The following is a 72,089-nucleotide window of genomic DNA, read 5'->3' on the forward strand; positions in this document are numbered from 1 at the left end:
CGATGTGAACTAGATTATTGACTCTAGTGCAAGTGGGAGACTGAAGGAAATATGCCCTAGAGGCAATAATAAAGTTATTATTTATTTCCTTATATCATGATAAATGTTTATTATTCATGCTAGAATTGTATTAACTGGAAACTTGATACATGTGTGAATACATAGACAAACAGAGTGTCACTAGTATGCCTCTACTTGACTAGCTCGTTGATCAAAGATGGTTATGTTTCCTAGCCATAGACATGAGTTGTCACTTGATTAACGGGATCACATCATTAGGAGAATGATGTGATTGACTTGACCCATTCCGTTAGCTTAGCACTTGATCGTTTAGTATGTTGATATTGCTTTCTTCATGACTTATACATGTTCCTATGACTATGAGATTATGCAACTCCCGTTTACCGGAGGAACACTTTGTGTGCTACCAAACGTCACAACGTAACTGGGTGATTATAAAGGTACTCTATAGGTGCTTCCAAAAGTACTTGTTGGGTTGGCGTATTTCGAGATTAGGATTTGTCACTCCGATTGTCGGAGAGGTATCTCTGGGCCCACTCAGTAATACACATCACTTAAAGCCTTGCAAGCATTGCAACTAATGAGTTTGTTGCGGGATGATGTATTACGGAACGAGTAAAGAGACTTGCCGGTAACGAGATTGAACTAGGTATTAATATACCGACGATCGAATCTCGGGCAAGTAACATACCGATGACAAAGGGAACAACGTATGTTGTTATGCGGTTTGACCGATAAAGATCTTCGTAGAATATGTGGGAGCCTATGGGCATCCAGGACCCGCTATTGGTTATTGACCGGAGACGTGTCTCGGTCATGTCTACATAGTTCTCGAACCCGTAGGGTCCGCACGCTTAACGTTACGATGACAGTTTTATTATGAGTTTATGAGTTTTGATGTATCGAAGGAGTTCGGAGTCCCGGATGAGATCGGAGACATGACGAGGAGTCTCGAAATGGTCGAGACGTAAAGATCGATATATTGGACGACTATATTCGGACATCGGAAAGGTTCCGAGTGATTCGGGTATTTTTCGGAGTACCGGAGAGTTACAAGAATTCGTATTGGGCCTTAATGGGCCATACGGGAAAGGAGAGAAAGGCCCCAAAGGGTGGCCACACCCCTCCCCATGGACTAGTCCGAATTGGACTAGGGAGGGGGGGCGCCCCCTTCCTTCCTTCTCCTTCTCCCTTCCCTTCTCCTATTCCAACAAGGAAAGGAGGAGTCCTACTCCCGGTGGGAGTAGGACTCCCCCCTTGGCGCGCCCTCCTCCTAGGCCGGCCGCCTCCCCCCTTGCTCCTTTATATACGGGGGCAGGGGGCACCCCATAGAGACAACAATTGATCTATTGATCTCTTAGCCGTGTGCGGTGCCCCCTCCACCATATTACACCTCGATAATATCGTAGCGGTGCTTAGGCGAAGCCCTGCGTCGGTAGAACATCATCATCGTCACCACGCCGTCGTGCTGACGAAACTCTCCCTCAACACTCGGCTGGATCGGAGTTCGAGGGACGTCATCGAGCTGAACGTGTGCTGAACTCGGAGGTGCCGTGCGTTCGGTACTTGATCGGTCGGATCGTGAAGACGTACGACTACATCAACCGCGTTGTGTTAACGCTTCCGCTTTCGGTCTACGAGGGTACGTGGACAACACTCTTCCCTCTCGTTGCTATGCATCACCATGATCTTGCGTGTGCGTAGGAAATTTTTAAAATTACTACGTTCCCCAACAGAAAGTTGCCCATCTCAATGAAGTTGTTAAATTTCCTTTTGGGCACGTCTCCATCTGATGTTTAAGTTGAGGAAGTTAACACTTACCTCACACTCTCTCAGCCCCCCTCACATAATAGTGTTCCCTCAGCTGAACGAGCAAATGGGCCACACATGCTGGAGCCCATCTTCCATAGCCTACCCGATTTAAATCTACTTCATGGACCTCAATTTCCCCATCAGCCTCATGGCGGATTGTTAGATGGGCTTGGCTTGCCTAACTTATTGAAACATCCTCGTGTGATGTCTCCTACTGTGATACTTCCTGATTACAATCTTGCAGCTATATTATCTCCAAGGTTATCTCATTCTAGTGAGATATATCATGATCCTATGCAGTTGGAGGCTCATGTTCCTTCCCTTGTTGCATTTGTGAACAATGATTCTGAGTGTTCGAAAGAAAAATGGGATAATCTGATTGCATCCGTTGTACTAGTGGCTGCTATGTGTATGGCACCCCGTTTGAGTACAGAGAATTACTACTGTACTCAGATGGACCGCCATGCTAGCCTAGGAAATCAACGTGGCGTATGCTTTACAAACCCTGAGTAACAAGATACAAACCATTCAACAAAAGAGTGCTTTATTGATATACACAACTTTACAACGTCAACTTACAAGGCTCCAAGTCTCAATAGTGTATTGAGGTTGGAGCAACATCATCTAGATCAAATGCTCCATTTCTACCATCCTCATAGGCAAGCACCAATAAGGTTTCACTCTACCAGCAGCTTCATAACCTATTTCTTCAATAATGTTGTTGATTACATCCACAGACCATGTCTTCGTTTCACAGAAATCAAACCAAGTAGTCCTACCATTCAAATACCCCTTGTTCGATCATGTTCCCATGAAAAATCCCCCATGGAAGATCATGCATGTGAACAAATCCTTCTTCTCACCTAATTCAAAAAGAAACTAATTAATCATCAGCACAACAGCAACACAAACCCTAGCTAAATCATACAAAACCATCTGCATCAGTGACATACAACTTAGGCCAGCAATAAATCCGCTCTAAAAAGCACTACTTTGCAGCATGAGAGATAAGGGAGGATCGGGAGCATGTACCGTATTGCAGCGGCGGATTGGGCCCATCCGTGGTGACCTAAGTGTCGGTCCCTGCAGCGATGGAGTTGAGGGCCCTGCTGGCCCCCTCGCTCGTCATTCCCTTCAACGGATCTTCCTCGCCAGTAGTTGCTCGTCGACGTTGCCGCCAGTTCTCCTGCCCCCTTTCGCGTGGTCCAACTGAGAGAGAGAGAGAGAGAGAGAGAGAGAGAGAGCGAGAGAGAGAGAGAAAGAGAGGACTACAAAATGCTAATATAAATCGCGGGAGGGCCTAAATGAAAAATCTCCAACTGCTCGGGTCCCTCCACCTACGTGGGTGCCCTCTCGGCGGTTTTTTGCTCGTCTCGGCTTATTTAGGACCAATCGCCGAGTACACTGTGCAAACTCTGCGTTTTGCGAGTACGAGGATTAAAGTGAGTTTTTGTTTTTTTTAAACCGGGCATAACCCCTTTCCATTAACTGAATAACGAAAATACATAGTCTGAAACAGTTAAGAAGGAGACGGGAAAGGAGAATAAAGTGAGTTTTGGTGTCAAGTACAATGACTAATAATGTATTTATCTCAGCTATAGGTGTAGCTAGCTCTCAGTGGACGAAGACTTAACCTGACTCATGGCATAGCACATAAAGAAGAAGAAAGAAAAAGTTAAAAGCAAAATTGGATGGATCTCCACATAAAAAGATCTTACAAATATAGCATCGGTTGGTTGACCACCTTGCACATATGTTTTTACACATATTGAAAATACCGTACAACAATTCTTCCAAGGTCCAGGGTTCATAGAAAAATACAAACATTCAAACTGCGACATTTGTATGAAAACTGGCCACTTAATTAACGCTCACGAACTCTTAACTGAAACGTAGTACGACGGATCGTGCATGGCGTAGAAGTACGGCAAAGCGAGAAGGACATACGACACGGAAGCTCTGTGCTCTAGTTGTCGGCGACGACAGTGCGGATGACCATGTCGGTGTCCTCCGCCGCCGAGGCGCCGCGCTGGAGCATGGACGACTGGCAGAGGACGATCTTGAGCTCCCCGGGCGCGCGGCAGCTCTGCGGCACGGGCTCCACGTCGGTCGACGTCGTCCTCGTGAGCGGGCAACGGTTCTTGAAGTACCCGGCGGGCCCGCGGCACGCGGTGCCTTCGGCGGCCCGGTTGTCCGGAGGGCAGTCGCAGTTGAGGTCCACGGCGCAGCCGAGCGCCGGACACTGCCCACCGCCGGCCTGCGGACTCAACACCATCGGCACGTTGAACCCGTTTACGAGGCTGACGCTGTACGCGGCGAGGTCCAGGTTCCCGCTGTCGTGGACCGTGATCTGCGCGACGGTGGACGGCGGCGCGTCGCCCGTGAAGCACCCGCGCAGTGGTGACGTGCCGTCGTCGCAGCCGGTGCGGGCCGCGACGCGACCTGCCCAGAAGGTGGACGGGAAGGTGAGGGAGAGAATCGCGTTGGTGTCGAGGCGCGCGGCGTTGTCGGAGATGGAGGGGAGGCCGGCGTTGGGGGTGACGAGCGGCCAGACCGGGTGCGGGCAGAGGTTGTGGATTGTCAGCTTGGTCGCCGACGAGAAGGCGGCTAGCGCGGCAAGGACGAGGAGGACGAAGGCGAGATCCTTGGCCATGGCAGCTACAGCTACTAGCTATAGCTTGTGTCTTAGAGGGAGGGAAGAGAGAGGAGCGGCTGGTTTCTATACTTTTGTAGGCGAGGCTCGTCGCTCGGGCTGAGTCGCCGTGGAGAAGTTGAGTAGCAGCAGCCAGCTAACTTTTTCTTTTGCTTTTTCTTTTGCTTTTGCTTTTGCATTTTTCGAGAGAAAGCAGCAGCGGGGCTGGTGTCGTGGGAAGGGGAATGTATCAGGTGCGTCTATCTTTGTGGTGTTATCGGTGACCACATGTCGGTGCACCAGATGTTCGTAGTACATTTTAAATGTTTGAAAAACAGGAAACAAAATTCTATATCACATTGACACATCATCAACGTATATTTTTACAAAATTTCATATCAAAATTCAAAACATTGACCTTTTTTTTAGGGAAATTCAAAACATTGACCGAGATACAAATTGACAAATTTGGCATCAATGTGATAATGGACCAAATCTAAAGCCCAACTTATGTTGTATACTATTCAGTGTTGAATTTGCCATTTTTTTCAGCTATGTTTCAAATTTTGATTTGAACATTTGTGACATGATAGATTGATGTTATGTAAATGTGCTATTTTTCACAATTTTTTAAACATTTTAAAACGTACTATGATAGTTTGGTGCACCACAAGCACCGGTGCACTAGATATTCTCCCTCGTGGGAAGGTGTGAAAGTATCGAGGGATACCAACTCTCACATGCTTGCATTTAAAAATAATAATTAAATGTTTCAAAAAATTCCAAAAAAAATTGAATGTTCCCAGGACTAGACCTACGTCTACAACTCCTAGAAAATTGGGACCATATTTGAAATAAAAAAGTGAAAAATAAAAAAGGTAAATCCAGATGTGAATTGTGTCTTTTTTGCTTTTGTCTTTTGTGACATTATTCATGTTAGATTTCTCTATTTTGTTTCTCAATGCGTATTTCGAATTTATATGTGAAATTTTTTATAGGTTGTAAACTCATGTCTATTGGCCCCTCGCAAAAAATTCAGAATGTTTCTAAACGTCTAAATTTCTTCTTCTTTTTTAAGTTGGGATCATGGGAGCATTTGAAGGTTGGTATCATCTATCTCGTGGGAGGTAGCTACCCAAAGCTAAGGTAAATAGTATCAGGTTTGCAAAATCTCAGTCAATTGTTAGCCGTTGAATCTTGGGTCTTTGTGTAGAGATTCGTGCTGAGCAGAGCCCAACGGCCCTCGCAGCACTTCCTTCCACCGCTTGCAGCACTTCGTTCTATCGGTCGCGGCATTCGTCGGTGTTGGTTACAGCATGTTGTCTCATCAGTCACAACATTCACCCTCATCGCTCACGGCACGTCGTCCCATCATTCACAGCTTCCGTCATTGTCGTATGCAGCATTAGGTCCCACGGTTACAACGTTCGTCATCATTGCTCGCAACGTCTGTCGTTGTCATTTGTAGCATGTCGCACCACTGGTTGCAACATTCAGTCATGTCATTCATAAAGCCACAACTATGTTGACATCACTCGTCAGAGTTCTAGGCAAACCCAAATAGTATAGTCAACAACGGACGCGGATTTGGTGAACATAATACCATGCACATCTTTTATAAAAAATAAGTTAAAAATATTAGAATAAATAAATAAATGATTTTTTTGCAACATAATTCGACTGGTACTCACGTATGAAGTTTCAAGAAGAAATAACATCCATGGTATTCTATGCAAAAATGAAAAACAAAGAAACTAACAAAAAATATCATTTGATGAATACTAAGGTCTCAATTGCATTTTCTTCATAAGAATAACACGGGTTTCAATAATTCATGAAACTTCGCGCGCGAGTAGAATGGTTGATCAAGCATGTTACTTCAAAATTCAAAAAATGATTCTAGCATTATTATTTTAAAATTTTACTATTCACATGGGTGGGCGTGAGACCATGTTCACCTTTGTATTGCCACGTCACCTAATAGCCTATCCATACAGCAATTAGCTGTAGTTGCATTTTTTGTCATTAATGTACGGCCCACATTTTTTTCTCATGAAGGGTGTTGGAACTTGTGCTACACCTGGATCTAAATATACAGCACGCTTCTCTTTTTCAAATTCGAAATTCATAACTTTTTTCAAACTTTGTGAACTTTTTCTAAATTTGTGTTTCAATTTTGCAAAATTTTCTAAATTTATGAACCTTTTCAAATTAGCTAACCTTGTTCACTTTATGAACTTTTTATCAAATTTTGTGTTTTCTAAAATTCATGAACTTTTTTCAAATATACGAGCCTTTTTCAAATTTGCAAACCTTTTTAGAATCCATGAACTTTTTTCATATTTTGTGAACTTCTTAAACTCGTGAACTTTTCAAAATAACATTTTTTTTCAAATACATGATTTTGTAAGAGTCAATGGGTCAAATGTCAAAGGTCAATTGGTCAATCAGTCAAAGACTGGATTCGGTTTTTCTACACCTGTAGGGACTGGCGAGTGAGCGAACACATGGTCGAGCGAGCTACCCTAATGAGAACAGTTGCGCGAGCACTCGATTTGGCGCGTGGAACGTCAAATATGGAGTCTTCTTAATAAGACTAGTCATAATGGGGAGTAACTTAGACTAGTAACATGCCTATGTTATTAGTTTATGTTACTACTTCTATAGTGGAAAGTAAATATATGTGTAGTAACATGCAACACTTCATTTATTAGGCTATAGACTCATCCTACCTTGATATGTGTGATGTTACTCATACTAGTAGTGTAACTAGCCATGTTACCACATGTCTCTCTTTCTTCATTTATTGCTTGCCACATCATCTATTTTATCTATATATGTGTGATGTTACTACCTATGTTACTTCCATTGTCGGTAGTCTAAGAGCAAGTCATAGACGCACCCCTTGGTCAAGCCCCTATCGTTGGAGTGTTGTTGGACGAGGCACCTAGTTGGTCCCCCACAGATTAGGTTGTTGTCAGCTTGAGCTGGCCTATAGAGTTGCCCGCGATGCCGTGGTGTTGGGGATGAACTAGTTGAAGGGTACGCTTGGTAGTTTTTGCACGGGCAGTTCCAAGGTCCCCCGGCGCTGCCACGTCGTGCGTCCCAATGTTGCACATGCTGTGTGTTGGGCGCTCCTCCATTGGGCAGTTATTTTTGTTTTTCTGGATTTTTGTGTTTTGGTTTTTCCTGGGTTTTTCATTATTTTTTTTGTTTTACGTCTGGCGGGAGTGTGTGCTTCCACGTGAAGCACAATTCTGCATGAAGCATAGATGTGCTTTTGTGCTTCCCCAAAAGTGAAGCACATATGTGTTTCCACCTGAAGCACAATTATGATTTTATGCTTCCCAAAAAAAGTAAATCACATGTATGCTTCCACATGAAGACACAATTGTGCTTCCTCAAAAGTGAAGCATAACTAGTACAGTTTTTGAAGTATGGGTTAGTACATTTTTTAAGCACAAATTTCGTCCAAAGAATATTCGTCGAAACCTATCAACATGGGTTGTAGTTTCAAAGATCTCGACGCGAGAAACACAATGGTGAAACAGTTCGTGATTTGGATGCACGACTAACAAGATAAAAGGTTTTAGAAAAAATGAATCTAAAAAAGCACAAAGAAACCCACTTGTTTATGTGGGAAGAAATCTCATTGAAACTCTCAGGTTGCGACAAGTTCACACATGCAATGCATCACTTGTCAACATTAGAAATGATGGGAATGAACATTGCAAGGGCAACCCTTAATTAGTGATTCAATGTCTTCTTTGTCGATTCATCTTCTTCATCTGCGTTGCCTAAAAAATCTTATTTATCTGCACCGTGCAACAATTGTACTCTTCGGTCCCTTCGTCAGTGACCTCATTTGGTTCAGCCGGCCTCGCAACATCTGTAGTGGAGAGACGACGGTGGTGTCCTCGTGACTGTGGTGGTGCAGGTTGGTGGGCGGTTGGCATGGTGGAGCCCCGGTTGGTCCTGGGTTGTGGATATGAGGGGTAGGGAGAAATCCCTCTCGGGTCTGCCCGGCACCGACGCGGTGGCGCCTATGGGCGCCATCAACCTTCTTGAAGGTCGTCGGGAGTACCTCTCCTCTGCTTCCCTCCATGTACCCGGAGAAATCCTAGGATTCGTCCGAGCAGCAGCATCGTCGTCGCGGTCCTTCTTGAAGGTGTTGCTTGGTACGCGCCAACTCGGTGGCATTGGAGTGTGGTGGATATTTCCGATGGGCGCAGCGGTTGCAGGATGCTTCAGCTTTGTTGATCCGGTGTTGCTGGCATTTATTTCTCTTGTTTTTCTTTTGGGCGTGATTGTGATGTTTGCCCCAGCATCGAACTTCTGGCTGTATCGGGTGGTTGCTATATTAATATAGCGGGGCGCAAGCCTATTTCGTCAAACAATTGTACTCTTTTTCATCTCTATGTAACTATCGATTTGATTCCTCACCAGCCCTAGGACCGAGAGCAGTAAAAATTTGAACCTTAGGTGTCCATTGCCCATCGCTCAAGCACTCGTGTCTGTGAGCTCCACGGCTACCCCATCGCCCACCCCCCAATGGCCCTTTGGAGTTGTTTGTGAGATTATCTCAGGATATTTTTGTTACGGTGAACTCGGAGTTGTGGCGGTGGGCCCTGGTGGCAATGATGATAGGCGGTGGGGCCCTGGTGGTGACGTCGATAGGAAGCAGGTAGTCTGTTCAGTGGTCTTTTGTGGCGTTAGCCTTGCATAGTTCTCCTTCGGAGCTCTTCAGCATAGTTGGCATTGCGTGATACGTCTCCAACGTATCTATAATTTTTGATTGCTTCATGCTATATTATATTCTGTTTTGGATGTTTAATGGGCTTTATTATACACTTTTATATTATTTTGGGACTAACCTATTAACCGGAGGCCCAGCCCAGAATTGCTGTTTTTGCCTATTTCAGTGTTTCGCAGAAAAAGAATATCAAACGAAGTCCAAACGGAATGAAACCTTCGGGAACGTGATTTTTGGAACAAACGTAATCCAGAGGACTTGGACCCTACGTCAGGAAAGCAACCAGGAGGGCACGAGGTAGGGGGCGCGCCTACCCCCTGGGCCTGCCCTCCACCCTCGTGGGGCCCACGTTGCTCCACCGACGTACTTCTTCCTCCTATATATACCTACGTACCCCCAAACCAACAGAAGCATCCACAAAAACCTAATTCCACCGCCGCAACCTTCTGTACCCGTGAGATCCCATCTTGGGGCCTTTTCCGGCGTCCTGCCGGAGGGGGCATTGATCACGGAGGGCTTCTACATCAACACCATGGCCTCTCCGATGATGTGTGAGTAGTTTACAACAGACCTTCGGGTCCATAGTTATTAGCTAGACGGCTTCTTCTCTCTCTTTGGATCTCAATACAAAGTTCTCCATGATTCTCGTGAAGATCTATTCGATGTAATCTTCTTTTGCGGTGTGTTTGTTGAGACCGATGAATTGTGGGTTTATGATCAAGTTTATCTATGAACAATATTTGAATTTTCTCTGAATTCTTTTATGTATGATTGGTTATCTTTGCAAGTCTCTTCGAATTATCAGTTTGGTTTGGCCTACTAGATTAATCTTTCTTGCAATGGGAGATGTGCTTAGCTTTGGGTTCAATCTTGCGGTGTCCTTTTCCAGTGACAGCAGGGGCAGCAAGGCACGTATTGTATTGTTGCCATCGAGGATAACAAGATGGGGTTTATATCATATTGCAGGAGTTTATCCCTCTACATCATGTCATCTTACTTAAAGCGTTACTCTATTCTTATGAACTTAATACTCTAGATGCATGCTGGATAGCGGTCGATGTGTGGAGTAATAGTAGTAGATGCAGGCAGGAGTCGGTCTACTTGTCACGGACGTGATGCCTATATACATGATCATACCTAGATATTCTCATAACTATGCTCAATTCTATCAATTGCTCAACAGTAATTTGTTCACCCACCGTAATACTTATGCTCTCGAGAAAAGCCACTAGTGAAACCTATGGCCCCCGGGTCTATTTTCCATCATATTAATCTTCCAACACTTAGTTCTTTTTATTGCCTTTTACTTTACTTTGCATCTTTATTATAAAAATACCAAAAATATTATCTTATCATATCTATCAGATCTAACTTTCGTAAGTGACAGTGAAGGGATTGACAACCCCTTTATTGCGTTGGTTGCGAGGTTTTTATTTGTTTGTGTAGGTGCGAGGGACTTGTGTGTGGCCTCCTACTGGATTGATACCTTGGTTCTCAAAAACTGAGGGAAATACTTACGCTGCTTTACTGCATCACCCTTTCCTCTTCAAGGGAAAACCAACGCAGTGCTTAAGAGGTAGCAAGAAGGATTTCTGGCGCCGTTGCCGGGGAGATTCGTGCCAAGTCAAGTCAAGATTTGATTTCCCGTCAACGAGCCATTTCTGGCGCCGTTGCCGGGGAGTCTACGCAAAAGTCAACATACCAAGTACCCATCACAAACTCTTATTTCCCGCATTACATTATTTGCCATTTGCCTCTCGTTTTCCTCTCCCCGACTTCACCCTTGCCGTTTTATTCGCCCTCTCTTTTTCGTTCGCCTCTTTTTCGCTTGCTTCTTGTTTGCTCGTGTGTTGGATTGCTTGCTTGTCACTATGGCTCAAGATAATACCAAATTGTGTGACTTTACCAATACCAACAACAATGATTTTCTTAGCACTCCGATTGCTCCTCTTACCAATACTGAGTCTTGTGAAATTAATGCTGCTTTGTTGAATCTTGTCATGAAAGATCAATTCGCCGGCCTTCCTAGTGAAGATGCCGCTACCCATCTAAATAGCTTCGTTGATTTGTGTGATATGCAAAAGAAGAAAGATGTGGACAATGATATTGTTAAATTGAAACTATTTCCTTTTTTGCTTAGAGATCGTGCTAAAGCTTGGTTTTCGTCTTTGCCTAAAAATAATATTGATTCATGGAATAAGTGCAAAGATGCTTTTATCTCTAAGTATTTTCCTCCCGCTAAGATAATCTCTCTTAGAAACGATATTATAAATTTTAAGCAACTTGATCATGAACATGTTGCACAAGCTTGGGAGAGGATGAAATTAATGATACGTAATTGCCCTACACATTGTTTGAATCTTTGGATGATTATACAAAAAATTTATGCCGGATTGAGTTTTGCTTCTAGAAATCTTTTAGATTCGGCCGCGGGAGGCACTTTTATGGAAATCACTTTAGGAGAAGCTACTAAACTCCTAGATAATATTATGGTTAATTATTCTCAGTGGCACACCGAAAGATCTACTAATAAAAAAGTGCATGCGATAGAAGAAATTAATGTTTTGAGTGGAAAGATGGATGAACTTATGAAATTATTTGCTAATAAAAGTGTTTCTTCTGATCCTAATGATATGCCTTTGTCCACTTTGATTGAGAATAATAATGAATCTATGGATGTGAATTTTGTTGGTAGGAATAATTTTGGTAACAACGCGTATAGAGGAAACTTTAATCCTAGGTCGTATCCTAGTAATTCCTCTAATAATTATGGTAATTCCTACAACAAATCTTATGGAAATTTTAATAAGATGCCCTCTGAATTTGAAACTAGTGTTAAAGAATTTATAAATTCGCAAAAGAATTTTAATGCTTTGCTTGAAGAAAAGTTGCCTAAGATTGATGAATTGGCTAGGAACGTTGATAGAATTTCTCTTGATGTTGATTCTTTGAAACTTAGATCTATTCCTCCTAAGCATGATATCAATGAGTCTCTCAAAGCCATGAGAATTTCCATTGATGAGTGCAAAGAAAGAACCGCTAGGATGCGTGCTAAGAAAGATTGCTTTGTGAAAGCGTGTTCTTCTAGTTTCTATGAAAATAAAGATGAAGATCTAAAAGTTATTGATGTGTCTCCTATTAAATCTTTGTTTTACAATATGAATCTTGATAATGATGGGACTGAATATGATCCACCTTTACCTAGAAGGCGTTCCAAAAATTCGGAGTTTTTAGATCTTGATGCTAAAATTGATAAGAGTGGGATTGAAGAAGTTAAAACTTTAGCTATCAATAAACCCACTATTTTGGATTTCAAGGAATTTAATTATGATAATTGCTCTTTGATATACTGTATTTCCTTGTTGCAATCCGTGCTAAATTCTCATCATGCTTATAGTCAACATAAAGCTTTTACTAAACATATCGTTGATGCTTTGATGCAATCTTATCAGGAAAAACTTGAGTTGGAAGTTTCTATCCCTAGAAAACTTTATGATGAGTGGGAACCTACTATTAAAATTAAAATTAAAGATCATGAATGCTATGCTTTGTGTGATTTGGGTGCTAGTGTTTCCACGATTCCAAAAACTTTGTGTGATTTGCTAGGATTCCGTGAATTTAATGATTGCTCTTTAAACTTAGACCTTGCGGATTCCACTATTAAAAAACCTATGGGAAGAATTAATGATGTTCTTATTGTTGCAAATAGGAATTATGTGCCCGTAAACTTTATTATTCTTGACATAGATTGCAATCCTTCATGTCCTATTATTCTTGGTAGACCTTTCCTTAGAATGATTGGTGCAATCATTGATATGAAGGAAGGGAATATTAGATTCCAATTTCCATTAAGGAAAGGCATGGAACACTTCCCTAGAAAGAAAATAAAATTACCTTATGAATCTATTATGAGAGCTACTTATGGATTGCCTTCCAAAGATGGCAACACCTAGATCTATCCTTGCTTTTATGCCTAGCTAGGGGCGTTAAACGATAGCGCTTGTTGGGAGGCAACCCAATTTTATTTTTAGTTTTTGCTTTTTGCTTCTCTTTAGAAATAATTCTTTGATATAGATTCTGGTTAGGTTTGTTTTTATGTTTTAATTAGTGTTTGTGCCAAGTTAAACCTATAGGATCTTCTTGGATGATAGTTATTTGATCTTGCTGAAAATTCCAGAAACTTTCTGTTCACGAAAACAATTGTTAAAAATCACCAGAACGTGATAAAATATTGATTCCATTTGCTGCTGATCAATAAACAAATTTTCTAGGTCGTCCTATTTTTCCTGAATTGTTGGTGTTACATAAGTTTGCGTTAGTTTGCGTTAGTTACAGATTACTACAGACTGTTCTGTTTTTGACAGATTCTGTTTTTCGTCTGTTGTTTGCTTATTTTGATGAATCTATGGCTAGTAAAATAGTTTATAAACCATAGAAAAGTTGGAATACAGTAGGTTTAACACCCATATAAATAAAGAATGAGTTCATTACATTACCTTGAAGTGGTGTTTTGTTTTCTTTCGCTAACGGAGCTCACGAGATTTTCTGTTAAGTTTTGTGTTGTGAAGTTTTCAAGTTTTGGGTAAAAGATTTGATGGATTATGGAACAAGGAGTGGCAAGAGCCTAAGCTTGGGGATGCCCGTGGCACCCCAAGATGATCTAAGGACACCAAAAAGCCAAAGCTTGGGGATGCCCCGGAAGGCATCCCCTCTTTCATCTACTTCCATCGGTAACTTTACTTGGAGCTATATTTTTATTCACCACATGATATGTGTTTTGCTTGGAGCATCTTGTATGATTTGAGTCTTTATTTGTTAGTTTGCCACAATCATCTTTGCTGTACACACCTTTTGAGAGAGACACACTTGATTCGGAATTTATTAGAATACTCTATGCGCTTCGCTTCTATCTTTTGAGCTTTATAGTTTTTGCTCTAGTGCTTCACTAATATCTTTTAGAGCACGGCGGTGATTTTGTTTTATAGAAACTATTATTCTCTTATGCTTCACTTATATTATTTTGACAGTCTTAAACAGCATGGTAATTTGCTTAAATTGGGAAATTAATCCTAATATGTTAGGTATGTAAAACTAGTAAAAAACTTTCTTATGAGTGTGTTGAATACTAAGAGAAGTTTGATGCTTGATAATTGTTTTGAGATATAAAGATGGTGATATTAGAGTCATGCTAGTTGAGTAGTTGTGGATTTAAGGAATACTTGTGTTAAAGTTTGTGATTCCTGTAGCATGCACGTATGGTGAACCGTTATGTGATGAAGTCGGAGCATGATTTATTTATTGATTGTCTTCCTTATGAGTGGCGGTCGGGGATGAGCGATGGTCTTTTCCTACCAATCTATCCCCCTGGGAGCATGCGCGTAATACTTTGCTTTGATAACTTGTAGATTTTTGCAATTAATATATGAGTTCTTTATGACTAATGTTGAGTCCATGGATTATACGCACTTCCTTCCTTCCACCATTGCTAGCATCTCTAATACCGCGCACTTTTCGCCGGTATCATATACCCACCATATACCTTCCTCAAAACAGACACCATACCTACCTATCATGGCATTTCCATAGCCATTCTGAGATATATTGCCATGCAACTTACCACCGTTCCTTTTATTATGACACGCTCCATCATTGTCATATTGCTTCGCATGATCATGTAGTTGACATCGTATTTGTGGCAAAGCCACCGTTCATAATTCTTTCATACATGTCACTCTTGATTCATTGCATATCCCGGTACACCGTCGGAGGCATTCACATAGAGTCATATTTTGTTCTAAGTATTGAGTTGTAATTGTTGAGTTGTAAGTAAATAAAAGTGTGATGATCATCATTTCTAGAGCATTGTCCCAAGTGAGGAAAGGATGATGGAGACTATGATTCCCCCACAAGTCGGGATGAGACTCCGGACGAAAAAAGAAAAGAAAAAAAGAGGCCATAAAAAAAGAGAAAATGCCCAAATAAAAAAATGAGAGAAAAAGAGAGAAGGGGCAATGTTACTATCCTTTTACCACACTTGTGCTTCAAAGTAGCACCATGATCTTCATGATAGAGAGTCTCTTATGATATCACTTTCATATACTAGTGGGAATTTTTCATTATAGAACTTGGCTTGTATATTCCAATGATGGGCTTCCTCAAAATGCTCTAGGTCTTCATGAGCAAGCGAGTTGGATGCACACCCACTTAGTTTATTTTGTTGAGCTTTCATATACTTATAGCTCTAGTGCATCCGTTGCATGGCAATCCCTACTCACTCACATTGGTATCTATTAATGGGCATCTCCATAGCCCGTTGATATGCCTAGTTGATGTGACACTATCTTCTCCTTTTTTGTCTTCTCCACAACCACCATTCTATTCCACATATAGTGCTATATCCATGGCTCACACTCATGTATTGCGTGAAGATTGAAAAAGTTTGAGAACACCAAAAAGTATGAAACAATTGCTTGGCTTTTCATCGGGGTTGTGCATGATTTAAATACTTTGTGTGGTGAAGATAGAGCATAGCCAGACCATATGATTTTGTAGGGATAACTTTCTTTGGCCATGTTATTTTGAGAAGACATAATTGCTTAGTTAGTATACTTGAAGTATTATTATTTTTATGTCAATATTAAACTTTTATCTTGAATCTTTCGGATCTGAATATTCATACCACAATTAAGAGGGCTACATTAAAAAATTATGCCAAGTAGCATTCCGCATCAAAAATTCTGTTTTTATCATTTACCTACTCGAGGACGAGCAGGAATTAAGCTTGGGGATGCTTGATACGTCTCCAACGTATCTATAATTTTTTATTGCTTCATGCTATATTACATTCTGTTTTGGATGTTTAGTGGGCTTTATTATAGACTTTTATATTATTTTTGGGACTAACCTATTAACCGGAGGCCCAGCCCAGAATTGCTATTTTTTGCCTATTTCAGTGTTTCGCAGAAAAAGAATATCAAACGGGGTCCAAACGGAATGAAACCTTCGGGAACGTGATTTTTGGACCAAACATGATCCAGAGGACTTGGACCCTACGTCAAGAAAGCAACCAGAAGGGCACGAGGTAGGGGGCGCGCCAACCCCCCTGGGCGCGCCCTCCACCCTCGCGGGGCCCACGTTGCTCCACCGACGTACTTCTTCCTCCTATATATATACCTATGTACCCCCAAACCAACAGAAGCATCCACGAAAACCTAATTCCACCGCCGCAACCTTCTGTACCCGTGAGATCCCATCTTGGGGCCTTTTCCGGCGTCCTGCCGGAGGGGGCATTGATCACGGAGGGCTTCTACATCAACACCATAGCCTCTCCGATGATGTGTGAGTAGTTTACCTCAGACCTTCGGGTCCATAGTTATTAGCTAGATGGCTTCTTCTCTCTCTTTGGATCTCAATACAAAGTTATCCATGATTCTCGTGGAGATCTATTCGGTGTAATCTTCTTTTGCGGTGTGTTTGTTGAGACCGATGAATTGTGGGTTTATGATCAAGTTTATCTATGAAAAATATTTGAATCTTCTCTGAATTCTTTTATGTATGATTGGTTATCTTTGCAAGTCTCTTCGAATTATCAGTTTGGTTTGGCCTACTAGATTGATCTTTCTTGCAATGGGAGAAGTGCTTAGCTTTGGGTTCAATCTTGCGGTGTCCTTTCCGAGTGACAGTAGGGGCAGCAAGGCACGTATTGTATTGTTGCCATCGAGGATAACAAGATGGGGTTTATATCATATTGCATGAGTTTATCCCTCTACATCATGTCATCTTACTTAAAGCGTTACTCTGTTCTTATGAACTTAATACTCTAGATGCATGCTGGATAGCGGTCGATGTGTGGAGTAATAATAGTAGATGCAGGCAGGAGTCGGTCTACTTGTCACGGACGTGATGCCTATATACATGATCATACCTAGATATTCTCATAACTATGCTCAATTCTATCAATTGCTCAACAGTAATTTGTTCACCCACCGTAATACTTACGCTCTCGAGAGAAGCCACTAGTGAAACCTATGGCCCCCGGGTCTATTTTCCATCATATTAATCTTCCAACACTTAGTTATTTTTATTGACTTTTACTTTACTTTGCATCTTTATTATAAAAATACCAAAAATATTATCTTATCATATCTATCAGATCTCACTTTCGTAAGTGACCGTGAAGGGATTGACAACCCCTTTATTGCGTTGGTTGCGAGGTTTTTATTTGCTTGTGTAGGTGCGAGGGACTTGTGCGTGGCCTCCTACTGGATTGATACCTTGGTTCTCAAAAACTGAGGGAAATACTTATGCTGCTTTACTGCATCACCCTTTCCTCTTCAAGGGAAAACCAACGCAGTGCTCAAGAGGTAGCATTGCGCTGCCCTCGGTATGGGTGGTTGAGTTCTGTCACGGGTCTTGGCGGTTTTCGTCCGGTTTTTCATTAATTAACTGGAAACTCTCTTATGCCTAACTAATGGATGAGGAAAAAATTGCCTCTATTTTAAAATAAAGTAAAGAAAGAAATTACAACACAGGGAATGGAAGAAGCTAAAACTAGAGTGCACAATCAATTCTATTAAATCCATACATTGTTAAGTATGGTGATGTTTCCTGTTACGACAACCAAAACACACGCAATGCGCCAAAAAAGAAAAAAGGAATGTTAATATCAATATAAGAGAATGTAAGTTTTTCTATTATTAAGCAAATTGTATTCCTTTCAAAGCATATTATAAATATTAACATGAGATTCTAATTTATTTAGAACAATAGGAAAGAGCTTGTATGTATTGTTCACCGGTTGCATGGGCCACCATTGTGTTTATTTGAATGACACACTTGATACTCAGAAACAAGGACAGGGGGACATCACCCTTCCTCTCTTCAACATCATCATGATCCTCGAGTATATTCTCTACGAGCATGATGACGACGGCCTCCTTCTTGCAAGTTACTGAGGGCATTTGCGCATAGAACCTAAAATGGACAACCCTACTTGTCTGCCCCCTCCTTTTGCTCTAAGTCGAATTTCATCAATTTAGAACAATCAAAAACAATTTTACAATACATATAAGCAATTGGTAAATAAATTATGCATGGCAAACATCATCAACATATTTTCTGCGGTCGAGCTTGTGGGGAGGGAGAGGCATTCCGCCAAACATGTTGTAGGTGATCATTGTTGGATGAGTTGTGGCGACTCAATGAAGTTGTATTTGAAGATGAGGTCAACAGTGAATGAAGGAGGACCAGATTGCGAGGTCGGGCGTATTGGGAGGCCTGGGTGTCATGGGAGGGCGCCGTCGATGAAATGATGGGGCAGGTAGTAGGAGCTTTTGCTCATGCTGCCACACCCGCATCACGGGCCTTCTTGTTGTTGCGGCCGATTTGGTGTTGTATGCTCTCCGTCTTCGGCCTAACAGTAATGACGGTACTTCAAGTATGTTGGACATGGAGGACTGGTCCATGGGGCCAGAGAGACATCATGGCGATTGATACGTCCATTTTGCATCATGATTTCCTACTGTTATTTATAATGTTTTGGGTCGATATTTCACTTTATGATGCAATTCTAATGCATTTTCTCTCTTATTATGCAAGATTTATATGAAGAGGGAAATGGCCGGCAGCTGGAATTCTGGACCTGAAAAGACCTACATCAGATATAGCTATTCTTCAGAGCTCCAAATAACCTGAAAATTTACGGAGATTTATTTTGGAATTAATAGAAAATACAGGAAGAAAAATACCAAGAGGGGCCCCACCAGTGAGCCACAAGATCAGGTGGCACCCTTCCCTGGGGCGCGCCATGGGAGCTTGTGGGCCCACCAGCAGGCCTACATGGTCCTCCTTCTCCTATATGGAGCCATTTGCCATAGAAAAATCAAAAGAACTTTTTCGGATGAAGTGTCGTCGTTTCAAGCCAGATCCTGGGCAGGAGCACTTTTGCTCTCCGGTGGAGCGATTCCGCCGGGGGTACTTCGCTCCGGGAGGGGTAAATTGAAGCCATCGTCGTCACCAACGTTCTTCTCATTGTGGGAGGACTCATCTCCATCCACATCTTTACCAGCACCATCTCATCTCAAACCCTAGTTCATCTCTTGTATTCAATCTTTGTCACAAAACCTCAGATTGGTACCTGTGGGTTGCTAGAAATGTTGATTAAATCATGTAGTTGATGCTAGTTGGTTTATTTAGTGGAAGATCATATGTTCAAATCCTTATTCATATATTATACTCCTTTGATATTGAACATGAATATGATTTGTGAGTAGCTCCGTTTGTTCTTGAGGACATGGGAGAAGTCTTGTTATAAGTAATCATGTGAAGTTGGTATTCATTCAATATTTTGATGATATGTATGTTGTTCTTCCTCTAGTGGTGTTGTGTGAACATCGACTACATGACACTTCACCATGTTTGGGCCTAGGGGGAGGCATTGGGGAGTAATAAGTAGATGATGGGTTACGAGAGTGACATAACCTTAAACGCTAGTTTATGCATTATTCTGTAAGCGGCTGCTTTGGATCCATATGTTTCATGCTATGGTTAGATTTATCTTAATTCTTCTTTCGTAGTTGCGGATGCTTGCGAGAGGGGATAATCATAAGTGGTTTGCTTTCAAGTAAGAACAACACCCAAGCATCGGTCCACCCACATATCAGATTATCAAGGTAATGAATGTGAATCAACTGAAACATGATGGAAGTTAACTAGACCATATTCCCATGTGTCCTCGAGACCATTTAGCTCACTGTAAGAAGTACTTCTGGTTTATCCTTTGCCATAAAAAGAATCGAGCCACCTTGTTGCACCTTTGTTACTTTTGTCACTTGCTACTTGTTACGAATTATCTTCCTATCAAACTATTTGTTATTACTATTTACAACACTTGCAGAAAACCGCGTGCCAATTCCTTCTGCTCCTCGTTGGGTTCGACACTCTTACTTATCGAAAGGACTACGATTGATCCCCTATACTTGTGGGTCATCAGGGATGGCATATGGTCAATTGATACGTCTCTGTTGTATCTACTTTTCCAAACACTTTTGCTCTTGTTTCGGAATCTAATTTGCATGATTTGAATGAAACTAACCCAGACTGACGCTGTTTTTAGCAGAATTGCCATGGTGTTGTTTTTGTGCAGAAATCAAAGTTCTCGGATTGACCTGAAAATTTACGTAGAATTTTTTTGGAATATATAAAAAATATTGGTGGAAAAAGATACCAAAGGGGGGCCACCCAAGAGCCACAAGCTCAGGGGGGCGCCTACCCCCCATGGCGCCATGTAGGCTTGTGGGCCCCCTGGACCTCCGGCAACCCTAACTCCAACTCCATATATACCTATTCGCCAAGAAGATAAGGACATCACGTTTTACGATACGGAGCCGCCGCCACCTCCTGTTCTCCATCGGGAGGGCTGATCTGGAGTCCGTTCGGGGCTCCGGAGGGTGGAATTCGACGCCGTCATCATCATCAACCTTCCTCCATCACCAGTTTCATGATGCTCACCGCCGGGAGTGAGTAATTCCCTTGTAGGCTTGCCGGACAGTGATGGGTTGGATGAGATCTATCATGTAATCGAGTTAGTTTTGTTAGAGCTTGATGCCTAGTATCGACTATGTTCTGAGATTGATGTTGCTATGACTTTGCTATGCTTAATGCTTGTCACTAGGGCCCGAGTGCCATGATCTCAGATCTCAACCTATTATGTTTTCATGAATATATGTGTGTTGTTGATCCTATCTTGCAAGTTATATGCACATATTGCGAGTTATGATCCGCATACCCCAAGGTGATAATAATTGGGATTCTTTCCGGTGATTACCGTAGTTTGAGGAGTTCATGTATTCACCAAGTGCTAATGCTTTGTTCTGGTTCTCTATTAAAAGGAGGCCTTAATATCCCTTAGTTTCCGTATGGACCCCGCTGCCACGGGAGGGTAGGACAAAAGATGGCATGCAAGTTCTTTTCAATAAGCACGTATGACTATATACGGAATACATGCCTACATTACATTGATGAATGGAGCTAGTTCTGTGTCGCTCTAGGTTATAACGGTTACATGATGAATGCCATCCAACACAATTATCCATCACTGATCCGATGCCTACGAGTTTTTCATATATTGATCTTTGCTAAGTTACTTTCGGCGTTGCTGTTGTTACAATTACTACAAAACTGCTACTATTATTGTTACTATCAAACTATCATACTACTTTGCTACTGATCATCTTGCTGCAGATATTAAGTCTTCCAGGTGTAGTTGAATTGACAACTCAATTGTTAATACTTGTGAATATTCTTTGGCTCCTCTTCTATCAAATCAATAAATTTGGGTTGAATACTCTACCCTCGAAAACTGTTGTGACCCCCTATATTTGTGGGTTATCATAAATATGTCAACGTGCTGTTGTGGTTGTGGTAGCCGAGGTGGGCGGGCGGTGGCAGCTGGGAACGGGGGGGTCGAGTGTGAGGTCGGGGTCTAGTGGGATATTTGCATGGGGCCGAATTCTCAGGCCAACATGACGAGTAGTCCAGGCTCTCCTACTCCTCCCATCCATTTGAGACTGGATTGGGGATATCAAACTGCCTGGACTGTTCGCGCCAAAATGGAGGACCATTGGATAGACTCCCCTAATCCTCCCCTCCATCTAAGACCGGATCGGGGATATCAAACTGTTCGGACTATTCGTGCAAAATGGAGGCTCGTTGGATGGCATTTTTAGTCCCAACATATCCATACCATGTAGAGTGGTTCAATCATCATAATATTTTAGGGGCGGTAATGTGAAGATGAATCGCTAAGGATACTGAATGTGGCAACAATACAATGTGGATCAGAGCTCACCCTATTTTGGAAAAGCTAGACAGTATCCTCATGAGGAATTATTGGGAAGACATGTTTCCTCAAGTAAATGTGTCAGGGTAATTGACCATGGATACCCCGAAGACGGTGAGACAATATTTCAAGACATCGGGGCTAGCAACACCCCCAGTCCGACTGCTCCGGCCGCTCCAGACGGCCCCCTATCCGACTGCCCCGGCCGGCTCCCCGTCCGGCTGCGCCAACCAGCCGGCTGCCCGGAGTCAACTGCGACATCACATCCGACGCGACACCGACGAGACGGCTGTACCCGACACTATTAGCGAATAGTGGAGCACTGTACACGTGTCACCTCATGTCATCATGTATAGTATCACTTGTCCCTGGGCACTATTTATGAAGTGACCCAAGAGACAAGCATGACACCTCCACCATGCCCACCACCTAGCTTACATGCTAAGCTAGCCATAATATATAAGCTAGCTCACATCCATCCATTCTCTCATGCTCACACTCACGCATGGACACACATCACGGGCATGCATGCCACGAGACTAGCCGGCCACAAGGCACTCAGGCCACGCATATTTACGAGGTCAGATGCCCTTGGTACTGATCTCATATACAGCTTCAGGAACACTTTGTACTGCCAGATGTACACTCCACATATATATCCAGACATGTAGGAGTAGGGGTATTATCTCTCCGGAGAGCCCCGAACCTGGGTAAACCACCGCGTGATACTCGCATACCCGTCCCCAGATATTCCACGGCAGTCTTGCCCTCACCTCAAGCCACCCCGTGGCATCTGTCGACTCGCGGTATCCCATGCCGACTCACGCGAGAATACTCCGAAAAAATGTGAGGAAGCTGGTTAGATATGCATCTGACCATAATGCTCTATTACTTTCCTCTGACAATTTGATTGTCAGGAGTCCCCAAGTAAGAGAATTTAGGTTTGAAATGGGTTGGCTAAAATATGAGGAATTTATTCCTCTGGTGGAAGAGATTTGAAAGAAACATGTGAGATCTAATGATTCAATTGACATTCTCGATATTAAACTGAATAGAATCAAAAAAATTATAGGTTGGGGATCCAATAAGTTTGGACATGATAGAAAAAAGAAAAATGAGATCAAGGAAGAGTTGTTGATCATTGAAAATCTTGAGGAGCAAGGTGCTCTAGACCCTGGCATGTTCTATAAGAAAATGGAATTACTTGTTGGGTTAAATGAGATTATGGTGAATGAAGAGCTATATCTCTTGTAACAATCCCATGAAAAGTGTGGCTCCTGCAAGGGGACCAAAATAATGCTTATTTATAGAAAATTGCCAATGGAAATAAAAGGAAAAATACTATCCATTGTTCGTGTGTTGGAGACACAACTATTGAAGGAACTTAAAACCTTCTTAAACATGCTACTGACTTTTACAAAGTGCTTTTTGGGCCTGCCCTTGGCAACTTATTTCATTTAGACCCTTATGTGTGGGGGGGGGGGGACTGAGAAATTAAATGAGTCTACTAGTGATTTGTTAAATAAACCCTTCTTTGTGGAGGAGGTGAAAAGGCATTGTTTGCCATCAAAAGTAACAAGGCCCCTTGTCCTGACAACATTCCTACTGAGTTTTACGAGTGTTGTTGGGAAATTGTGCAACATGATATTATCAACATGTTTTCTACTTTTCATGCTAGCACACTTGATGTCCATAGATTGAACTGTGGGATTATAACTCTGATGCCTAAAATTAATGCATCCAAGAAAAATCAACAGTTCAGGCCTATTTGTTTGCTCAGATGCCCTTACAAATTGATTACTAAAGTTCTAGATAATATAGTGGCACTATTTGTTGATAAGATGTTTAGTGTGCACCAGAATGCTTTTATTAAGCACAAAAATATTATGGATGGTATACTCTCCCTGCATGGAATCTTGCATCATACTCATATTAAGAAGAAAAAAATTGGAATTGTCATTAAGCTTGATTTCGGGAAAACTTATGACAAAGTCAATTGGGATTTTCTCATTGACTGCCTTAAGATGAGGGGCTTTGGTCCTACGTGATGCAATTAGATAAAGTGCATCCTATATAATGGAACTGTTAGTGTGGAGTTAAATAACACTACTGGGCATTATTTCCAAAGTCATAAAGGGGTCAGGCAGGGGAGACCCCCTGTCTCTTTTTTTATTTAATTTGCATGTTGAGTGCTTATGCTAGATGGTGTTAAATGCATAGAAAAATAAACTTTAGTAGGGATTGCTTCTGACCTAATTGATAATGGAATAGCTATTTTACAATATGCTGATGATACAGTATTGTGTATTGACCTTGATCCTGAGAAAGCTCTAAATCTTAAAGTGTTGCTCTATATCTTTGAGTTGATGTCTGGCTGAAGATTAATTTCCAAAAAGAAAAGTGAAATGTTATGTGTGGGGGTGATGATGAGATACTTAAGACCTATGTTGATATATTTAACTGCCAGATTGGGCATTTTCCTATGAAGTATCTAGGGGCACCTGTTAGTTTCTCCTGTTTGAGGGGAGTGGGTTGGGATTTCATGGTATCCAAGTACATAAAAAGATGTGACACCTGGATTGGAAATTCTACATCTTCTGGGGGAGGCTTACTTTGTTGAATGTCTATCTCTCTAGTATTGCATAATATTATATGTCCATGTTCTTGCTGACTAAAACCTTCATTAAGAGACTAGATAAGCACAGGAGGAGGTTTTTCTGGGAAGTTAGTAAAGAGAAAAAGATATCACCTGTTTAAATGGTCCAAAATTTGCAAACCTAAGAAAAAAAGGAGGGCCTTGGATTTAAAGACTTACATAAACAAAACATCAGCTTGCCCACCAAGTGGTGGTGGAAACTGAAAAAAAAACTGGTTTGTGGCAGGATATTATTAAGGCTAAGTATTTCAAAAGATCTAATGTAGCTGATGTTAAACAAGAATTCGATGATTCACCCTGCCGGAAAGCTATCCTTAAGGTGAAAGAATTCTATATGGCTGGTAGGCAAATTGATGTTCACTCTCGGGATATAGCCAGATTGTGGAAGGGCCCCCCTGAAAGACAGTATTCCTCTTGCTGAGAAGTTCACCCAACTTTCAGTATTTGTAATTACCAGGACTGTACTCTTAACAAATGTCTAGAGGCTGATGCTATTTCCTTCTTTTAGAAGGAGATTAAATTCAATGCTCAGTGAAGAACGATGGAGTTATATTGTGGAGTTGGCCAGAAGCCTTTGTATCTCCACTGATGGAGATGTTGTTAAGAGGTCTCTTGGATCCAAATCCTGCTTTACCACTAAGTCTGTCTATAGCCTATTGGAGCAAAACTTGTCCGGTTGTGACTATAGATGGATGTGGCAAATGAAGCTTCCTTGAAAATTCAGATTTTTCCTGTGACAGCTTTTCTAGGATGCGATTTTGACGAGGGATATTATGAAAGGGAGGAACTAGAAGGGTAACCCTAAGTGTTCCTTTTGTGGCGAACGAGAGACCTCGCAACATATTTTCTTCTTGTGTCCGGTTACCAGAGTTACCTGGCGTATTGTGTTCAATGTATTTGGCACCGATCTTTGCCCAAACAACATATGGCAAGCTTACTCCTTGTGCTTTGTTGTTTTCCTTGGGGAGGTGGGGGGACTTTCTATACTATTGGTTTAGCTGCTATTTGTTGGGCTATTTGGAATTGTCGCGACAGGGCGATGTTTGAATTTAAAGTTCTTAAAACCCCTTTTGTAGTTGTTTTCTCTACCCGTGCTTTTTTAACATATTGGGTAGGGCTTCTAGGACGTGAGGATGTTGAGGATGTGAGGAAGGGAGCCAAGATGTTGAAGGACAATGCATCTAACATAATGTGGATATGCGCTGCGGTTCAGGATGGGGGCGATGCTTGATGCTCTCCGATACGGCTGGGCTTTGCTTCAAGAGTGATGCTGTGGATGGAGCACTCCGCGAGTTCTCACCATGCTTCAGTTTATGTGTTTCGGTTGTGTCTGTCTTGAGCGACGTTTGTGCCACTTTGGTTTGTCCCCTTGTGTGGGCGTGTGTCTCCTTTGCTCCTGTGCGAGCGTTGAACTATGTTTTGGCAATTATCTGCTGTGGGTTTTCCAGCGATGCGTGAATTCTCTCTTTTCCTGGCTCGTTCTGAACTGATGTATTTCAGTTATTATTATTCAGTCAACGGAGTGGGGTTTATGCCTGGTTAAAAAAACAATGTGAACGGAGCAGGATGACAAGCACATGTCTGTGTCACGCTTGATATTGTTTACACGCATCTGCGTGTAGAGCAACGACATTCTGCTCAAAGCCTTCTACTGCCAACTGCGTAAAAGAGTTGTAGCCAAATGCCCAATAATTTATCAATCACTCAAGCACATGTGCCAGAGCTGAGGATAGAGAAAAAGGCAAAATCCATATCATTGAACACATGCATCATCATATTTTCGTATACACAGCCAACGATATGACGTGTCTGGTAGGAGGTGGCGGCGTTCCACATAATAATACAATTCCTGTAATAAATAAATACAACTCGACAACTGCCCCCCAAAACAAAACCACTCCAAGACCTATAATTGTTCGTTTCCACCAGCCAGCACAAGCTTCAAAGAAGCTGAAATGGAACAGCAGCATAGATGACCCAAAAAAAAGAGCGCAATCACGCACTGCTCCGACAACACCTTGAAATAAACCGACACAACCGTCTGGGATCTCAGTTTTTGACCAAAAGAACCCTTACAAAACCGTCTGGGATGAATGCAAGACAATGCAAATGCGAAAGAAAAAAAATGCCAGCTTAGGAGGAACATGCCCCCACATAGTGAAGTTGTACACCCTGAGCAGTACAAAAATCCTGTGACAATGCACGCGAGCCCCTTATGCATAATGGATGAATAAGCAACCGGGCCTTTTAGTGAGTGACCATATGACCAAAGTTCGATGCATGCAATGGATGCAAGGGAAAGCAAGAGCGCCCCGACCATAAGCGCGGATGCCACACCGAGGGACCATCGGTGTCGCAGGCGACAATAGAAGCTCCTGGATTCCTTTTTTTTAGAAAAGTTAGCAGGTGGCCAACTTAACCCTCTTTTCCGCATATGTGAAAAAGGCTGGGTTGACACATGTACTGATGCATGAGTTAGTGAGGACCCTCCGACTCTGCTTTGAGGACGTTGGACTTCTCCAAAGAGCAGGTCTAGACATGATGCAACCGAAGACCTGGACTGACTCGTGGATGGATGCATGTGCAGACTCAAGACAAATGTGACGTCAACCCGAAACCGCACGGCTGATTGCAATCCTTGCCCAGTCAGCTGATTCTTTGACCAAAGGATCATCAGATGATAAGCACTCGTCCAAAAATTGCTTGCTTGAGGTGGATTGATTGATCAAAGGACCAGCATTGACACCCAATGTGTCTGCCAGATCTCCCAAGACACCTATTGCAGTCTTCATCACAGAATCATCCCTGAAATGGTAAGACATAATTTTAAAAATTAGTGTGCTGGAATATTGGTTAATTATTGTGATAATGCTTCACTGTCGGTGCTTAGTCACAAAAATGAGACTGGTCATTATATGGGTGTCAGGGTGTGGTATTGGTTGGCTGAGAGGCTTTGGGAGAGAGATTCTATTCTGCCAATAGTGCAAGGTGTATGTAAGTGTGACGACACACTATCCAAACTGGATTTGGCCCTTTCCCTCTTAGTGGCGGTTTGAACGCAAACAAAATACATCCATAAAACAATATAAAAGATGGCGAAGCTTAGTCCATGCACAGCAAGAAATCCAAAATTAGTTCTAACGCCCGTTAGTAAATGAAAACCCAACACTACAATCTAATGTAGCAGTTCATAATCAAAAATTCACCAACAAAGAAACTCTGCCAGGCTGCTTGACCAAATATGATACCTAAATCACATTAAATTTAAGTAGGCCTGTAACGGACTATATATGGATTTAACACCTGTCAACTATACAAACATTTTGGAGAACATTGCTTATATATCATTGAGAATAGTCTAGTTTCATCATAGCCAATGGAAAACACTATTTATTCTATACGACCCACTTCCAAAATATTCATACTTTCCTTCAGTGTTAGCTAGGAGTTAATGCACTGTCGTCTAGTGGGTAAACTGACCATTTTAACCTGGTTTAGCACTGCACGCAACCGTGCGCAAACACTGAACCAGACAAGGCCTATTCTTGTTGGCCAATTCAGCAATTCAGTGAAAAACTAACACGTATTTTGTGAAGCATATCAACAGCCCAATAATGGCGATTGCATCTAATGAAGTTTCGAAAGTAGCTATGAAAAAGTGGATCCACCAGTTGCAGCTTTAGACTCGTTCATATAATTCAGAAGAGCAAGGCCGGTTGAGTGCTTTCCGCGAGGGTACTGAGTGAATTGTGAATCTTTCAGTGGCATATGATACAACTAGTACAGTGGTACTTATTCAGTATCACATAAGCAATTATCCATTCACAGAAAATTAGCTTAAGGATACATCAACTTAGTTTAATTTTCCAGTACTTTGGACCTTGTATATTTTTTAAAGCTACAGGTGGGCATTTGCCTAGCATACAAGGAAAATTGTCTAATTATTATTATCTATCTGCGTGTTTGCATTAGTTTCCTTGAGCATCCAGAAAGCAGGACATATAGATAATGTAAAATAAGGGAGCAATGAAGGAATTCTGGACGACTTACATATCCTTTCCATTATGAAGGGCATCAAGGAACTGAAGAATATGTGGAGCATACGGCATCAGTAACTGTGTCTTAGGGGAACTCTTGAATCCTTGAAGAATACCAGAGTAGGCCTCCAAGATGCCATTTCTTAGTTGATTGGTGTAGTCAAGCATTTCATCATCAGTTGCAGTTGTGTGCGCCGACAAATCTGCTGCACTTTGTAGCATGGGCATGGCATAGATCAAATACTTCTCAAAGTTTTCTCCAATTGCCAGTGCAATATCACCAAAGCATGAGAATATAGGTGGTTTTACAGATCTGTGCAACTGATTGCTGGATAGATCCTTCAGGAGCTGGGTCATGATGCCATCACAGTAGGGCAAAATTTTGTCCTCCAGTGCCCTGCACAAGTCACCCACAACACCCACCGTAATGGCACACACCTGATACTCTTCAAAGTTCTGAAGTCCCATTTCCAAATACTGATAGAACTGTGCCATGTACTTCGCGAAGCTCGAACCAGCTGCATATGCAAGTGCACCGATAGCAAGCATAGCCTCCTCATGCACCGTGGCATTTCGACAAGCAAAAACTCTCAAAAACAGATCCATCATCTGATCTGCATACTGTAAGAAGGCAAACTTTGTTGACTCCATCCCTCCCAACTTCTGGATAATAACCTGTAGGCAACCACAAAGAAGGCCCTGCAGATCGCTCCGCTTCTCCCTCTCATCAGTTGACAACTTCCCCGCTTCAAGTGTATTATGGAGTTCCATCATAATCACAGGTACTAGCTGCATAACGATAGGAGCTGTCTCCTCAGTGGAGCACCTGACAACTTCATTTAGAGTCTCATAAGCTGCAGTACGCAGCCTGGATTCACCAGCATCCTCTCTGTGACTGGTCACAAGAAGGCTCTGAACAATATCTTGAAAGAAAGGGGATAATGGTGACGCCGATCCAGCATCAACATAGCCTTGAGCAAGGAAATAGAGTGCCCCACATGCCTTTTCTGCCACATTTGGGACATCCTTCATGCTTTGAAGCAGCACAGTCAGTATTTGCTGGCAGTTCTCAGCTGTAATGACAGGAGCAGTTTCAAGTGCAGAACCATGAAGAAACTCGAATATTCTTCCAAGGGTCCAAGCAGTTGTGTCCTTCACATGGTTATTTGGGTCCTTCACTAAGGCAGACAGCATAAAATTCAAGGCGACATTAACTAGAGGGGTCAGTTTATCAGCTGATGGACCCTCCAAAATGGAACCAAAAGCATATGTTGCAGCCTCTCTGTGTCTCCATTCAGGTTTTGTTATGTTCTCCTCAACGAAAGGCATCACAAGAGGAACAATATCATCCCCAACAGTCCTCGCCACCAGGCCCAAACAAGTACCCCCAGCCATTGCAAGATTCCAAGCACCTTCATCCAAGTCTTGGTCATCCTCCTGTTTGAGGAGAGTCTCCAGCAGCATTGGCACCAGGGCAGGAAGAGCTTGCTTGATAAAATAGTAGCAAGGAACATCAGAATCAGCTGTAAATTCACTACTGTACTCGTCCAAAATGTCGATTTCCTCATCACATATGGAACTCCAGAATTCCATGGCCTGAAGTGCAACCGACTCCTCATCTCCCCTCACAGCCTTTGCAGTGATGTTAAATATATCCTGCATGTATGTGGCCAGCTTGTCGTAATAAGTTGATGAAATAGCCACCAAACACTCAAAGGCAGCCTGTCTTATCTTCACATCTGGTGACTGTGTTGCTTCACAGACGACTCTCATGATATAATCACGCTCCATGTCATTGGAGAAATTAACCTGAGCAAAGCCCAATGCATTATACAATGCTCGTGTGGCTGCAAGCCTCACTTCAGAGTTCCCTTCAGAAGCATTCATACCCTGAACAACAGCTGTGAGTATCTTGTTGACTTGGTCTTGGTCGACAGCTTCAGGAGAAACTTCCTCGCATAAATAGCCAAGTGTCTCAAGCGTTGCCTGCTTGACGTTTGGCTGTACCTGATGTATGTTTGATAGCAATGATCCTATAAGCTCGGGCCATTGCTTTTGAGGGATCTCAATGCCAGCAATCTTTGCGATGACTTGAGAAGATGTAGATCTGGCACTTGCAACAGGAGATGAGAGAGTTTGCAGCAACAATGCTTTAACTTGTGCCTTGACACCAGCATCCAGTGCGAGCCATCTCTGGAAAAGTTCGTTCTTCCTGTGCTGCTCCTTTGCGTCGAGTGCATTCTTGAGGATCAGACCAGCCAATCTACGGCTCTCCTCAGGTTTCTCATTGGTGGCCAACTCAGTTGAGAGGGAGAGCAAGAAACCTGGGAGGTTTTGCTCCTGAAACTGCTTGAGGCTTTCTTCAGCATGCTTTCTAATCGAGCCATCAGCAGATTGCGCACTGAGGAGTATTTGAGTAACATCCAACGACATGCTGACTCTGTAGGCCCAAAATAGGAGAGTCAGATAGCTCATGACATAAAAAATCCATACATCATTAAAAAAAATAGAACTCCCTTGACAAAGTAAAGTCCTCTTTTGGGTAGAGCCAAACCATGCTACAAAATATTCTACAACTTAAAGTTAATGAGACACGCAATCAGGATTGAAGGAAAAAACATCTTTCTACAACGAGGTAACCGTTGCTTAAGGCAACCTCATCAGCAAGAAAGCAAACAGTGAACATGAATGGCAAAATTCTAAAGAGATCTATAAAATCTGACAAGAGCAGGACAACATACTACTTTTCCTTAGCACTGGGAGTGTACAAAAATCTGACAGTGGCTTCTTTTAAACGAGACCTCGTAACACCTAAAGCATCTGCTAACAAGAACTGTATTAAACACTATTTCATTGATAAAACTGCTTCCCTCTACCAATGAACTAGCGATTTCTTCCTTAATCTAGATCACTCAGGCATATGTGGATACTGCACAAAAAAAGCAGAGACCGGCTTCCAGTGATTACCCAGTGAATACTAACACCAAAATAGAGCAATAGGAGCTCTCAGCCAATTCTACGGTTTACAGTTTCAAAGTGGGCATCAGATCTAAGTATGCATCAGATCCGCCTTAACATACAGAAAACCACAACAGATCTGCCTGGAAGTTCTACCTTATACGTGCTACCTACTTCCTCGCAACAAGAGGAGAACGGAACAAGGATAGATGGGGAGAGACGGAGGGCGGAGGTGCGCTTCTGCGTCCTACCTTCCTGCTGGCTGCTGAGACGGGGAGGTAGTTGGCGACGGCGGGCGGGATGTAGCTGGCCGGCGCGGCGGAGCTTCAGACGTCGAAGGTCGCGCGACGGAGCCGAGGCGGCAGCTCTGCGATGCGATTGGGCGACGGGGCGAGCCCTGCGATTGGGCGGCGCGGGAGCTCCGCGATTCGGCGACGGCGGTGAGGGAGGCTGCGAGAGGAGCGGAGGGGAGAGGGGAGGAAATCTGGGGAAAAGAAAAGGAAAAAAAAGGGTTTTCTTTGGTGTGCTGGGAGCAAGTTGCGCCCGGGGGGAAGGGGTCCTGGCCGTCTGATCCGCGGCGGACGGCAGTGATGTGGGAAGCGGGTTTGATTGGGTGGGATTAGTTTTTGCTTCCTTGGTTGGGCTGGTTTATTTGGGTTTGGACGCTACCTGGCAGTTGCTTTCCTTCCACGATTTTAAAAAGAGAAGAGAGAGAGTCGTGGCTTTCCACGAGCCAATTTGGCAGGTTAATCTCATAATCTCTTCTTTTTTTAGGGGGTTAATCTCATAGTCGGATTTCATCGATATTGCATTGTTTGGTCTGTTTTGTCGAAAAAAGCCCATTAACTGAATCGTGGGGCTAATGTGATCATGCTGCTACCCTTATGTGAGGGGCGAGCCCACTTTGATTCATGCATATTCAGTTGAATACTTATTATTTTTCGAAAAAAAACTAGGACGTATATGTGTGAAAAAAAACTAACAGAGAATCTCATGGGTGCACGCATTTCGGCCCAATACTATAACAACCTACCTGTGTGGTTTTCTCCCTCCGCACCCCACATGGCCCAAGCCCAATACGCGAATAGCTAATTAGGGCGTGTTTGGTTCCAGTTTGCAACAGTAACTGCATTGCATACACTTCTCCACTCAACCTGGCTTTGAAAAAACAGCCTCATATGCGACAACAGCAAGTTGTTTGGTTGCCTTTGGTTGCCTGCATCTAGGGTCCCTGCATTAGGTAATACGCAAGTGCACTTTGTTTGGTTGCCTGCATTGGCCCAAGCGGCACATGAACACGGTGTTTGGTTGCACGCATGAGGTATGATTAAGAGCTAGCACTTGCACTTAGCACACAGGGTTAAGAGCTAGCAGAGGAAGGGGGGAAGAAATGCAGTGTGCGCCGGACCATGGCGACTGCGGTGGACAGTGGTCGTGGCGCCGTGTCCGACATGACAAGCACGAAGTCATGGGCAAGCGACCCCGTCGGCGAACTAGTTGGAGTGCTCGCGCAAAGACAATGAACAGAGGAGGAGAAATGCAGTGCTCACGTCATGGCATCGTCAGTGTAGTAGGACGAGAGAGAGAGGAGTTGAGATGATCGACGCCGAAAATGACTCCTGTGTAGTAGGACGAGAAAGAGGAGGCCGGGAGGAGGCCAAGATGATCGACTCCGTAGGTGGCAGAGAAGAGAGGAAAAGAACCCCGTCAGTGTGCGCGCCATGGCGGCTTAACTACAGTAGGGTCATGGAGAGAAGGCCGAGATGAACAATGGCGACGATGATGCTGCCACAGCAAGACGCGAGAGAGGAGATTGAGAGAAACCACACCGACTAGAGGAATAATCAAGCAGTGTCTTAAATCACAGCACACATATCCATATGTACAACCATGAGAAATATGCAGATCTTCTCGTCTACGATCGTCGAAACAGAAAACTTGCAACACAAATGTTGTGCAGAACTGCGAGATTAGGCTGGTTGTTAAAGGACATTTCAAACAATCGATCGTGCGCGACGAATCTGACAAAATTCGTCCAAAACAGCTTCAAACGGGAACAAGAAATTGAGCATGTACGGTCGACGAAACTACAAACCGATCGTCTGAATGGAACCGTGGCATCGATGTGCATCTTTTTCGTGTAGAGCTTACCTCGAATCGAAGCACCGTTGTGTAGATTAGAGGGAGATGCAAAAGAGGAGCTTAATGAAGATTGAAGAAGACAACAGGTAAACACCTCGCATCCCTCCCGTTTCTCCTCGTGCAGGCCCGCTCGCTGCGCTTCCACTCGGCCTGGCTCGGGAGAAACTGCCGATCTGAGCGTTCCCATTGAGCCAGCCCTAGAGGTGCTTTAAGAAGCATGTGATGCAGGCCCAACAGTATATGCGGGCTACCAAACAGGCTGAATCCTTCCCGCGCCGGCCTGGTTGAGGTGTATGCAGGCAACCAAACACGTCCTTAGCTACTCCCTCTGTATTTTGAGAAACATGGAGTACAAACCAGCCATGATGGCCTGATCACTCGCACACGAAGACAAGCAGATGCGATCCATCACGCATTCACGCACACGCAGACATCCGACGCATCGCTTCGCTCGGCTCCCCAAATCCCAATCTCGCACACGGTCGCCGACTCTGTCGGATGTGGGGTTTCGGCAAACCCTTAAGGTTCGAACTCTGGGGTGCGCGCGAAGCCCTTCCTTCCTACCGATCCATGCCCTAGCTCACTAAGATCTCGCGGACGAACTCGACGAACTCACAACACAAAAAGACACGAGATTTATACTGGTTCGGGCCACCGTTGTGGTGTAATACCCTACTCCAGTGTGGTGGTGGTGGATTGCCTCTCGGGCTGATGATGAACAGTACAAGGGAAAGAATAGCCTCCTGAGGTTGAGGTGTTCTTGTGCTTGTCAGGCTTGTGTGTGTGAGAACTCGATCAGCTCAGGCTTGCTTGCCTTCTACTGTGGTGGCTAGTCCTATTTATAGAGGTCCTGGTCCTCTCCCCAAATATTGAGCGGGAAGGGAGCCAACAACGGCGGGTAAATTTGAAGGGGGACAGCTAGTACAAGCTATCCTGACAAAAGCGGTCTTCGCCTGCAAAAGGCTCTGGTGGTGACGTCGTCTTGGGCTCCACGATGACCTCCGTCTTGCCGTCCTTCTGGTCTTGGTCTTGTTGCACCGATATGGCAACCTTTGCCTGATGCCTCGGTACTCCTCGCCTGCGCTTGCCTCCTTAGCACCAAGGAGGAAACAAGGACGCTGCGCGTGCTGGCGCCCGCCTAGCGCCCGCCTGATCTCGATCGTCATGGCTCACGTCACTTGAGCCTCGTGAGGTTTGCCCCGCCTTGATATCTCCGCTCCTCGCGAGCCTGCCTGGCTATGCCACTCCTGAGGAGGTCTTGCGTCGCCCGCCTCGTGAGGCTTGGCCCCTCGCGAGGGTTTTGGATGCCTTGTTGATGAAGATGGGCCGGACGGCCCGCTAACTTAGCCACGCTGTGGGCCGCAGGCAGGCAAGTCTGGGGACCCCCGTTCCCAGAACGCCGACAGACTCGAGGTAGGGTTGATCACGTGGCAGGGGTGCACAGCGGCTGCGGCAGGCAGGGGCAGATGGCCAACGGCGGCGCAGCCGCACAGTGCAAGCGCCCGAAGCGCTGGGTACGGTTGTTTGAGAGGACGCCCTGCGTTGTCGCTCTTCAGACTTCAGTACTTCTTCCATTGTCGAGGCACAAAATTTTCAGTTTTTGCTAATAAACAATACAATTGTACAAGGGTGAGTTAATATGGCTAATTGGCTTCTTATTTCGATATATGATTACATTGCATACATGTATTGAATATGGTGTTATAATCGGTTATAATCGTCATGGTATAGGCTTCCGAAAAATGTTTTAAAAATTGAATACACATTCTTCAAACCCTGGACCCACCCCTCAACAACTATGTAGTTGAGCCAACGTTGTGAGATGGTAGAAAAGTGTGTTGTGGTTTTATTTACCCAGTTCACGTTGGATCAAGTGCTAAAGATCTTTGACCTATAATTTCAAAATAAAAAAGATCTTTGACCTACAAGTAAATATTTGCGTTTGCTACTAGTCAGTCAACTAAAACTACTTTTGGTTCAACCAATTATGTACTCGTCTTCTATCATGTTCACCTAGGCCTATAGCAACGCGAGAGATTGGTGGGCTGCTACTAGTGCCATGCATGCAGGGCAGCAACAGGGTGGATGCGTAACTAGACCTGCGCGTACAATTTCACCTGTTTGATCGTGTGTCTTGCACCAAAATCTTGGCCGCATAAACCTTAAAGCAAGGGACACTTGCATCGGCCGTTTTCAGCCAACTAGACCAAGAGATGCAATCTAGCGAACACATGTGGCTCCGGTGATGGGTGTAAAGTGGGTTTGCACATGTTGTGCCGTAATTCTCCTTCACTTGTCCCGTTCTAATCTATACAACGGTGCTTCAAATCGAGATAAATTGTACACTAAAAAGATGCACATCTACGTTATCATTCCGTTCAGGTGATCGGTTTGTATTTTCATTGAGTGTAAATGTATAATATTGTATTCATGTTTGGAGCTTTTTATGATGAATTTTGGCAAATTCACTGCACATGGCTGATCATTTGAAATTTGCTTTAACCCCTAGGTCCATCTCACTGTTTCACATGATTTTCGTGTTATATGTTTTCTGTTTCAACGATTGTAGTCGAGTAGATTTGTATCTTCCTATCAGGCTGCACAAATGTACGCACACTCTTAATCTCCTTTACCTATTCCTTCTAATCTACACAATGGTTCTTTGATTCGAGATAAGTTGTACATAAAGAAGATGCATCGACGTTCTGATTCCATTCAGGCGATATGTTCATTCGATGAAGACAATCCGGGATGATCTGTTGATACCTGGCATGCCAAAGTCCCAACACAGCATCCCTGGCGGCTAGTGTTGGCGACCTCCAGATGTTAGATAGAAAATCAACATTGAAGCTCGTTGCGGAGGAGGAGGTAGTGCAACTCGGTCTCCCATCTATCCTTCATGGAAGATTGGAGTAAACCCTTCAATGGGGTCATTGATCTAGCTATTGCCAAAGCCATGACACTCTTGAGAAGGCGCCATTTTTGCACAACTATGAGGCTTCTCGCACATGGTGATGAAAATGGGTTCCTTAGAGGTTGTTAACATCTAGTCTTCGTGTTATAATTCTCAACCAACTGTGGCGTCTATCTTAGATGAAATAGAGGAAAAATCGGCAAGTTTTAGCTTTTTCTGTTAGGCATGTCCCAAGGATGGTAACAGTGTGGCGGAACTTTGTGCTAAGTAGGCATGTTCCTCGTTGGTTTTAGACTGCTGGCCACATGAACGTTCATCCTTTCTTATTACAGCTTCAGGGCTAATTGCAATCGAATGTTATTATTGCAATGAAGCTCCCCAAATTCTCGGCAAAAAACCCCAGATATAGCAAAACCAAAATGAAAAAACAAACTCGTCATGCACCGCCTATGTTTCAGTCGTAGTATATCCCGCAGAATCTTGCGTACACATCACACACATCCATCTAATATTGTCGAGCTAATAGCGTAGTGCATACTGTAATAATCACCCCACCGATCGATCAAAACCACCGAAAAATCGAAGTGCTCTGGCTAGCCGCACTCCGATCAGTTCATCGCACCAGTAGCTACTACGTACGGACGTATGCTCCATGGCCCCACGCACGCCGGTCAATACGGGGAGGAGGCCCCCGCCGGGAGCCGGGAACCGGTGGCGAGGAAGCGGACGAGCCGGAACCCCGTCGCGAGCGCCGCCAGCGCCAGGAACGCGAACGCCGCGAACCCGAGCCCCACGGCGATGTCGCTCTGCAGGCACGCCGTGCTGCTGATATTCCGCTCCTGGCCTCCGCCGCACAACGCCGCTTCCCGCGCCGCCGCCGCCGCGGCGGCTAGCGCCATGTACCCGAAACCCTGGAGCGCACGCACACACGATCAAATTAACAACTCAGGAATTAGTTAACTAACTCCATGTGTGTGGTCGATGGACCAGATGCAGCTTGCGTGTAATTACAGCAAGTAGGCGCTGGTTAATTGGTTACCTGGTCGTGGCCGAAGTCGAACCAGAGCTGCAAGGCCTCCGGGAGCAGCGTGGCGCCCTTGGCCACCTCCCACGCCGCCGCGGCGACCTCGAACACCGAGTACACCGCCAGGATCGCGTTCGCCGCCAGCAGGAACCTGAACGGCGCCAGCCGCAGCACGGCGCCGTCCGTCGCCGCGAACACCGCCGCCGCAAGGCTAAAGCACAGCGCCGCCACCCGCAGCACCAGTAGGAGCGTCCCCAGCCGCCTCGACTCCTTCCTCCGTCCCCCCGCCGCCGCCTGATCCCCGTTACGCCGCGGCGACGCCATCCGAACACCCTCAGCTCAGCTCATCCGACGGTGACTGGGCGTCCTGAACTGGGCACGTAGCCTCCTCCCGGCTTTATAGACGGCCTGGGATCACGGGAGAGGCGAGCCTTAGGCGCCGACGTGGCGGGCATGGGACCCACACGGCAGGCTCGGATAAGCCAAAGGTTGTCTAAAGCCGAGCTGCCATGGCCAGGTGTGGCGAGGTGTTAGGTGTGGACATGTGAGTGAATTAATGGCGCCATCAATGTGGACTGTTCGGAGCTTGTGATGCTATCTAATTTTCCACTTGAGCACCGCCACACGTACGAACGATCCAACAAATTCCCTCTGGTCCCATTTTCGGACACGGATTCTTCTTCACTTTCCATAGCAAAACGAGCTGGTTTGCCTGACGTTCATGCCGAAATCCCGTGAAATTTCTGGGCTGTAAAATTATGGAGATTGTTGATAAGCACTCTTAGAAGCATGCTGTATCCTAAAGCAAACAAATAAAGACATGCATGAAATTGAGATACTTTCATGGATGTAAACCGGGTCCTGTTTAAATCCCGTTTAAGCTCACTTATTGTCTAACAGTTCAATAAAGTTTTTTTTCCGTGAAAAATGAACTATCAAGCTAGGAAAAACTAACTAAACGGGACTTATTATTATTTCCTAGATTCTTCTATGGAAGCCAAAAAAAGTCCTTTGGATCCTCTCCACGAACTTGAAGAGAGAAGAAGAGAGAATGTGCATGTAATACATGAAAAATATCTAGTGCGCTGTTTTAGAATTCATGATTCTATAAACATGAAAACAGAAAATAAGATTAGGATGTTATGGCGTCTAGAAAATCAAAGCACATGAATTTGCAACCATGACACATTAGATGATCTTCCAAAAAATATATTTAAAGTGATAGAAGGTGCATGCAAAGACAGGAAAAAATATGGCCCTAAGAGCATCTCCCTAAAAATCCCTAAAACGGGATACCCTAAGACAATTGTAGGGTCTATGTCTAACAACTTTTAGGGAGTATAGTGTGCTTCGCTCTACCAGGATCCTGAAATCACAGTCTTTCCTTTTCTTTTTCTTCAATTCCGGGGGCAACTTACATAGCATCAACAACACCTTAGGAGTGATCGTGCGATCGGGTCTGGGCCATTTGATGGAAATCTGACGGTACAAATCACGTGAGGTGAAGAGGTGGTAGACATTTTAACAAGCCACCTCAACATAAATGAATATTGCACGCTTAGCCCCCCTCGCCATGGCCCCCTGTTTCCAGTCCAAACCTCTTATCTCTCTTTCACGTGCACCAACATGGGCTGCCGGAAAGCACCCCCTATTCTTCCAATGTGCTCCACTGGCCTCGCCGAATAAGCTGCACCGAGCCTCACCGGGCTAGAGTCGGCCTTCCAAAGTCACACTTCTTGTAGATCTGTCGGCTCTAAGTTGCGTTGCTTCCGTCTCCAGCCAATTCAGATCTCACAGTCGCCTTATCATGCTCCCCCACTGTAACAGTGTCGGGTCTTCCTCCAAGCTACCATGAAGTCCCGGGCACATGCCTCCATTGGATATGGCGGCCCGGGCACCTTGGCACCAGATTCGTCTATTACTCCACTTGGTGCTCCTCACTCGTCAGCCAGTTCATTTTGTTCCACATCATGTTCCCTTTGTTCATTAATTTTAGCGCGAGAACCTTCCCTTTTTTACACGTTATCAATTGATACTTTCTTATCTATACATGTCCTAACGAATTTGTAGGCAACAAATCTTCCTTTGGTGCATTGGTCTCGTAAAATCTTCTTCTCTTTTGTACATATCTTGTGGATCTGTGTAGGAAGAGCATTTGATTTTGTTGTCCAGTACAACCTTATGTACAAATTATAGTTTGCAAACAAGAATTAACTAATGTACCAAAAGTGGAGATGAATGAAATGTCTCTTTTTTGTTGTTGTTCGTTTTGCTTCAATGAATTATACCAAGGAAAAAAGTAATGATGTACCATAAGGATTTGTGTATGTGTACCAAATCTAGTTGTTCCATTACACAATTTGAAATTTAAATTTGTTCCCAAATCTACATATTGTGAACATAAAAAGAAATCTACATAGTACATTCATATTTTAAACAATTTTGTAAATTATTTTCTAATTTTTTTTTGCAAGGTATACACAACATTACTCATAAAACATAATCTAATTTGTAGAAGCTTTAAACAAGGCCAAATGGAGAGTGATGATGAGAGTACTAAATTTTCAAATGACAAGAGTTCTAATGCGAGATATACTATCAGTCCCACCAAGGGAGGCGGAACTATGTGTAGTTTGGGGGGGGGGAGGGGGCACTTGAAGAATTTTGCAGTGCTTGGATTGAAGAAATTGGAGTCATTTGCCCTCCTCCACTAGCCACCAATGCTTGATTTGCACCATCTATATTCTCTCTGTTCATATAAATCCACGCAAACCATTTCCACGTTACCACTATGACCTTCTCCAGAACACTAAACCCAAGCAAACCGGTTCTATTTCATTTTGTTGTTGAAGTAGTTGTGTTCTCTTCCATTGCATTGACAATGCACATACATAAATGCCTTCTCATACGGAAGTGTCTCCTAACTTGATAAACGGCATGCTTTTGCTTGCTGCTCTCATCCATCTCTGCAAGCAAAAGTGTCACCATGTCCAAATCTTCATCACCATCATGAAAGTCATCGACATCCTCCTCTAACAGTGAATGTTCAAAATACTCCTCATTTAAGCAAATGGCATTGAACATCATCAAATTTTGCAATCTAATTCATGTTGTTTGAATTACGAGAGAGAGAGAGTCGAGCGTGAGATTTTTACAACAACCTTTTCAATGGTGGTGGCATTGTCTAGCACAAACATTGTGGGGAGGACAGAGGCACGACTACCGAGCTTTGGCGGTGAGAAGCAGGGCCACGCTTGGGAGAATGCAAGGAAGCGCTCGAGTGCATGAAGGATGGCAGCAGTTAGGTGTGTGGCTCTGCCCGAGCAACATGGCGATGGGCTCGCGACTCAGACGGAGCTCCGCTAGGAGGAGCTCATGTTGCTGCGGTGGAGCTAACTATGCCGACACACTTGAGCTCGAGGTGGCGATAAAGAGTAGGGGGAGGCGCATGATAACGGTGCTGGCCACAGGGGAGGGGATGAAGGAAATATGCCCTAGAGGCAATAATAAAGTTGTTATTTTATTTCCTTATATCATGATAAATATTTATTATTCATGCTAGAATTGTATTAAACCGGAAACTTGATTCATGTGTGAATACATAGACAAAACAGAGTGTCCCTAGTATGCCTCTACTTGACTAGCTCGTTAATCAAAGATGGTTAAGTTTCCTAGCCATAGACATGTGTTGTTATTTGATGAACGGGATCACATCATTAGAGAATGATGTGATGGACAAGACCCATCCGTTAGCTTAGCATAATGATCGTTTAGTTTTATTGCTATTGCTTTCTTCATGACTTATACATGCTCCTCTGACTATGAGATTATGCAACTCCCAAATACCGGAGGAACACCTTGTGTGCTATCAAACGTCACAACGTAACTGGGTGATTATAAAGATGCTCTACAGGCGTCTCCGATGGTGTTTGTTGATTTGGCATAGATCGAGATTAGGATTTGTCACTCCGAGTATCGGAGAGGTATCTCTGGGCCCTCTCGGTAATGCACATCACTATAAGCCTTGCAAGCATTGTGACTAATGAGTTAGTTGTGGGATGATGCATTACGAAACGAGTAAAGAGACTTGCCGGTAACGAGATTGAACTAGGTATGATGATACCGACGATCGAATCTCGGGCAAGTAACATACCGATGACAAAGGGAACAACGTATGTTGTTATGCGGTTTGACCGATAAAGATCTTCGTAGAATATGTAGGAGCCAATATGAGCATCCAGGTTCCGCTATTGGTTATTGACCGGAGATGTGTCTCGGTCATGTCTACATAGTTCTCGAACCTGTAGGGTCCGCATGCTTAACGTTCGATGACGACTTGTATTATGAGTTATGTGATTTGATGTACCAAAGGTTGTTCGGAGTCCCGGATGAGATCAAGAACATTACGATGAGTCTCGAAATGATCGAGACATAATGATTGATATATTGGAAGGTTATATTCGGACACCGGAATGGTTCCGAAGTGTATCGGGTATTTTCCGGAGTACCGGGGGGTTAATGGGCCTTCATGGGCCTTAGTGGAAGAGAGGAAGCAGCAGCCAGGAGGAGGCACCCCCCCAAGCCCAAACCGAATTGGATCAGGGGTTGGGGGCGGGCCCCCTTTCCTTTCTCTCCTCCTCCTCTTTCCCCCTTCTCCTTGTAGGAATAGGAAAGGGGGGGGGCGAATCCTACTTGGAGTAGGACTCCCCCCCTTGGGCGCGCCATCCTTGGCCGGCCTCCTCCTCCCTCCCTCCTTTATATACGTGGGGAGGGGGCACCCTAGAACACACAAGTTGATCTTTAGCCGTGTGCGGTACCCCCCTTCACAGTTTTACACCTCGGTCATATCGTCGTAGTGCTTAGGCGAAGCCCTGCGCCGGTAACTTCATCATCACCGTCACCACGCCGCTGTGCTGACGAAACTCTCTCTCGGCCTCAACTGGATCAAGAGTTCGAGTGTGACGCCCCCGATTTGACCGTACACTAATCATGCACGCAAATGTGTACGACCAAGATCAGGGACTCACGGGAAGATATCACAACACAACTCTAAAACATAAATAAGTCATACAAGCATCATAATACAAGCCAGGGGCCTCGAGGGCTCGAATACAAGTGCTCGATCACAGACGAGTCAGCGGAAGCAACAATATCTGAGTACAGACATAAGTTAAACAAGTTTGCCTTAAGAAGGCTAGCACAAACTGGGATACAGATCGAACGAGGCGCAGGCCTCCGCCTGGGATCCTCCTAACTACTCCTGGTCGTCGTCAGCGGCCTGCACGTAGTAGTAGGCACCTCCAGCGTCATAGGTGTCGTCGTCGACGGTGGCGTCTGGCTCCTGGGCTCCAGCATCTGGTTGTGACAACCAGATAGAAAAGAAAAGGGGAAAAGAGGGAGAGAAGCAACCGTGAGTACTCATCCAAAGTACTCGCAAGCAAGGAGCTACACTACATATGCATGGGTATATGTGTAAAGGGGCATATTAGTGGACTGAACTGCAGAATGCCAGAATAAAAGGGAGATAGCTAGTCCTGTCGAAGACTACGCTTCTGGCCATCTCCATCTTGCAGCATGTAGAAGAGAGTAGATTGAAGTCCTCCAAGTAGCATCGCATAGCATAATCCTACCCGGCGATCCCCTCCTCGTCGCCCTGTTAGAGAGCGATCACCGGGTTGTATCTGGCACTTGGAAGGGTGTATTTTATTCAGTATCCAGTTCTAGTTGTCATAAGGTCAAGGTACAACTCCGGGTTGTCCTTTTACCGAGGGACACGGCTATTCGAATAGATAAACTTCCCTGCAGGGGTGCACCGCATAACCCAACACGCTCGATCCCAGTTGGCCGGACACACTTTTCTGGGTCATGCCCGGCCTCGTAAGATCAACACGTCGCAGCCCCACCTAGGCTCAACAGAGAGGTCAGCACGCCGGTCTAAACCTATGCGCGCAGGGGTCTGGGCCCATCGCCCTATGCACACCTGCACGTTGCGTACGCGGCCGGAAGCAGACCTAGCCCCCTTAATACAAGCGCGAGCTTACGGTCCAATGCGGCGCGCGCCACTCAGTTGCTGACGTCAAAAGAGCTTCGGCTGATACCACGACGTCGGGATACCCATAACTACTCCCACGTAGATGGTTAGTGCGTATAGACCAAATGGCCAGACTCAGATCAAATACCAAGATCTCGTTAAGCGTGTTAAGTAACCGCGAACGCCGACCAGGGCCAGGCCCACCTCTCACCTAGGCGGTCTCAACCTGCCCTGTCGCTCCGCCACAAAGATCCACTCGCGGGTACTCCTACGAGCCGACCCGACTTAGTCATCACATGTGTCATGTATATAGTATATAAGTATATACCCGTGATCACCGCCCAGGTGATCACGGCCCGATAGTATAGCACAGCAGACGGACAAGAATGTAGGGCCACTGATGGAAAACTAGCATCCTATACTAAGCATGTAGGATTGCAGGTACAGGTATCAACAGTAGTAGCAAGGATAGGCTATGCATCAGGATAGGATATCGAAAAGCAGTAACATGCTACACTACTCTAATGCAAGAAGTATAGAGAAGCATAGGCGATATCTGGTGATCAAGGGGGGGGGGCTTGCCTGGTTGCTCTGGCAAGTAGGAAGGGTCGTCAACTCCGTAGTCGAACTGGGCAGCAGCAGTGTCGGTCTCGTAGTCTACCGGAGAGAAGAGGGGGAAGAAACAGTAAATACAATGCAAACATAAGCATGACGATGCGTGACATGACAATGAGCGGTGCTAGGTGTGCCCTAACGCGACAGTAGGTGGTACCGGCGAAGGGGGGGAACATCCGGGAAGTATTCCCGATGTTTCGCGTTTTCGGACAGACGGACCGGAGGGGGAAATTTGCTAGTTCGATAGGTTAGGGAGGTGTGGTGGACGAACGGACTGCGTATTCGGATTCGTCTCGTCGTTCTGAGCAACTTTCATATAGAAAACATTTTCATCCGAGTTACGGTTTAAAAGATATGAATTTTCAAAGTTTATTTGAATTTCTGGAATTATTTGAATTAAGCAAAAATGAATTATGACGTTAGCATGAGGCAATGCTGACGTCAGCAGGTCAACAGAGCGGCTGACCAGTCAAACCAGACAGGTGGGTCCAGTGGGACCCACATGTCAGCTTCTGTTAGTCTAACAGTAATTTAAACTAAACTAACAGTCTAATTAGAGGGGTGGGCCCCATATGTCAGTGAGTGATTAGTTAATATAATTATTTTTATTTATAAAATAATTGCTAGACTAATTAACAGAAGGGGGGGCCCACATGTCAGTGGCTGGGCCTGCCCAGTCAGCACGTTGACTGGGTTGACCCAGTCAACGGGGCCCACTGGCAGTGGCACTGGGGTGGCCCCAGGCCAGCCACGTCGGCGGCCGGCGCCGGAGCGACTCCGACGAGCCAAACGCGGCGGCGCGGCTCGGGAGGGGCGCGGGTTTCGCGCACAAGGGGTCTGCGGGGTTGTGGCTGGGCGCGTTCGACGCGGCTCGGCGCCGCGCGTCCAACGGTGGTGGCCGGAGTGGCTGGAACGGGCGGGGGCGAGCGCTTTGAGCTCGCCGGCGGCGAGGTGCTTCGGGCTGGGACGGGTGCGGCGTTAGAGCGCGCGAGCGGCCGAACTAACTAGCTAGGCGGGTGCGGCACGATGCGGTCGAGCTAACGGGCCTACGCCCATGACCAATTGGTCACCGGAGCCTTGCCGGCGGCGAGCTCCGCGGCGCGGCGTTCGGGCGCGCGTGGGGAAGCAGCTAGGGGGCGCGCGAGAGAGAAAGGACAGGGGAGGAGGGGGGAGAGGCTCACCGCGCGGCACACGGAGGCCGGTGAGAGGCTTAGGAGCAGCAGGTCGGCGCCGGGGAAGAAGGGGGTCGCCGGCGTCCGAAGTTGAAGACGAGCTCGGTGTGCTCGTTGTAGGGGCTCCGGTCCCCAACGGGCTGCACCAGACGAAGCAGCGGGCGACGGCGGTCCTTGGAGACAACGTGGGGCGGCGAGGTGGGCACGGTGGCCGTGTGAACGACGGGAACGGCGGCGACCGCGTCGGGCGTGGGGAAGGAAAGAGCGGCACGGATCTGGGGGGAGGGGGAAAGAGAGAGGCGCAGGGGCCGAGAGGTGAGCGGGGGTGAGTGGGAGAGGGGCCCGAGGAGGCGGGGGGAGCTGGCGTCCTTATCCTCCCCGTCGCCGGCGAGGGGGTGCGGCGGGGACTGCCCCTGTTCCGACCCCGGTCGGGGGAACAGGGAAGGGGGGCGAGTGGGAGAGGTGGGCTGGGCCGGGGGTCGGCCCAGTTGGGCCAGGGGTGCTGTGGGGGGGGGCCTTCTCCTTTTTCTTTTTCTTTGTCTGTGTTCTTTTGCATTTTCTTTTTATTTGTTTATTTTCTTTTCTGTTTTATTTCATTTAAAAGTATTTAGGTATTTTATAAAAATGTGTTTTCTCCACCATAATTACCAGTGTATTATTTGGCACCCACCGAACATTTTTGTTTAAATTTTTGAAAACTTTTATTTTCCACTTTAATTTTAGTTGAAGTTTGAATTAGGAGTTTGAAAAGAAATGTGATTCCAAATGTGATCATGCCCTGTTTAGCAGCATGATTAGCTTAACCACAGAGAGTTACTGTAGCATGATCCGCATGATGTTACATCGAGGGACGTCACCGAGCTGTACGTGTGCAGATCGCGGAGGTGCCGTGCGTTTGGTACTTGATCGGTTGGATCGGGAAGACGTTCGACTACATCAACCGCGTTAATAAACGCTTCCGCTTTCGGTCTACGAGGGTACGTGGACACACTTTCCCCGCTCGTTGCTATGCTTCTCCTAGATAGATCTTGCGTGATCGTAGGCAATTTTTTTGAATTACTACGTTCTCCAACAGGGTGTGGGGATGATTCTGCGGTAGCAGGGAGAGGGTCGATGGTAGGTGTAGCAGGGCTTGAGGGTGGCCGATGACGGTCGGAGGGCACAGAGGCACGATTGCTCGCCACATGTAGTCAGAGGATTTTCTTTTCCTCCCACAAAGGCTGGGAAATATACACAAATCACATTGGGGTGTCTTTTACCCTACAGTTTGGATCAAAAGACGGTGGTGTTCTTATCAAACCTAAACATTATATGATATGATCTTAGATAGAGAATCTGCTAGGATGCGTTTAAAAAAAATTGGCAGTGATATAATGATGGTAATGGATAATGATTCTACTAGACATGCTCTAACCTTTTACTACTAGGTATCTTAGGAAGTATAAACGTAGAAAGTGAATCATTGTAAATTTTGGCGAGCTCGTTCCTTTAAGAGCATGACTAATATATAGCAACAGTTGGCTATAGTATGTTGACATGTTATTTATTGGATGTGTCTAGGGCACATCTAGATGTGCTCTAGTTATTGCACATCTAAGTGAGTGAATCAAGCATAAAGAGATAAAGAAATTCACACGAATCTCAATGTAAGATCAATGACATATGACTTAGATGTACAATACTTATGGCACATCTAGATGTGCTTTAGCAAAACTGTTATTTATAACCAATATAATAACCAACATGTATAGCTAATGTAGTAGCCAATGTAGTAGTGGTTAGCTACGAGAAAGTACTACTTTATTATCAAATGACTCATCACACAAAGTTTCTTGGACCCCGTGATACAGCCAGTTGTAACCCGTGTTTCTTCTCTCTCCTCTTCTCTATTCTCCAACTCGATAAAATATAATTTAAAATCTTATAGCCCGTCAACGTCACCTTACTATCCTTGCTCTAATTTGCAGCCATTTCGCCATGCTTTTTTTTTTTAAATACATGATTCTAAAACATGTCATGAGTTACAGCTTCTAGGAAATCAAAGCACAAGAATTTGCAGCCAGAACTCATCGGATACTCTGCAGAAATTCTATAAAAAATTTCAGTAAAAGAATTCTAGAGCTTTTTTTTTTCAGAAGGTCCTGTAATACAGTACAGTGTCTCGCGCGCATGCATGCCTGTCGTCGACGGTTTGAGGCGGAGCTACCACCTGCCGATCACGGCCAACAATGGCCCCTTCATCTATCCTTAGCTTCGACACGTCTCAGTTTTTCCTACTGCAATCATCATCACCCCATAATACTCATCGCCCGTCGACGAAACGTCAGCGCGACTGCCATCTCATCGTGTACGGCGCACACGTCGCCAGCTACGTACCTAACAATCGAATGTTGAATGAAGGAAATAAAACCAGCGTACGGGACTAAGCACAAATGCGTGAGAAGGACGTTGCACGGCTTCACACACCAAGATCATGGGCCAAGACGACGTGACAGGGGCTATTAGTTAAAGCCTAATCTACCGCAATTGCTGCATGCCGCCCATGTCCGGCCCGTTCCCCGTATGATTGGAGTTGGTACGTGTGATCGGAATGGCGCGCCAGAGCCGCGGCGTGATCCCCGCGAACTCGCGTGTGAGCTAATCAGCTAAAGCAGCAGCCGATCGAGTGCCGTGGGCCGTGGCATAATTGGAAGAGAAACTCACAGCAATGTCAAGTCATCCGGTGGGGCGTTACAAAGACGCAAAAGGTTACGTGTGTGAAAGGTGCTAGCAAGTCGTGTTGCTAGCCTTTTCCTTCATGTCGTTAAGGTAGTCCGGTGCCAAAGCCGCTGGTGCGCCCACATGGTTGGAGTGTGAACTCAGATGCGTTGCGGACTAGCCTCGATGCACATCAACAAAGAAGCTCGATTGGATTGGCTGGCCCACTGCTCTGACGGCCCGCTTGACCTGGAGGCCACGTCCAGGGGCCAGCTATAAACGCGTGGGGACTTCACCCCTAAGAAAACAAGCTATAAACGCGTGGCGAACACGGGAGTACGGCCGCGAGACCGAGAGAACTACAAAGAGGAAATGGAACGACAGTGGGTTCGGACCAGTTGTAGTACTAGCGTTTGGAGTGAGCGACAGCCACAACTTGCCGCGCGCCTCAAACCGACCCAAACGCCCCTGCTGAAGGGACCGGTCACTGACGGATTTAAAAAGGTGACCCATCCGATCACTCAAACAGTCTTAAACATTTAGACTGACCGACACCCATTTTATCCGGTTTAAATACGTGGTGGATTTGAGGTGACCCGAACACTGGGCGTGTTCATCACGTCGGACCCATATTGCGCTCCTATATGAAAACACTCGGAAAACCAACGGTCCAACGGGTGTCTCCTCCGGAAGGATGTGAACGTCGTGTGGCGCCACTCCGCCTTGTCGTCCGAGGGTCAAAGTTCGTCTGTTAAAGCCGGACGGCAACCCCCAGCCCGAGCCACATCCACTTCCCTCGCTCTCCGTGCCGCCAGCTCGAGCCGTATCCACTTCCCTCCCTCTCCGCTCATCCTCTGCCGACATCCATGGCCCGACAGAATGACCATCTACGCTATGATCACACTGGAGCGGCGCCTCCAGCTGCTCGAGGAGATCCGGGCTAGGCTGCGGGGTTCGCCATGACGGAGTTCGAGGTGGCCCAAGCAGAGGAGGCGGCAGAGCAGGCGGTCGTTCTGGAGTCCATCCAGATGGAGGCCGTGGTAGAGGCCAACCAGCGCTTCCTCCGCCAGCAAAGGCCGAAGATCGACGAAATCCTCACCTCTAGTGATGACGACGACGATGAGTTGGGCTTGCCGTGGGCGGCCATCTACCCGGAGCCGACGACGAGTAGTGTAGGATAGATAGGATCTACGTAGTACATAGATTTTTTTTTTGCATAGTTTATATGAATTTGAGGTATTAACTTTAAGGTACTTGAATGCAGTGGACAAAATATGAGAGTTGACCGGTCACTACCTGCGGACGCACCCATGCGCTTCCACGGACGTTTGAGGGTCTGGATTTGGTATCCATGCCCGTGGATGCTCCGAGACCGGTCATTTATATTTAATTTGAGCTTGTCGTCGGTGTGCAAAGTTGTTTATACAAACTGGACTATGGGACTTATATTAATTTGTTGCGTGGAAAAGAGAGATTTTACTTGGGCCCCACTTGGCAACCCTGAGTTTTTCTACAATTGTATAATTTTCGGTGGTAAAATATTTGTCCCGATCGAAACCCACATGTGTGATTAGGCCTTGTATTTGTGGTGTTCGGAAGAACAGGAAGCCCCTTAGGCTAGTCATAGTGGAAGTAACTTAGCTAGTAACATAGCGCAGTTCAAAACAATTTTGCTTATGTGGCATGTATTTAATGAGAAAATATGTGTTTAGAATAACATAATACTCCCTCTGTCTGCATATAATTTTTGTCTTAAGTCAAAGTACCTCTAGTTTGATCAAACTTGTAGGAAAAAGTATCAACATTTAGAATGCCAAAGGAATATCTTTAGATTCATTATGGAATGTAGTTTTATATTATGTATATTTGATATTGTAGATGTTGATATTTTTATACAATTTTGGTCAAATTTTGTAAAATTTGACTCGACACAAATCTTATATGCGGAGTAAAAAGGAACGAAGAGAATATGTTATTGTAACATAGCGTTTCCAGAAAAAAGACGTGTCTATAAGTTAATAAATGAAGCCATCTATAATACTACTACTATGTTACTTTAAACTACTAGTAATAATGCACGTGCAATGCACGTTTATATTAGGTAAGATATTAGTTACATGTTATATTAGGTAAGATATATCTGTTGCACGTTGGTATTTGGTAAGATATCAATTACTTTTTCACGGGATTGGTAGGATATTAATTACATGACATATTTCAAGGGATAGCGTTGAGTCAAAACGTGTTTATAACCAATGACAGTGGTGGGTAATTAAAGCGTTAAACGTGTTTGGTGCTCAACATTGGAGCGATTTGAACCGCTAGATAACACTAGTCAATGTGTACGTGCAATGCACATTAATTTAGAAGTATATTAAGTGCATGCGGATATTAAGTAGGATATTATTTGCGTGTTATTATGTGATTAGCACTATATTTGGCATGAAATTAAATGCACGCTAAACGTGTTGAGTGATGAAGCTACGTACCTAGGGTAGGGTCATAGGCCTGACCTAGACACCCTCCCCTAAAACATCACCCTAAAGTCAGAAGTATTCAAAGGATAACAGCGTCCACTCGACGAGAAGCATTCCACTCGGATGATTCGATGTCACTCGACCGTAACAGAAACCACTCGACGGACAGAAGATCCAAGGTCACTCTGCACAGCAACGGTCGGGCGTTACTCATAGACTTAATGATCATTTATATCGCTTTATTATGGAAGTTACCTGTAACGTTTCCTCTTTATGTACATTGAACTCCTTGTAACGTGGGCTGGCTGGGGTCCTGTCGCACTCTATATAAGCCACCCCCCTCCACTGGCACAAGGGTTCGCACCCCCTGTAACACACACACACACACACACACACACACACACGCATAATTCAGTCAACTGCCTCCGGGCTCCGAGACGTAGGGGTATTACTTCCTCTGCGAAGGGCCTGAACTCGTAAAACTCGTGTGTACAACTTCGCCATAGCTAGGATCTTGCCTCCTCATACCTACCCCCCATTCTACTGTCGGTCTTAGATCCACGACAGTTGGCGCCCACCGTGGGGCAGGTGTCTTAGCGACTTTTTGGTGAAGTTGCGATTTTTTCGATTCCCATCATCATGGTTTCCGGCGGTGGATTAGCTGAGGGCCGCGAGATCCATCTCGGCGCGCTCATCTTCGTCGTCGACGACTCCGCCTGGCTTCAAGAGGCTCCACTCGACGTCAAGGCGCTCCCCGTCCGCGGGGCGACGCACTTTTGTGCGTGCGTCCGCGGCGTCCTTCTCCGGCAGCCGTCGACCCAGCATCGGTCGGCTCCTGTAGTGTCCTCGCTCCCCGCTGTTCGCCGGCGCAAGCGTTCCGGTCGGTCGCGGCTCCAGCGGTGGGTGAGACACGCGGTGGCCCGTCAGTCGGCCACCCTGCAAGTCGCGGCAATCGAGCCCAACGAAACTCTCTACGGCCTGTTCGACTGGCTCCATCGAGACCGCATCCGAGTGCGACAGCAGCGATCCCGCGGCGGAAGTCTTGATGGTCAACGGACCACGCAGTCCTCCTGGCTTCCCCCGCGACGACGGTGGTGATGGCGGCGGCGATCCGTCGCGCGTTCACGAGGAGTACCGCCCCGAGCCCCTTTCTTCGCAACAGAGGGAAGAGCTTCGCAGCCGCAATATGGATGCACTTCACACTCCTATCGTTGGAGAAACCCCCGAGGCCCGGGCCTTGGAGGAGGCGCGCCTGGCCAACTTGGTTGAGCGCGCTCGACTGGAGAACCTCCAGCACGCACTCGACGAGTGTGCTCGGCAGTGGATCCCTGAATCCAGTCGACGACAGCTTTTTCCGCCTCAAACTCAGGTATACCGAACTCCGATTCAAAATCTCACAGCTACAGCCCGAATAGCAGAGATGATTCAGCCTTCCCAGTCAGAAGCTGGCAGAGGTTTGATGCAGATCCGGGCTTTACTCCGGGCAACAGGAGAGCAGAACACAACAGTATCTCAGTCGCGGAATAGGATTCATAGCAGATCTGTGATGGCAGACACAGTTCAGTCGGCTCACAGCCCAAGATCGCCCCCGCGGCGTGAGGGACGGGGATACCGGCAAGATCAGTACAGAAACCGCGAGCAGTATGATCACCGACTCGACCACGATGACCGTCGTCGAGTGCCCACGCCTCCCCTGAGGAGTGGGTCATACGTGCCTCAGCGGCATGATGACAGGCGCCCCCACATCGACGAGCGAAGAGTACCAGTCGACCCAAGGGAGCCGGGCTTTGATGCGAGATCTATTCTCGTTCAAGGTCTGGTTGACAGGAATAGAGCACACAGAGAGGGTCATGACAGAGATCACCCGACTGGCAGCAGAGTGCATGTTTCAGGTCCAGAGTGCTTCAGCAGAGCCATCAGGGCTGTAGTGATTCCTCCCAACTTCAGGTTGGCGACTAGAGTCAGCAAGTTCACTGGTGAGTCCAAGCCTGACACTTGGCTTGAGGATTACCGAGTGGCTGTACAGATCAGTGGCGGCAATGATGAAGTGGCCATGAAGCACCTTCCTCTGATGTTGGAAGGCTCGGCCAGAGCATGGTTGACTCAGTTGGCACCTAGCAGCATATACAGTTGGGAGGAACTCGCCCGAGTGTTTGTTAGAACTTTTGAGGGTACTTGCAAACGGCCCGCAGGGTTAACAGAATTGCAGCACTGCGTGCAGAAGCCGAATGAAACCCTGAGAGACTATATACAGAGATGGATCACGTTGCACCATACAGTGGAGAATGTGTCAGATCACCAAGCGGTTTGTGCCTTCAAAGAAGGTGTTAAGTATCGAGAGTTGAATCTGAAATTCGGTCGGACAGGGGATATGTCCCTGACTCGAATGATGGAGATTGCCACCAAATATGCTAACGGCGAAGAGGAAGACCGACTCTGGAGTGGCAAGCACAAAACAGTGTTGGGGATCGTAGCAGAATTTTAAAATTTTCCTACGCATCACCAAGATCATCTATGGAGTATACTAGCAACGAGGGGAAAGGAGTGCATCTACATACCCTTGTAGATCGCGAGCAGAAGCGTTCCAATGAACGAGGTTGATGGAGTCGTACTCGCCGTGATCCAAATCACTGATGACCGAGTGCCGAACGGACGGCACCTCCGCGTTCAACACACGTACGGAGCAGCGACGTCTCCTCCTTCTTGATCCAACAAGGGGGGAAGGAGAGGTTGATGGAGATCCAGCAGCACGACGGCGTGGTGGTGGATATAGCGGGATCTCGGCAAGGCTTCGCCGAGCTTCTGCGAGAGGGAGAGGTGTTGCAGGGGAGGAGGGAGGCGCCAAAGGCTGTAGTACTGCTGCCCTCCCTCCCCCCTTTATATAGGCCCCCTGGGAGGGGGGGGGGGGCGCCGGCCAGGAACCCATCTGCATGGGGGGCTGCGGCCAGGGGGGAGACTTGCCCCCCAAGGCAAGTGGGGCGCCCCCCCACCCTAGGGTTTCCAACCCTAGGCGCAGGGGGAAGGCCCATGGGGGCGCCCCAGCCCACTAAGAGCTGGTTCCCTTCCCACTTCAGCCCATGGGGCCCTCCGGGATAGGTGGCCCCACCCGGTGGACCCCCGGGACCCTTCCGGTGGTCCCGGTACAATACCGGTGACCCCCGAAACTTTCCCGATGGCCGAAACTTGACTTCCTATATATAATTCTTCACCTCCGGACCATTCCGGAACTCCTCGTGATGTCCGGGATCTCATCCGGGACTCCGAACAACTTTCAGGTTTCCGCATACTCATATCTCTACAACCCTAGCGTCACCGAACCTTAAGTGTGTAGACCCTACGGGTTCGGGAGACATGCAGACATGACCGAGACGCCTCTCCGGTCAATAACCAACAGCGGGATCTGGATACCCATGTTGGCTCCCACATGTTCCACGATGATCTCATTGGATGAACCACGATGTCGAGGATTCAATCAATCCCGTATACAATTCCCTTTGTCAATCGGTATGTTACTTGCCCGAGATTCGATCGTCGGTATCCCAATACCTTGTTCAATCTCGTTACCGGCAAGTCTCTTTACTCGTACCGCAATGCATGATCCCGTGACTAACGCCTTAGTCACATTGAGCTCATTATGATGATGCATTACCGAGTGGGCCCAGAGATACCTCTCCGTCATACGGAGTGACAAATCCTAGTCTCGATCCGTGCCAACCCAACATACACTTTCGGAGATACCCGTAGTGTACCTTTATAGTCACCCAGTTACGTTGTGACGTTTGGCACACCCAAAGTACTCCTACGGTATCCGGGAGTTGCACGATCTCATGGTCTAAGGAGAAGATACTTGACATTGGAAAAGCTCTAGCAAACGAACTACACGATCTTTGAGCTATGCTTAGGATTGGGTCTTGTCCATCACATCATTCTCCTAATGATGTGATCCCGTTATCAATGACATCCAATGTCCATAGTCAGGAAACCATGACTATCTGTTGATCAACGAGCTAGTCAACTAGAGGCTTACTAGGGACACGTTGTGGTCTATGTATTCTCACATGCATTACGATTTCCGGATAACACAATTATAGCATGAACAATAGACAATTACCATGAACAAAGAAATATAATAATAACCATTTATTATTGCCTCTAGGGCATATTTCCAACAGTCTCCCACTTGCACTAGAGTCAATAATCTAGTTACATTGTGATGAATCGAACACCCATTGTGTCCTGGTGTTGATCATGTTTTGCTCTAGGGAGAGGTTTAGTCAACAGATCTGCTACATTCAGGTCCGTATGTACTTTACAAATATCTATGTCTCCATTTTGAACACTTTCACGAATGGAGTTGAAGCGACGCTTGATATGCCTGGTCTTCCTATGAAACCTGGGCTCCTTGGCAAGGGCAATAGCTCCAGTGTTGTCACAGAAGAGAGTCATCGGGCCCGACACATTGGGAATCACCCCTAGGTCGGTAATGAACTCCTTCATCTAGACTGCTTCCTGTGCTGCCTCCGAGGCTGCCATGTACTCCGCTTCACATGTAGATCCCGCCACGACGCTTTGCTTGCAACTGCACCAGCTTACTGCTCCTCCATTCAAAATATACACGTATCCGGTTTGTGACTTCGAGTCATCCAGATCTGTGTCAAAGCTAGCGTCGACGTAACCCTTTACGACGAGCTCTTCGTCACCTCCATAAACGAGAAACATATCCTTAGTCCTCTTCAGGTACTTCAGGATATTCTTGACCGCTGTCCAGTGTTTCATGCCGGGATTACTTTGGTACCTTCCTACCAAACTTACGGCAAGGTTTACATCAGGTCTGGTACACAGCATGGCATACATAATAGACCCTATGGCCGAGGCATAGGGGATGACACTCATCTTTTCTCTATCTTCTGCCGTGGTCGGGCATTGAGCCGTGCTCAATTGCACACCTTGCAATACAGGCAAGAACCCCTTCTTGGACTGATCCATATTGAACTTCTTCAATATCTTGTCAAGGTACGTACTCTGTGAAAGACCAATGAGGCGTCTTGATCTATCTCTATAGATCTTGATGCCTAATATATAAGCAGCTTCTCCAAGGTCCTTCATTGAAAAACACTTATTCAAATAGGCCTTTATACTTTCCAAGAATTCTATATCATTTCCCATCAATAGTATGTCATCCACATATAATAAGAGAAATGCTACAGAGCTCCCACTCACTTTCTTGTAAACACAGGCTTCTCCATAAGTCTGTGTAAACCCAAACGCTTTGATCATCTCATCAAAGCGAATGTTCCAACTCCGAGATGCTTGCACCAGCCCATAGATTGAGCGCTGGAGCTTGCATACTTTGTTAGCATTCTTAGGATCGACAAAACCTTCCGGCTGCATCATATACAATTCTTCCTTAAGGAAGCCATTAAGGAATGCCGTTTTGACGTCCATCTGCCATATCTCATAATCATAGTATGCGGCAATTGCTAACATGATTCGGACGGACTTCAGCTTCGCTACGGGTGAGAAAGTCTCATCGTAGCCAACCCCTTGAACTTGTCGATAACCCTTAGCGACAAGTCGAGCCTTATAGATGGTCACATTACCATCCGCGTCTGTCTTCTTCTTAAAGATCCATTTGTTTTCTATGGCTCGCCGATCATCGGGCAAGTCAGTCAAAGTCCATACTTTGTTTTCATACATGGATCCTATCTCGGATTTCATGGCTTCTAGCCATTTGTCGGAATCCGGGCCCGCCATCGCTTCTTCATAGTTCGAAGGTTCACCATTGTCTAACAACATGATTTCCAGGACAGGGTTGCCGTACCACTCTGGTGCGGAACGTGTCCTTGTGGACCTACGAAGTTCAGTAGTAACTTGATCCGAAGCTTCATGATCATCATCATTAACTTCCTCCCCAGTCGGTGTAGGCACCACAGGAACATCTTCCCGCGCTGCGCTACTTTTCGGTACGGAAGGGGTGACTATCACCTCATCAAGTTCCACTTTCCTCCCACTTACTTCCTTCGAGAGAAACTCTTTCTCCAGAAAGGACCCATTCTTGGCAACGAAGATCTTGCCTTCGGATCTGAGGTAGAAGGTATACCCAATAGTCTCCTTAGGGTATCCTATGAAGACGCATTTCTCCGACTTGGGTTCGAGCTTTTCAGGTTGAAGTTTCTTGACATAAGCATCGCATACCCAAACTTTTAGAAACGACAGCTTAGGTTTCTTTCCAAACCATAAGTCATACGGTGTCGTCTCAACGGATTTCGACGGAGCCCTATTTAAAGTGAATGCGGCAGTCTCTAAAGCACAGCCCCAAAATGAGAGCGGTAAATCGGTAAGAGACATCATAGATCGCACCATATCCAATAGAGTGCGATTACGACGTTCGAACACACCGTTTCGCTAAGGTGTTCCAGGCGGCGTGAGTTGTGAAACTATTCCACATTTTCTTAAGTGTGCCCCAAACTCGTGACTTAAATATTCTCCACCACGATCTGATCGTAAGAATTTTATTTTTCTGTCATGTTGATTCTCAACCTCACTCTGAAATTCCTTGAACTTTTCAAAGGTTTCAGACTTGTGTTTCATTAGGTAGACATACCCATATCTACTTAAGTCATCAGTGAGAGTGAGAACATAACGATATCCTCCGCGAGCCTCAACACTCATTGGACCGCACACATCGGTATGTATGATTTCCAATAAGTTGGTTGCTCGCTCCATTGTTTCGGAGAACGGAGTCTTGGTCATCTTACCCATGAGGCATGGTTCGCACGTGTCAAATGATTCGTAATCAAGAGACTCCAAAAGTCCATCTGCATGGAGCTTCTTCATGCGCTTGACACCAATGTGACCAAGGCGGTAGTGCCACAAGTATGTGGGACTATCGTTATCAACTTTACATCTTTTGGTATTCACACTATGAATATGTGTAACATCACGTTCGAGATTCATCAAGAATAAACCATTGACCAGCGGGGCATGACCATAAAACATATCTCTCAAATAAATAGAACAACCATTATTCTCGGATTTAAATGAGTAGCCATCTCGAATTAAACGAGATCCAGATACAATGTTCATGCTCAAAGCTGGCACTAAATAACAATTACCGAGGTTTAAAACTAATCCCGTAGGTAGATGCAGAGGTAGCGTGCCGACGGCGATCACATCGACCTTGGAACCATTCCCGACGCGCATCGTCACCTCGTCCTTTGCCAGTCTCCGTTTATTCCGCAGTTCCTGCTTTGAGTTACAAATATGAGCAACCGCACCGGTATCAAATACCCAGGAGCTACTACGAGTACTGGTAAGGTACACATCAATTACATGTATATCACATATACCTTTGGCGTTGCCGGCCTTGTTGTCCGCTAAGTATTTGGGGCAGTTCCGCTTCCAGTGACCACTTCCCTTGCAATAAAAGCACTCAGTCTCAGGCTTGGGTCCATTCTTTGACTTCTTCCCGGCAACTGGCTTACCGGGCGCGGCAACTCCCTTGCCGTCCTTCTTGAAGTTCTTCTTACCCTTGCCCTTCTTGAACTTAGTGGTTTTATTCACCATCACTTGATGTTCTTTTCTGATCTCCACCTCCGCTGATTTCAGCATCGAATATACCTCAGGAATGGTCTTTTCCATCCCCTGCATATTGAAGTTCATCACAAAGCTCTTGTAGCTTGGTGGAAGCGACTGAAGGATTCTGTCAATGACCGCGTCATCCGGGAGATTAACTCCCAGCTGAGACAAGCGGTTGTGTAACCCAGACATTCTGAGTATGTGCTCACTAACAGAACTATTCTCCTCCATTTTACAGCTGAAGAAATTGTCGGAGACTTCATATCTCTCGACCCGGGCATGAGCTTGGAAAACCATTTTCAGCTCTTCGAACATCTCATATGCTCCATGCTTCTCAAAACGCTTTTGGAGCCCCGATTCTAAGCTGTAAAGCATGCCGCACTGAACGAGGGAGTAATCATCAGCACGCTGCTGCCAAGCGTTCATAACGTCTTGGTTCTCTGGGATTGGTGCTTCACCTAGCGGTGCTTCTAGGACATAATCTTTCTTGGCAGCTATGAGGATGATCCTCAGGTTCCGGACCCAGTCCGTATAGTTGCTGCCATCATCTTTCAGCTTGGTTTTCTCTAGGAACGCGTTGAAGTTGAGGACAACGTGGGCCATTTGATCTACAAGACATATTGTAAAGATTTTAGACTAAGTTCATGATAATTAAGTTCATATAATCAAATTACTCAGTGAACTCCCACTCAGATAGACATCCCTTTAGTCATCTAAGTGAAACATGATCCGAGTTAACTAGGCCGTGTCCGATCATCACGTGAGACGGACTAGTCAAGATCGGTGAACATCTCCATGTTGATCGTATCTTCTATACGACTCATGCTCGACCTTTCGGTCCTCCGTGTTCCGAGGCCATGTCTGTACATGCTAGGCTCATCAAGTCAACCTAAGTGTATTGCGTGTGTTCCGAGGCCATGTCTGTACATGCTAGGCTCGTCAACACCCGTTGTATGCGAACGTTAGAATCTATCACAGCCGATCATCACGTGGTGCTTCGAAACAACGAACCTTCGCAACGGTGCATAGTTAGGGGGAACACTTTCTTGAAATTATCATAAGGGATCATCTTACTTACTACCGTCGTTCTAAGAAAATAAGATGCAAAAACATGATAAACATCACATGCAATCAAATAGTGACATGATATGGCCAATATCATTATGCTCCTTTGATCTCCATCTTCGGGGCACCATGATCATCTTCGTCACCGGCATGACACCATGATCTCCATCATCATGATCTCCATCATAGTGTCTTCATGAAGTTGTCACGCCAACGATTACTTCTAATTCTATGGCTAACGCGTTTAGCAATAAAGTAAAGTAATTTTCATGGCGTTATTCAATGACACGCAGGTCATACAAAATAATAAAGACAACTCCTATGGCTCCTGCCGGTTGTCATACTCATCGACATGCAAGTCGTGATTCCTATTACAAGAATATGATCAATCTCATACATCACATATATCATTCATCACATCTTCTGGCCATATCACATCACATCTCACATGCTGCAAAAACAAGTTAGACATCCTCTAATTGTTGTTGCTAGTTTTTACGTGGCTTGAATAGGTTTCTAGCAAGAACGTTTCTTACCTACGTAAAACCACAACGTGATGTGCCAATTTCTATTTACCCTTCATAAGGACCCTTTTCATCGAATCCGTTCCGACTAAAGTGGGAGAGACAGACACCCGCTAGCCACCTTATGCAACTAGTGCATGTCAGTCGGTGGAACCTGTCTCACGTAAGCGTACGTGTAAGGTCGGTCCGGGCCACTTCATCCCACAATACCGCCGAAACAAGATAAGACTAGTAGCGGCAAGAAGAATTGGCAACATCTACGCCCACAACTGCTTTGTGTTCTACTCGTGCATAGTAACTACGCATAGGCCTGGCTCTGATACCACTGTTGGGGATCGTAGCAGAATTTTAAAATTTTCCTACGCATCACCAAGATCATCTATGGAGTATACTAGCAACGAGGGGAAAGGAGTGCATCTACATACCCTTGTAGATCGCGAGCGGAAGCGTTCCAATGAACGAGGTTGATGGAGTCGTACTCGCCGTGATCCAAATCACCGATGACCGAGTGCCGAACGGACGGCACCTCCGCGTTCAACACACGTACGGAGCAGCGACGTCTCCTCCTTCTTGATCCAGCAAGGGGGAAGGAGAGGTTGATGGAGATCCAGCAGCACGACGGCGTGGTGGTGGATATAGCGGGATCTCGGCAAGGCTTCGCCGAGCTTCTGCGAGAGGAAGAGGTGTTGCAGGGGAGGAGGGAGGCGCCAAAGGCTGTAGTACTGCTGCCCTCCCTCCCCCCTTTATATAGGCCCCCTGGTAGGGGGGGGGGCGCCGGCCAGGAACCCATCTGCATGGGGGGCGGCGGCCAGGGGGGAGACTTGCCCCCCAAGGCAAGTGGGGCGCCCCCCACCCTAGGGTTTCCAATCCTAGGCGCAGGGGGAAGGCCCATGGGGGCGCCCCAGCCCACTAAGAGCTGGTTCCCTTCCCACTTCAGCCCATGGGGCCCTCCGGGATAGGTGGCCCCACCCGGTGGACCCCCGGGACCCTTCCGGTGGTCCCGGTACAATACCGGTGACCCCCGAAACTTTCCCGATGGCCGAAACTTGACTTCCTATATATAATTCTTCACCTCCGGACCATTCCGGAACTCCTCGTGACGTCCGGGATCTCATCCGGGACTCCGAACAACTTTCGGGTTTTCGCATACTCATATCTCTACAACCCTAGCGTCACCGAACCTTAAGTGTGTAGACCCTACGGGTTCGGGAGACATGCAGACATGACCGAGACGCCTCTCCGGTCAATAACCAACAGCGGGATCTGGATACCCATGTTGGCTCCCACATGTTCCACGATGATCTCACCGGATGAACCACGATGTCGAGGATTCAATCAATCCCGTATACAATTCCCTTTGTCAATCGGTATGTTACTTGCCCGAGATTCGATCGTCGGTATCCCAATACCTTGTTCAATCTCGTTACCGGCAAGTCTCTTTACTCGTACCGCAATGCATGATCCCGTGACTAACGCCTTAGTCACATTGAGCTCATTATGATGATGCATTACCGAGTGGGCCCAGAGATACCTCTCCGTCATACGGAGTGACAAATCCCAGTCTCGATCCGTGCCAACCCAACAGACACTTTCGGAGATACCCGTAGTGTACCTTTATAGTCACCCAGTTACGTTGTGACGTTTGGCACACCCAAAGTACTCCTATGGTATCCGGGAGTTGCACGATCTCATGGTCTAAGGAGAAGATACTTGACATTGGAAAAGCTCTAGCAAACGAACTACACGATCTTTGAGCTATGCTTAGGATTGGGTCTTGTCCATCACATCATTCTCCTAATGATGTGATCCCGTTATCAATGACATCCAACGTCCATAGTCAGGAAATCATGACTATCTGTTGATCAATGAGCTACTCAACTAGAGGCTTACTAGGGACACGTTGTGGTCTATGTATTCACACATGCATTACGATTTCCGGATAACACAATTATAGCATGAACAATAGACAATTACCATGAACAAAGAAATATAATAATAACCATTTATTATTGCCTCTAGGGCATATTTCCAACAAACAGTCGCCCAGGAAACTGGAGGAGGGAATTCCAATCGGAAACAGAAGCGCAAGGCCGAGCCAGCTGCTCCTGGTGAGGCTTTAGTTGTGGCTCAAGGAAAGTTGAAGGGGAAGCCCAAAGGGCCCTGGAACCCCAAGAAAGTGAAAGATCAAGCCGGGAATGATGTGTTGGATTTACCATGCCACATTCATACCAAGAAGGATGAAGAGGGTAATCTCATTTACCCTAAACACACCACTCGAAAGTGCCGACTCCTGATCCAGCAGTTCCGAGAGAAACAACCCAACGAGAAGGAAAAGGAGTCGGACAAGGGTGAGGATAAGGAAGAAGATGATGATGGTTTTCCCAATGTCAATTCCACTCTGATGATTTTTGCTGATGTTGAGAGCAAAAGTCGACTGAAAGTTATCAACAGAGAAGTGAACATGGTTGCTCTGGCAACACCAAGTTATTTGAAGTGGTCCCAGACTGCCATCACATTTGACCAGTCTGACCATCCAGCACGTATAGCCATCCCTGGGAGGCAAGCGTTGGTGGTCGACCCAGTTGTTGAAGGCACTCGACTGACTAAAGTGCCGATGGATGGTGGTAGCGGCCTGAATATCCTTTTATGCTGACACCTTGAAAGGAATGGGCATTCCGATGTCCAAACTTAGTGAAAGTAATATGAGTTTTCATGGCGTTATACCTAGCAAGAAAGCTGAATCACTCGGCCAGATCGCCCTTGATGTGGTTTTTGGTGATTCCAAGAATTACCGCGAGGAAAAGTTGACATTTGAAGTAGTGGATTTCCAGAGTGCTTATCATGCTATTCTGGGTAGGCCTGCCTATGCACGTTTCATGGCTCGACCATGTTACATGTACCTCAAATTGAAGGTGCCTGGTCCCAGAGGAGTGATCACTATCACTGGCAATCGACAGAAGGAAGAAGAGTGCTTCCAGAAGGGCTCAAAAATCGCCGATGCAGAAATGGCAGCAGTCGAAATGCAAGAATACCGGAAGAATGCAGATCCGAGTGATTTGCTATGCTCCAAGAAGCCTACCACTGATTCTGCATTTCAGTCGTCCGGTGAAACCAAGCCGATTCATATTCACCCGACCGATCCTAATGCTGCTCCTACTCATATCTCAACATCACTCGACAGCAAATAGGAAGAAGTGCTCATCCAGTTCCTCCGTGAGAACTGGAACATCTTTGCATGCAAACCTTATGACATGCCGGGTGTACCCAGGGGAATGGCTGAGCATCGTTTGCGAGTCGACCCGAAAATAAAACCAGTCAAGGAACATCTTCGACGATCTGCCGTACAGAAGAGAAAAGCAATTGGTGAGGAAGTGGCTCGGCTCCTGGTAGCTGAGTTCATCCGAGAGATTTACCACTCCGAATGGTCGCCAATGTTGTCATGGTCCCCAAGAAGGACGATTAACTTTGCATGTGCATTGACTTCAAGCATATCAGTCGGGCCTGCCCGAAAGATCATTTTCCTCTCCCCCGCATCGACCAGATCGTCGACTCGACTGCGGGGTGTGAGCGTCTATGTTTTTTAGATGCCTATTCCGGGTACCATCAGATCCGACTGTATGGACCCGATGAGATAAAAACGGCTTTCATCACTCCATTCGGATGCTTTTGTTATGTCACCATGCCATTCGGTCTCAAGAACGCTGGAGCCACATTCATGAGGATGATTCAGAAGTGTCTGCTCACTCATATCAGTTGGAATGTGGAAGCATACATGGATGACATTGTGGTCAAGTCGCGTAAAGGGTCCGACCTGCTGGCTGACCTTGCTGAAGCCTTTGCCAACCTGAGAAGGTATGATATCAAGCTTAACCCATCAAAGTGCACATTCGGAGTTCCTGGCGGAAAGTTACTCGGTTTCCTCGTTTCCGAACGAGGGATCGACGCGAACCCAGAGAAAGTTGGTGCCATACTCCGGATGAAGCGCCCTGTGCGTGTGCATGATGTCCAGAAGCTTACTGGTTGTTTGGCCGCCTTGAGTCGATTCATTTCTCGCCTCGGTGAAAAGGCATTGCCTCTTTACCGACTGATGAAGAAATCTGACAAGTTCGAGTGGACTCCTGAAGCTGAATCAGCGTTTGCAGAGCTCAAAGCCCTACTTTCCGCCCAGCCGGTGCTCGCTGCCCCAATCAGCAAAGAGCCTTTACTGCTTTATACTGCAGCCACTGGACAAGTTGTCAGTACAGTACTCACGGTCGAGCGGGAAGAAGAAGGAAAAACCTATAAAGTTCAGCGCCCAGTATACTATGTTTCTGAAGTTCTGACTCCATCCAAGCAAAGATATCCACATTATCAGAAGCTTGTTTATGGGATTTACATGACCATAAAAAGGTTGCACACTATTTCTCTAATCACTCCATTACAATCGTCAGCGACGCACCATTGCCAGAAATTCTGAACAACAGAGATGCAACTCGTCGAGTGGCAAAGTGGGCGATTGAACTCCTTCCCTTGGATATCAAGTTTGAGGCAAAGAAAGCTATCAAGTCCCAAGCAATAGCAGATTTCCTCGCCGAGTGGGTCGAATAGCAACTGCCGACTCAGGTTCACTCGGAGCATTGGACCATGTTCTTTGATGGATCCAAGATGCTGAATGGTTCCGGTGCTGGGGTGGTATTGGTATCCCCCCGAGGTGACAAACTCAACAATGTTCTCCAGATTGATTTTGACTCCTCCAACAATGAAGCTGAATATGAAGCACTTCTCTACGGGTTGCGTATGGCCATTTCAGTCGGCGTCCGTCGCCTCATGGTCTACGGCGACTCGGACAAGTAATGAAGGAGTGGGACGTCAGAAGCCCAGCTATGACTGGCTATTGTAATGAAGTGAGAAAGTTAGAGAAGAAGTTTGTGGGGTTAGAGCTCCATCACATACCCCGACTGAAAAATCAAGCAGCCGATGATTTGGCAAAGATAGGTTCCAAGAGGGAGGCCATTCCCAGCAATGTGTTTTTGGAACATATTCATACACCTTCAGTTCAAGAAGATCCTTTCACTGAAGAGCCCCCACAACCAAAGAGTGCCACTGATCCGACTGAAGTCGAAGTCCCAGCTGTGGTCGACTTGATCATGGAAGTTTTGGTCATCACTCCCGAATGGACAATACCGTACATCACGTACATTCTCAGGAAGGAACTCCCAGAGGATGAAGAAGAGGCTCGACAGATCGTCCGTCAATCCAAAGCCTTTACTGTGATAAGAGGACATCTGTTCAGTGAAAGTGTAACCGGAGTCAGTCAGAAATGCATAACACCAGAAGAAGGTCGAGTGATCCTCAACGACATCCACTCGGGGACCTGTGGTCACCATGCGTCCTCTCGGACCATTGTGGACAAAGCATACCGAGCGGGATTTTATTGGCCACGAGCAAATGAGATGGCAAAGGAAATAGTCGACAAATGTGAAGGTTGCCAGTTTTACTCCAACATGTCTCACAAACCTGCATCAGCCCTGAAGACCATTACACTTGTCTGGCCCTTTTCTGTTTGGGGATTGGATATGGTTGGACCTCTAAGGACTGGTAGGAGCGGCTTCACTCATGTGCTCGTGGAAGTCGACAAGTTCACCAAATGGATTGAAGCCAAGCCTATCAAAAACCTTGAAGCTAGTACTGCTGTCAGCTTCATCAGAGAGTTAACATTCAGATATGGTGTTCCGCACAGCATCATCACTGACAATGGGTCGAACTTCGGTTCTGATGAGTTTAGAGCCTTCTGCGCTTCCCAAGGCACTCGAGTCGACTATGCTTCAGTCGCCCACCCCCGTCGAATGGACAAGCTGAAAGAGCAAACGGTTTGATTCTCAAAGGACTGAAACCCCGACTGATGCGTGATCTCAAGCACGCAGCAGGCGCCTGGGTTGATGAACTTCCATCAGTGCTTTGGGGATTGAGGACAACTCCCAATCAGTCGACTGGCCGAACTCCATTCTTCTTGGTCTATGGAGCTGAGGCTGTACTTCCGAGTGACTTGCTTCACAATGCACCCCGAGTCGAACTTTTCTCAGAAGATGAAGCAGAACAGGCATGGCAAGATGCAGTTGATCTCCTGGAAGAGGAAAGAGAGATGGCCCTGATCCAGTCGACCATCTATCAGCAAGACCTGCGTCGATTCCACGCCAGAAACGTGAGGGGTCGAGCATTTCAAGAGGGAGACTTGGTTCTTCGAGTGGATCAGCAGAAACCACACAAGCTTGCTCCTGCTTGGGAAGGCCCCTTCATTGTCACCAGAGTGCTCCACAACGGAGCGTACCACCTTTACAACGTTGAGCACAAGAAAGACGAGCCACGCGCTTGGAATGCGGAGCTGCTCCGCCCGTTTTACACTTAAGCATTTAGACTGTTGAGATGTAATAAGAAATACCTTCTAGTTTGATTATCAAAGACACAGTTTTATAGTCTCCTAAATGATTGCTGTTTCTTTTTTATACGTTTCAAATCCCCCAGTGGGTGCCTTAGATGCGAATCCGTTTCGCCTAGTTTTGAAAAAAAAATCCTGCCGAGTGAAGAGCAAGCCTCTCACTCGGAGGCTTAGCTGCGAATCCGTCTCGCCTAAGTTTAAAAAATCCTACCGAGTGGTGAGCAACACTCCCACTCGGAGGCTTAGCTGCAAATCCATTTCGCCTAAGTTTAAAAAATAATCCTGTCGAGTGAAGAGCAAGCCTCTCTCTCGGAGGCTTAGCTGCGAATCCGTTTCGCCTAAGTTTAAAAAATCCTGTCGAGTGAAGAGCAAGCCTCTCACTCGGAGGCTTAGCTGCGAATCCGTTTCGCCTAAGTTTAAAAAAAATCATGTCGAGTGAAGAGCAAGCCTCTCACTCGGAGGCTTAGCTGCGAATCCGTTTCGCCTAAGTTTAAAAAATCATGTCGAGTGAAGAGCAAGCCTCTCACTCGAGGCTTAGCTGCGAATCCGTTTCGCCTAAGTTTAAAAAAATCCTACCGAGTGGTGAGCAACCCTCCCACTCGGGGGCTTAGCTGCAGTCCAGTACTCGCCTAAGTTTAAAAATCCTACCGAGTGGTGAGAAACCCTCCCACTCGGGGGCTTAGCTGCAGTCCAGTACTCGCCTAAGTTTAAAAATCCTACCAAGTGGTGAGCAACCCTCCCACTCGGGGGCTTAGCTGCAGTCCAGTACTCGCCTAAGTTTAAAAATCCTACCGAGTGGTGAGCAAGCCTCTCACTCGGGGGCTTAGCTGCCGTCCAGTACTCGCCTAAGTTTAAAAATCCTACCGAGTGGTGAGCAACCCTCTCACTCGGGGGCTTAGCTGCAGTCCAGTACTCGCCTAAGTTTAAAAAATCCTACCGAGTGGTGAGCAACCCTCTCACTCGGGGGCTTAGCTGCAGTCCAGTACTCGCCTAAGTTTAAAAAATCCTACCAAATGGTGAGCAACCCTCCCACTCGGGGGCTTAGCTGCAGTCCAGTACTCGCCTAAGTTAAAAAAAACCTACCGAGTGGTGAGCAACCCTCCCACTCGGGGGATTAGCTGCAGTCCAGTACTCGCCTAAGTTTATAAAATCCTACCGAGTGGTGAGCAACCCTCCCACTCGGAGGCTTAGCTGCAGTCCAGTACTCGCCTAAGTTTAAAAAATCCTATCGAGTGGTGAGAAACCCTCCCACTCGGAGGCTTAGCTGCAGTCCAGTACTCGCCTAAGGATAAAATACTTCCCGGGTTAAGAACGACCTTCTCCTCGGAGTTGCGCCACAAGTATAACGTGCGCTCCAGCCTCATCCGCAAGGACGATGAGGTGCAGGTCGACTGTGACCTTCTCCTCGGAGTTGCGCCACAAATACAACGTGCGCTCCATCCTGATCCGCAAGGACGATGAGGTGCAGGTCGACTGTGACCTTCTCCTCGGAGCTGCGCCACAAATACAACGTGCGCTCCATCCCGATCCGCATGGATGATGAGGTGCAGGTCGACTGTTACTTTCCCTTCAGAGCTGCAGCACAAGTTCAAGGACTATTCTGAGTGAATAACAAGTTCCACTCAAAGACAAACACAAGCATATTCAGAGATGAAACAAGTTCACATAAATCCTAAGGTTCCGGACCACGGATTAAAATACTCGGGCATCAAGCCCGAAGGAGTTTAACGGTTACAAAATCACTCGGCATTCCGAGGCAAATTTATGGTGAGGCATAAAGTTTGTTCACTCCGCAGGAGGAGGGCTAGCAGGCTCGACGAACTCGTCCAGGTCGATTCCGTCAGCAATCCGAGTGGCAGCAGCAATAAAGGTCTCCATGAAAGATTGGAAGTCGTGCCTCTTGGTATTGGCAACCTTGATCGCCGCCAGCTTCTCTTCTCGCGCTTCCTTGCAGTGGACACGAACCAAGGACAGAGCCACATCAGCGCCGCACCGAGTAGAAGACTTCTTCCATTCTTGCACTCGACCGGGAACCTCATTAAGTCGAGTCATCAGAGACTTGAGGTCATTCTGGAGCGTCGCCCTTGGCCAGAGTGCTGTGTTGATCCGCGGCATCGCGACTTTCAGTCGAGCAAGATAGTCGACAACACCAGCAACACGAGATTCCAGTCGGAGCACGTTCATGGCAGCTTCGTCCTTCATTGGAGAGAGGATGGGGTCCAAGCTTGTCTCAACTCGCCCAATCTCTTCCTCGAAGTTCTGGCAAAATTCTGCACGCACAATTCAAAGATGAGTCAGTGGTTGTATGTCGAGTCGACAGTAACAAGTCAGTCGGGCCGAAGAAAATACCTTCAAGCATGACGAACAGCTTCTTGGCAAGACCTCCCAGATAGTTCTCCAGATCGTTCCTCTTGCGAGCAATGCCTTCCATCTTTTCGGTCAGATTATTCTTGTCCTTCTTCAGGCGAGTCGCTTCCTTATTGGATTCATCAAGGGCAGTTTTCAGCTTGGCGTTTTCTTCTTCCAGTTTGCCGACTGAAGCTAGCTTCTGTTCAGCGAGTGCAGTTTTCTCATCAGCTGCTTTCTGTGTGGCTGCAAGGTCCTGATCCTTCTGCGCCAGAGCCTGGTTCAGAGTCTCTGAAAGAAATAAGGTTCAGCTCAGAAAAAGCAAATAACATCCAGTTCAAAAACAAATCAGTCGACAAGACTTTTCATACTAGTGGCTTCATCCTTGGCCTTCTGCAAGTTTGTCTTGGCCAGCTCCAGATCGAGGTTGAGCTGAATCTGCTTCTTCTCCAGGTTGGCAAAACGAGGTCCGAGTTCGCAGGATTTCTATAATCAAAAGATGGTCAATCGACGGATGGAAAGATTGGCTACTTCAGAGCAATAAAGTGGTAAATTCAACAAGTTCTAAGACTACTGTCGAATCAAACATCCAACAGTAGTCTCGGGGACTACACCCAGTGGGTGCACTTAGCGTGCCCCCACTGGTCTAGTTTCCACTCGACGTGGTCTGCCCAAGCCGAGTGTAAAAAAAGGGAAGGAAGTTCTTCTCAGACCATAGTCGACTGCCCGCAGTCGACCACGGTCACGGGGACTACACCCAGTGGGTGCACTTGGCGTGCCCCCACTGGTTCAGGTTCCACTCGACACGGTCCGTCCAGGCCGAGTGGAAAATTTAGCTTCTCAGACCACAGTCGACTACCCGCAGTCAACTATGGTCTCGGGGACTACACCCCGTGGGTGCACTCAGCGTGCCCCCACTAGTTCAAAGATCCAATCGACACAACCTAGTCGACTCAAGATACAAATTTGCTTAGTGGCAAATCAAAATACCCACTGGGTGTACGAATGCGAAACGCAGACAGATGAAAAAGATTCTTCAAGAAAAGTTTTGAGGTAACATATCCTAACAGAGCAAGCGACAAGCTAAAGAGTCAGTCGGTGATCAACCAACCTGGACGTTGCTCTGAAGGGCTGAGCTGGCGTCATAAGCCGCTTGGCTGGCTTCCAGGACCACCTTCATCTGCTCCATCATAATGCCTGAAGGAAATATGACCTAGAGGCAATAATAAAGTTATTATTTATTTACTTATTTCATGAAAAATGTTTATTATTCATGCTAGAATTTTATTAACCGGAAACATAATACATGTGTGAATACATAGACAAACATAGTGTCACTAGTATGCCTCTACTTGACTAGCTCGTTGATCAAAAGATGGCTATGTTTCCTAACCATAGACATGAGTTGTCATTTGATTAACGGGATCACATCATTAGGAGAATGATGTGATTGACTTGACCCATTCCGTTAGCTTAGCACTTGATTGTTTAGTATGTTGCTATTATTTTCTTCATGACTTATACATGTTCCTATGACTATGAGATTATGCAACTCCCGTTTACCGGAGGAACACTTTGTGTGCTACCAAACGTCACAACGTAACTAGGTGATTATAAAGGTGCTCTACAGGTGTCTCCGAAGGTACTTGTTGGGTTGGCGTATTTCGAGATTAGGATTTGTCACTCCTATTATCGGAGAGGTATCTCTGGGCCCACTCGGTAATGCACATCACTATAAGCCTTGCAAGCATTGTAACTAATGAGTTAGTTGCGGGATGATGTATTACGGAACGAGTAAAGAGACTTGCCGGTAACGAGATTGAACTAGGTATTGGGATACCGACGATCGAATCTCGGGCAAGTAACATACCGATGACAAAGGGGACAACGTATGTTGTTATGCGGTTTGACCGATAAAGATCTTCGTAGAATATGTAGGAGCTGTTGGAAATATGCCCTAGAGGCAATAATAAATGGTTATTATTATATTTATTTGTTCATGGTAATTGTCTATTGTTCATGCTATAATTGTATTATCCGGAAATCGTAATACATGTGTGAATACATAGACCACAACGTGTCCCTAGTAAGCCTCTAGTTGACTAGCTCGTTGAGCAACCGATAGTCATGGTTTCCTGACTATGGACATTGGATGTCTTGATAACGGGATCACATCATTAGGAGAATGATGTGATGGACCAGACCCAATCCTAAGCATAGCATAAAAGATCGTGTAGTTTCGTTTGCTAGAGCTTTTCCAATGTCAAGTATCCTTTCCTTAGACCATGAGATCGTGCAACTCCCGGATACCGTAGGAGTGCCTTGGGTGTGCCAAACGTTACAACGTAACTGGGTGACTATAAAGGTGCACTACGGGTATCTCCGAAAGTGTCTGTTGGGTTGGCACGGATCGAGACTGGGATTTGTCACTCCGTATGACGGAGAGGTATCTCTGGGCCCACTCGGTAATGCATCATCATAATGAGCTCAATGTGACTAAGGCGTTAGTCACGGGATCATGCATTGCGGTACGAGTAAAGAAACTTGCCGGTAATGAGATTAACAAGGTACTGGGATACCGACGATCGAATCTCGGGCAAGTAACATACCGATTGACAAAGGGAATTGCATACGGGATTGACTGAATCCTCGACATCGTGGTTCATCCGATGAGATCATCGTGGAGGATGTGGGAGCCAACATGGGTATCCAGATCCCGCTGTTGGTTATTGACCGGAGAGGCGTCTCGGTCATGTCTGCATGTCTCCCGAACCCGTAGGGTCTACACACTTAAGGTTCGGTGACGCTAGGGTTGTAGAGATATGTGTATGCGGAAACCCGAAAGTTGTTCGGAGTCCCGGATGAGATCCCGGACGTCACGAGGAGTTCCGGAATGGTCCGGAGGTGAAGAATTATATATAGGAAGTCATGTTTCGGCCACCGGGAAAGTTTCGGGGGTTACCGGTATTGTACCGGGACCGCCGGAAGGGTCCCGGGGGTCCACCGGGTGGGGCCACCTGTCCCGGAGGGCCCCGTGGGCTGAAGTGGGGAGGGAACCAGCCCTTAGTGGGCTGGGCGCCCCCCCATGGGCCTCCCCCCTGCGCCTAGGGTTGGAAACCCTAGGGTGGGGGGCGCCCCACTTGCCTTGGGGGGCAAGGCACCCCCCTTGGCCGCCCCCCCCCCTCTAGATGGGTTGTGGCCGCCCCCCTCCCAGGGGGCCTATATAAAGGGGGGGGAGGGAGGGCAGCAAAATTACAGCCTTGGGCGCCTCCCTCCTCCCCTGCTACACCTCTCCCTCTCGCAGAAGCTCGGCGAAGCCCTACCGAGACCCGCTACATCCACCACCACACCGTTGTGCTGCTGGATCTCCATCAACCTCTCC

The 72,089-nt window shown here is 46.1% G+C and overlaps 3 protein-coding genes across 3 annotated transcripts; all 3 read right to left on the reverse strand.

Annotated features, from left to right (window-relative positions):
• Positions 1-3,508: 3,508 nt before the first annotated feature.
• On the reverse strand, positions 3,509-4,578 carry LOC109765573 (osmotin-like protein). Its single transcript, XM_020324367.4, has one exon. The coding sequence runs from the start codon at positions 4,484-4,486 to the stop codon at positions 3,800-3,802; it is 687 nt and encodes a 228-aa protein (XP_020179956.1). The 5' UTR covers positions 4,487-4,578; the 3' UTR covers positions 3,509-3,799.
• A 21,864-nt stretch (positions 4,579-26,442) lies between these two features.
• Positions 26,443-32,226, reverse strand: LOC109765571 (importin subunit beta-1). Its single transcript, XM_020324365.3, has 3 exons — positions 31,959-32,226; positions 28,763-31,189; positions 26,443-27,517 (listed from the first exon to the last, which is right to left on the reverse strand). Exons 2-3 carry the CDS (start codon positions 31,180-31,182, stop codon positions 27,319-27,321), a joined length of 2,619 nt encoding a protein of 872 aa, XP_020179954.1. The 5' UTR covers positions 31,183-31,189; positions 31,959-32,226; the 3' UTR covers positions 26,443-27,318.
• A 4,878-nt stretch (positions 32,227-37,104) lies between these two features.
• On the reverse strand, positions 37,105-38,158 carry LOC109765574 (CASP-like protein 4C1). Its single transcript, XM_020324368.4, has 2 exons — positions 37,803-38,158; positions 37,105-37,674 (listed from the first exon to the last, which is right to left on the reverse strand). Exons 1-2 carry the CDS (start codon positions 38,109-38,111, stop codon positions 37,435-37,437), a joined length of 549 nt encoding a protein of 182 aa, XP_020179957.1. The 5' UTR covers positions 38,112-38,158; the 3' UTR covers positions 37,105-37,434.
• Between the last annotated feature and the right edge of the window lie 33,931 nt (positions 38,159-72,089).

This window comes from Aegilops tauschii, chromosome 5 (genome assembly GCF_002575655.3).
Source record: "Aegilops tauschii subsp. strangulata cultivar AL8/78 chromosome 5, Aet v6.0, whole genome shotgun sequence".
NCBI lineage: Eukaryota > Viridiplantae > Streptophyta > Magnoliopsida > Poales > Poaceae > Aegilops > Aegilops tauschii.

Bases quoted from the DNA above. Each gene is read 5' to 3' on its own strand.
- LOC109765573 (XM_020324367.4), bottom strand. From the start codon at position 4,486: ATGGCCAAGGATCTCGCCTTCGTCCTCCTCGTCCTTGCCGCGCTAGCC.
- LOC109765571 (XM_020324365.3), bottom strand. From the start codon at position 31,182: ATGTCGTTGGATGTTACTCAAATACTCCTCAGTGCGCAATCTGCTGAT. The intron at 27,518-28,762 runs GTAAGTCGTCCA...TTACCATTTCAG, and splicing joins CTTCATAATGGAAAGGATAT to GGATGATTCTGTGATGAAGA.
- LOC109765574 (XM_020324368.4), bottom strand. From the start codon at position 38,111: ATGGCGTCGCCGCGGCGTAACGGGGATCAGGCGGCGGCGGGGGGACGG. The intron at 37,675-37,802 runs GTAACCAATTAA...CGTGCGCTCCAG, and splicing joins TCGACTTCGGCCACGACCAG to GGTTTCGGGTACATGGCGCT.